Raw genomic sequence first — 68,015 nt, forward strand, 5'->3', positions numbered from 1 at the left:
GCAATATTAAAATAATAAAAGGCTTGCAATATTTCAGTTGATTTGAATGTATGACATTTTTGCTTTTGTAATTGCATTACAGAAAATCACAATATTCTAATTTTCTGAGACAGTCCTGTAGCTCTAATGGGATTTAATGTTTAAACAATACCTAATATCAAATTACTATTTTTGACATCTTAGTCATTAGCTTATGAAAACACAGAGGTCTCACTCAAAAACAGGCAAAGCATTTCATCGTACAATAAACCTTTAATAAATAGTTTATCATTAGTTTCCCATATTTACATAATAACCACCATTTACTTACATTGCCACACTCATTTCTTGGCTAAATTTAGGCACACAGAGAGAAGGGGTTCAGGCCACAAACAACGTCTTACTAAAAACAAGAGTGGCTAGCAGGTAAGTCTTGAGAAATATATATTTGCACCATACTATCAAACAGACCGAGAGGCAGCTGTCTCCTTCAGCAATAAATATGTACATTTGTTGGACGTACGAGCGATTTCTGTACGTTTGAAGTCGACTGCTTGGAGGCTGAATGAGTGCATGTGGGAGCTGGTCCAGAATCTTCCCAATTTATACAGGATGTTCAATTTGTGTTCACCTCAGTGTTGGTTCAATAAGTGATTAATAATGCAGACATTAAATTAACTAATTGTTTTTACAGATTCCTGTGTAGTAGAAACTCTTCTGAAAGAAATAATTTAAAAGAAAAGTGAATGCTGAGTTTATGGTGGCAGATATAATGCTGGAAAAAAACAACAAAACAAAACAACCTTAAAATCAGGGAAAGGAGTGAAATGCTTGTTGTCAAAATGAAAACCTCTACTGCAAAACAGAGAGATTTGATAATTTGTGAAATAAGAATGATGACGGAAACAATCCTAGAAATGGCTGAATGACTTCACTGGCTTAAAAAAAAAGATATTTAAAAGAAAACACACACACTCAAACACACACACACAAAGACTGTCAACGACAGACAAGAAAACAAATACATATACACAATTGAAAAGAAAAAAAGACCAAACAAGTTTGGCACAAAACTTGTGACACGTTTGTTAGCTAGAGGAGGCATTTCTAAATTCAGAAATTAAGAAGTAAATTCTGAATTCTGAACTTTTTTCCGCGATGTGAATGAATTCAAAAGTACCAAACCTTAGTGGCAGATGAAGGAGCAGCAGCCGTCGAGCTGCAGACAAGTTTACGTCCAAGAGTGCTGCACAAAGTATGAGCAATTTGGGTTTTACAGTTTGCTGTATATTGTTTTTTTTTGTGACTATTTCTGAGCCAGCCTACGTAGTTCAAGATGTGATCTTTCCCCTTCGTGAATAAACTCCATCATGTAATCTTTGTTCTCGAATATTGCTCTCCTGGCAACAGTTAATTACTATGCAAACATTTAATTTCCACTAAAAGCAAAAGGAGAGGGTCAAATAATTTAAACGCTAGATCGTGTAAATTTATTTATTTTAGAAAAATGAGCAAAACCTATTAACTTTTAAAGTGGAGAACAATCTGCATGTTAAACATCCAAAACTAAACAGATCTTCCTTTTCTCGCCCACAGGAGGTGACATCAATTTCAACTGTCATTTTCAGAGCAGGAGCACGGTTGGATAATGTTTTAGCTTGGAAAGTTTGAGTCACATGACCAGAAAGAATGTAGGCCGCAGCCATGACACGGACCAAATTAATTTTTTCTAAATGCAAAGTGAACGGGTTTGGACACTTCCTTTATTATCAGTTTAGCTACAGTAAGAGCTGCATTCAAAGTAATGCTCTACTTGTGATTTTTGTAAGAAAGAAAAAAGGGACAGGGCAGACCCTCCCAACAAGTCACAACATACTAAACTCTTAGCTTTTTCTCTCATAAAATGTCCAACTTTGCATTGAATTTTATTATATTAACTCTATACAACTTCTTTATGCAAAGCACCAAACGTGTATTTTGTGCAACCGTTTTTGAGCAGCTGCAGTTTGACAACAGTAAACCCACATCATAGCTTTGCTTAAGTCACCGTCTTCTCCACATCTGTGTGGTTCTGCTTTTGTTGGTCACCACAGACCCTTCCTAACATTTTCCACTGGAAACTGACAAATGAAAACCCTGGGCTCACACACTAAAACTCATCTGGGAGGTCTGATCGTGGTAAAGTGAATAATATGTGGAACCAACTACTGAGCAGAACTGCAGATGACAACCGACTGATTCATTTCACCACAACTTCCCTTTTAAGTACGCAAGAAAAAAACTCCACAAAGGCTCCCCGGGGCAGGTGTTAGACTAGTCTCTTTTGGCCAACTCTGTAGACTGCTTGTTCAAATTTCACACAATTCTGCATAAAAGCATAGATTTGAATATTATTTTTGTTCTGCCAACAGATGTTCCCAATGTTAGACATTAGAAGTTCAAACGTGTTAACGGACAGGTCCATGAGGTGCTGTAATGCTGACTCTTTATAACTGCTTGCCTGGCCGTTTAAAGGGGATCATAGGAAATTGTTGCAGTCCTTATCCAAGAACCTTTCAATTTTAAACTGCAGCACTGTGACTGATATTCTCTTGAACCTGTGATATAAATTCAAAGAATTGGTATTAGCAGTCAGTTCCAACACTGACATGCTGATAACAACACTCTAGCTCCAAATGGTCCAGAGGCTTATAAAATAAAACCATGGTTCTGTAAGCCTTAACCCTGATGGTGATAAATGTCAGGATACAAAAGTAACATGAAGGGCATGAATACAAAGGAATAAAAAGAGTCATTAACAGCTCCGATGGGAGCAATAGTGTAAGATTACAGAGCCTTTTCAGACCATGGTCTTCATACAGGTTACGTAATGTCTATATTTATCTTAAGTCACTTCAAGGCAACATTTGTTGTTTTTTTTTTTTTGAATAAAAACTTGAAGCACAACTAGCCTTCAATTTGAACAGAAAAATATACAACCCAAACTGTATTACGAATCTAGAGATTGGCAAGTAAACATTGAAAAACAGTTCAGCTAATAAAGTGGTCTCTTTTCTGCACTTCTCTCTGGAAGAAGTGTGATATTCATTGTGGTCCTAACAAAGCTTTAAATATCTGAACCAGCTGACCATCGTGACTGAGATGAGACAGCGCCTCTTCAGGACTCCTCTCAAAGTTAACGGTTGCTGCACCTCCTCGTCGACGTGTGCACAGAGGAAGAACTGTGTTCCCTTCTTGGAAACGTCAACAACAAATGTCTTCTCAAAGACGAGCATCAGAACAGAAGTCAACTTGTGAAAGAGCGTTACCGTTCAACTCACTGTTACAGTCTTGTTGAATAAGTTGCCAATTGACTAACTTAAAAAAAAAAAAAAAAATATCAAGACTCACACAGGTAATTAGTAACATTTGAGATAAACCCTACTTGCACTCTTAACCAAAATCGCTTCGGTCTGGTTTTGCACCAGTAGGGGGGAGAAGCTGTTGCATTTTCCACTGTGTTACAGCTTTAGAGAAACCAAAGACTGGAGTCCTGCTGAGCCAGGCCCCTCCCTCTCCCTCTCACACACACACACTCACACACACATACACACCTTTCAACTGCAGCCTGTAAAATAATCAAAAAAGCCTTTTCATATCGGATTTTTTAGAGTCCTCACAAAACCCTGCTTTGAGAAAGAAAAGGGCTGCAAACGATGGAGCCCCCACTAATGTGCTGCGGACACAAACACACAGTCACAAACTCCTCTTCGTGGCACTTGAGTCTGATGTGTGCCCGAGGTGCATGTGTGCCCATGTGGTCAAATGTGTGAAACTGTCCATGTGTGGAGGGGCTTTTTGGGCTGGAACAAGGGAGTCTGCCCTCCTTGGCTGAGGTTATACGCTGCTGTCCTCCAGCAGCGGCTCTTTGCCCTCGGCCCCGCTGCCCTGGGGGCTGTGGGAGTGGCTCTGCGCCCCGTTGCTGTGCTTCTTATAGGCCCCGGGCCTCATGCCCGGCCCTGTGTGCTCAGGGATGAACAGGGCCACCAGCAGAGACAGCAGCACTGAGCATGCACCGAAGAGGAAAGGCGGACCTGGAATGATGGCGCTCTAAAGAGAGGGGGAAAAAGACAATTAGAAAAGTGAATATGAACAAAATGTGCTTGTCTGAAACTTTTCCCAATCAAAAGTAGGCCTGTGTTGAAAAAAATCGATTTCCCAATTCTAAATTGATTCTCTTATTAATTCCTAAAAATCGATTCATATGTCTAAAGATCGATTTTTTTTTTCTTTTATTTATTTATGTTTTTTTTTTTTCATCATTACATTACAACTTTTGGTTATTTTTTTGTTTATCCCCAAAAAAGGAATGTTTTGTTGGACACGAGGATAACTGGTGCCATGTTTTTGCCTTTAAATATGTTTACAGGGATGAAAACATTAAAGTGTTAGGTTATAATTGCATAAATTGTCTATATTTCATCACTTTATATACTGTCTAGGGGTTACATTTGCAAAAAATGCTAAAAACCAAATGCTCAAAAATGAAAAACCAAAATAGACCGAAAATGGAACAAATAAAAACGAAATGTGGGAAAAAATAAAACCGATTTCATCCGTGTCTGTTTCCTCCCTGGATCTGTTTGGTAATTCTGACCCACATGATGTTTCTGAAAGCAGTTCTATCAGCATTCTGGGAGCTGATTGGTCCTTACAGCATCATTAGCTGCCAATACTTGCTGTTTAATCTCAATATGATACTAGTAGTAATATTTTGCATAACTACATTCATATAATTCATGCAACAGCTCAAAAAACAGTTTTAATAACACTAACCCAAATCAATATCGGAATCGAATCGAATCAAATCTTGATAATCGATTCTGAATCTTAAGAATCGGAATCGAATCGATTCTTGACATTTGAATCGATCCCCAGCCCTAACCAAAAGGTCACCTCGTCAGTGGGGTTGGCCATGTTGATTTTGCCACCTTTCTCAGAGCCGTCAGGGTCAGTGAGCTCCACGTGGAACAAGTAGAAGACAAAACCGTAAAGGGCAGGACCCAAACCGTTACAGAGCCCCCGAATTCCAGTGATCATCCCCTGGACAACACCTACAAATTAGAAAGAAATATACAAGAAAACATGTTCAACAGATCCAGGTTTCATTGCAGAGCCAGAATTACTGGCATCAGCTTGACGCACATAGCAGAGTAGGTTCTGAGAACAGAGAGAGAAAGATTCAATATGGAAACAGACAGAGAGTCATGTGTCCAGGCCTGTTCCTGCCAGTTTAAAGACTTACTGCTGTGTTTTGAACTGCAGTTCTGTCTTTGATACCCTGAGTCTAGTCAATTTGACAAAGTTTTAATGACATACTAATCGACATCTATATTTATTTTCCATTCTCAAACCAGAAAAAACAGGATTTCCCTGTTTCCGTTTATAGAAGACACTGAAAAAATAAATATGGATGTAATTCAAACTGATCAAACAACATGAGTTGAGTGCCTAAGACTTAGGATAGAGCTAATCTGGATCGCTACAGTAGCCTGCTGAGATGACAAAAGGTAAATAACTTTTATAGAATTTTAAAGAGGATATAAGGCTTCACTCTGGCAATCACTCTTTGTTGGAAGAAGCTTGATTGGACAAGTGCAATGATCGGCTAATCAAGCTTAACCTTTAACTGATTTTGGAAAGCTTACCTTGCTGGTCAGGGTCTGCATTACGGGAAACGATGGCGCTGATGGCGGGGAAGGTGATGCTAGACATGGCTGCAACTGCTCCCGCCGCCCACATCATCCTACAAACAAAACACACATCATCAAGGACAGAACTGGGGTAAAAAACAAAACAAAGAAACCCCCAGATAGATAAGCTATCAAGTTTGTTAGGTTAAAACCATCCATTAACTTTTGTAAATCTGGATTAAAGCCACAGGAGCAGCAGCACAAGAAGAGGACCAGACACCCTCTCTCCAACCAGCTCATCGTTAAATCTTTTACTTAAGAATTATTTTGTGAAGACTGAACACAAAAATATCAAATTTACTTTCAATTTAAATGGTTTAAATCATGCTTTTTATTTATGTTTTAATGTCTGTTAAGCACTTTGAATCACCTTGTTGTTAAATTGTGTTATACAAATAAACTTACCTTGCCTTCAGATTAAGATGTACATAAACAATTTCATTTGCAAAATTAATAACATCCATCCACTGTTGATGCACTTTTGAAACTCTAAATTTATGATAATGACGTTGAGTTTTTCATTATTAAATAAGTAAAGAAATCACTTTTAATGTCAGTGGGTGAGGCATGACTTGAAGGGACACTTGCCTTTAGTGAACAAGGACAGGTGTCTCCCCTTTATTTATAATTCTCCCAACTTAACCTTTATTTAACTTAATTTCTGCTATGTTGACCAAAGCCAAGAGGACACATATTGTGAATGTTTCCTCCTGAGAATCAATAGATATTATGGTTGCATGGGTTTTCCTGAAGAGCAAAACAACAAGATAATCCAAATGATCTTACTTCAAGAGAAATGAAACCGATTCTGTGAACCATGTGCTGGACAACAGCACCTTTCTTTTAATCCTTTGGTTCAATTGTAAAAAATGTGATATACGGACACTTGTATCTTAATTAAATGTAGCCAAATTTGTTGCTTCAGTTCATCACTGATGAGTTGAGATAAAGTACCAAACCTTTTTATGTTGATTTTACTAAGGATGGATAGTCATGACTAAGGCGATGCCTCCCTCTAGTGGCAATTCAAGGTAATGACAATGTAAAATTATAAACAACACTGTATTATTCAGATAAACTAATAATAAAGTTGTATAGCAGATCCAATTTGTAATTATTTAAATTCTGCTTTTAAATTTAAATATCTAGATATCATATCCTGCTTCAACTTGTTGGACTATGACTTGAATAAATAACTTTATTAAATTATATTCAGTTTCCAATTGATTATACAATCTTTCTGACGTTAATCATGCAATCACATTCTAACAGATATTTTATTCAATTGACTCCTCCATCCATAACATACTTGTAGGTTTTGGTGATCTGACTGAACCAAAATGAAAAAGAAAAGTCATGTGCATGAAAGCATTTGCAAAAGGTTTAAAGTTTAACTCACCAGGGCCGAGAGCCAAAACCGTACCAGGCCAGCTGGAGGATCTGAAATCCAAGGCCGAGGAGGATTGTGTTTTTATTCCCAATGGAACGCATCAGGATGCCCAACACCACCGTCTAAGGAAAAAAGTTGCAAGACAGTTTTTAGTGTTTTTTTTTAGTCACTCGCGAGATCTGAATTAACTCTCAAGTTGTTTTTTCTGATCGGAAAACTGTTTTTATTATCATAACCTTTAATCACAAAAAAAAAGAATGCTTTTTAAACCCCAAATTCTAATTGAAGGCATTTATTTGGGCTGTCCAAACAACTTGAGGGGCATCTTTCACAAATCACATTTTATAAGCCCAAAAAGAAAAAAAAAGGGAATTTGAAAATATCACATTATCACAATAATCCAGCCAAAATAAGTATATAATCATCTACCTGAGCTAGTATTGAGAGGATCCCCACAACTGCAATAAAAGCAGCCACCGTCTCTGGGGAGAAGCGTATGACCTGAAGGCAAGACAGCATTTAGAGAACACAAGTTAGGACAAGATAAGCAGAAATCAGCACTGAGCTTTTCCACCTTTCCCACCAAACAGACACCGTCGGTGAATTTATATATGGCGCACATTCTGTTTACCACTACTTTCTTAGAAAAACTGCTCGTCTTTAACATCCTAATGCAATGAGGACAAAAATTCTATCCCTTTTTGTACTTCCACACTGGCATTAGTAAGAGCAGGTGGCTCATGTGAGCCTTTATTACTGAGAACAATGAAACAACAAAGACATATGATGAAGCAATTTCAGAAGAAGGGGAACACGAGGTGTGGTGAGTAACGTTAGAAGTATGCTCCTGAACTGCTATGCTATTTTTTTCTGGATAACATAAGAGAGGCGTGAGCTCACACCTTGACAGACCTGCCAAACCGGTTCATCTGACACCGTTTACACAATGAATCCTCAACTTAAGCAGTTTGTTAAAAAGGAGGTCAGCACACCTCCTCGGCTAATCCCCAAAACCTCCCAGCTGCTACCTCTATATATATATATATATATATATATATATATATATCTATTTAACGCTGCCAATTTCTGAATACTAGTGCTGCATCCTTCTGTAACATTTGTTTAAAGCTCCCTCAGTAAGGCTGCTTTCCTTTCTCACACACTGAAATGCACTCAGCCAAAGCACTTATTTATTCTGCAACTCAGGTGGAAGTGTGTGGTAAGCAGTATTCTGACGTTCCCTGAGCTGTCAAAAATAAATATACATATTTAGCAGCAAAAATGTCAAAAGTATGAACATGCTACAGCCAAAATATTTATAAGAAATTGTAGGTTTCTTCTTAATGCAGCAAAATGAAGGATTATTAATGTCAATTTATTCCATCAGTGTTTGTTTCTGAAAATCAACCAAAGTGGTATTTGTGGCCTTTCTGAAGATGTGTAATGAGGACTTGCAGAAGGTCACCTGTCTGAGATAGAGGAAGAAGCTGGAGTACTGTCCGGCCTCGGGGAGGTAGGAGAGAAACACTGTAATACAGATGAGGAGCACCGTGGAGTCCTGGCCCACTTTGCGCAGAGACTAAAACAAGAGAACAAAAACAATAAATCTTGCTACAAGAATTGTAACATGAGCAATGACAGTCCCTTTTCTGATCTGCTGACTTCATCGAGTTTCTTCATTAATACGCCTTCGAACAATAAATACACCTCTACTAACAATAATTGACCTCTACCGTGGATGTTTTCCAAATTCAATCTTGAAACATTTACACAATTGAACTTAAATCTCTTTTACAAAAGTACCGGGGACTAAAATATCATCATCAAAATAAAATATAACAGAGGCTCTTTAGTCATTCTTCAATGCAAGATGTGCATTAGAAACAGTTGATGGAGATAAAAAATAAATAAAAAAATCTTCCTCATCACTTAAGGCAGTTTTCAATTGTTGCAAACATAAAAATTAAAAAAATAAATAAAAAATAAATGATGGCACATCCTATCAAAAATATTTTCAAAACATTTCTCTTAGTCTCTCACATGTCCATATAGAGTATGTGGACTTTTTTTTTCTTAATTTTGCCACAACACATAAACTTAACTACAAACAGCTAAAATATGTAAGGGATAATCCTGCGTCAGACGGTTAACGCCCCTGCGAAGTCCATATATTTATGATAATGTTCACCTCGAAGGGCATTATCCCACTTATACCACGGTTACTTACCAAAAAACATAAATATTAAATCAGTTATTCATGCTTTAATGTGTTTTCGGTTGAAATCATTAGTTTTATAACAAGCCACAGCTCTCTTCTGCAGCCGTTGCAACCTGGTAAGTCACAAAGTTTTTTAACAAGCCATAACTCAGTTTCCTTGGTAACGGGAGATATTCTAGTCCGCTCAGCTATTTTCTTTTCTCTCCTCTTCTGCATCCCAGTCATCAAAATTGTTAAATTCACCAAATAAATTAAAATAAATTACAAAATCACTCATGTCGCCGTCCTGCGGTAGCCGGCTGTTCTTCTCTGAATCTCCGTTGCCGTGGTTACCACCTGGCAGTTGATCCAGCGCAATGAGCACAACTCTCACTTTGTATTTCCTTTGTATAATTTTTTTGTATTTTTGTATAATTTGTCTGGTAAAATTGTAAATAGATTATACTTATACTTATTCTTATTTTTATTCAGAACTGTCCTTCTCAATACCTCAAACTGCTGCACCTTAAAATGTTTATAATGTTTATACTGTAGATAGAAATACCACATAGAAATACCACACTTGTTTATTGTTTATTTGTTATTGTTTATTTACTACCAAAGAGCGAAATAACCGGAGTCAAATTCCTTGTTGGACAATGTTCGAACCTGGCCAATAAAGCTGATTCTGATTCTGATATTAAAGTTATCAGGCAATTTGACCGAACTTGTTTTCTAGGTGTAGGTTATCACTTATAACCTACACCTGCACAGCCAATCAGAATCGAGCATTCACAGAGACCGTGGTATAAACAACGATAACTAGGACTCACTGCAAAGGGATCTGCCTGCTCCCAGGAGATGGGCGCTCCCCACGACGCTGGCCTCATCTTTTCAGGTAACGACTCCGGTACGGCCACCAGGATGAAGCAGATGTCGAGCAGGGCGATGGCTGTGGCCAAGATCACCACTAACGTGTCACCGTAAGCCACAGACAGGTAGGCTCCGATGGCTGGACTGGTAACCAGGCTGGCAGCAAAGGTAGCCGATACCTTGGGGAGAGAGAAGGTGAAACAGGGCATAAGAGGTGGAGGGGAAAACAAAAAAAACACAAGACGTGGCAGAGTTTTTGAGACTTATAAGTCGTCATGACGAAACTATTCTCTCACCAAACCGTAAGCTGTGCTCCTCTCATGCTCCTGCGTGATGTCTGCTACATAAGCAAAGATCACTGAGAAGGTGACGGCAAAGACGCCGGACATGGAGATAACTGCAAAGTACCACCTGAAGAGAGAAAACAGGTTTGTTTGTGTGCTCAAAATAAAAAAAGTTGTAAAAACTTGTTCTTGTTGGAATAGATCGCATTGTAGAACCAGAGACTTCAACTAATATGGGCTCAAATTAAAGCCATAAATATTTTGTATCTGTAAATAAACTTTGTACTTTTAGAAATATTTTGTGCATGTGCAAAAAATATTTGTACTTGTAGAAATATTTTGTGCATGTGCAAAAATAATTGTACTTGTAGAAATATTTGGTGCAAAAAAGTTTGTAGCTTTTGTAAAAAAAAGTTTCTAGCTTTGTATAGCCAATGTTGCACACAGACGAATTAATTCCACAGCTACAAAAATGTTCTACACATGCACAAAATATTTCTACAAGTACAAATGTTTTTTGCAAATGCACAAAATATTTCTACAAGTACAAAGTTTATTTACAGATACAAAATATTTCTACAAGTACAAAGTTTATTTACAGATACAAAATATTTCTACAAGTACAAAGTTTATTTACAGATACAAAATATGTATGGCTTTAATTTTCAGCCCATAAACTAAGAGTAAGATTTTACCCTCTGGATAAAAACACGGATGTGCAACAGTTGCCGTATCAGTATTTTGCACTCACCATGGGCTGATCTTCATCAGGGGAATGGGTGCACATGTGAAGAAGACTGTTAATAGTAAGAAGGATTTGCGTCCCCATACATCTGACAATGCTCCTATCAGAGGAGCACTAAGAAATGATAATAGGCCCTGAAAAAAGTGAGACAGAAAACGGGTGATGAGGACTGAGAGGATTGTGATTTTATGAATAAGTTGGCAAAAGTGACCACACATTGTGTTATAAGCACATAAACACACCGTCTGCACGGCTAGTTTTTAAAACTTTTTAAACTATTATCTAAAGGATGACACTGTTCTTATGACGAATACTCAAAATGGGTAAATCAACAAAAGGAAGATATCTAAAACTCCTGAGTCTTAATTATGAGGCTGCCCACTCAGTGAACAATGAAGCACCCACTACTATCTGGCATGGTCTGACAGACATAATGAATAATAAATGCCAAGAAAGGGATGACCTTCAAAATGTTATTACCCTGATAACAAAGCTTATTTAGTGTTTGAAATAATGGCTTGTTGTTCATGCAGGCACAAAGCTATTCTGTCAGCAGGAGAAACAAGGTTTTTGCCTTGGCCTCCAATAAACAGTTCCAGTTACTGGTTTTTGTAAGTTGCTCATAGTCACTTCACTCCATCCCTTCTTCTGTGGGATGTGCCTCTTTAGAAATATGAATAACCAGCCTATGCTACCCACTCTCGGGGTACAGCAAATACAGCACAGTGTACAGTAGGGGAAGCTGGATGGTACTGATCTGTGATGTCACAGTTCCCTGCTAATCGGCTCACTTAATGACATTTTCAGAGTTAGATGGCCACAGAGGGACAATATTGGGCTATGTCTGAGTTTTTGATCTTGGAGTCCATTCAAAACATTCAAATATATGCTCTTGATCACAGTATTTTTATTTTTTTTTTCCATAATAAATAGATTAAACGGTTGAAAGTCTGTTTCTCACCTTCACTCCATGAATAAGTCCATTCATCAGGAATGTGTGTTGGGGGAATGTCTGGTGTAATACCTGGACAACAAACAGACAAACAAATGTAAACTGCATCCCAGAAAACACAAATCAAAACCAAGATGTCTTCATTTTGATGCCCTTAAACCAAGGGGGCAAAGAAGTGTCTCTCCATGTCTAAATAAATATGTTATAAAAAGTAAAAAAAAAAAAACCAACATAACTTAAAAAAAGGGCAAGGAAAATTTAAGTGCGGCCAAATCAACAGTTTAGCACATTTTTAAAAGTGTTATGACATGGGCATGTATTGCTGTCAATGAAAAAGTGCTAAATGGCCTTTATTGATGATGTGACTGCTGACAGAAGTGGCTACATTAATTCTGAGGTGTATGGGGTTATACTTAGTTCATAATCAGCCTAAAAATACAGCAAAAAGCTACCAAAAACTTGTCACAGTGAAGAAAGATTCTTCAATGCTGCGTTTACATGCAGTCAATAACCCTTTTAAAACCCGAATATTGGCAATAACCTGAATTTGAACGGCCAAGTAAACAGCAATAACCTTTGAATAACCTGAATTTGCTCATATTCCGGTTTTTAAAAACCCAAATATGACCCCTGGGTTACTCCTTTTAAAACTGAATATTGGGTCATGTAAACGCCAAACGGAATATCCCCATCAAACGGAACATGAATTTGTTTTCTGCGCATGCTCTGTTCACAAGGAATCCTGGTCTTTTGAGTCCAGGAAGTTCTTATAAACACGGAGAAACGCAAGACCACGCCACACTTTTGGAGTGAGGAGGAGACTAATCACTTCATAAATGTAATGAAGGATATGAACATTTTGGCATTTGTAGACGGTAGAAAGTACGGGGATAGCGAGATTTACAAGAAGGTGAGCAAAAGTTGCGCGAAGCAGCATTTTTGAATTTGGATACAGGAAGAAGAAGCGGAAATGACGCTAATTGCGTCATCACGTTCTCCGCGCGTTGCTGTTTTGATGGAGATATCCCAAATGATTAATTACCATGTATAGAAGGATAACCCTGTTTACTCACGCATGTAAACGGAATATTCCGAATGATTCAGTAACCGGAATATTAGCAATAACCCGAATTTTGACTGCATGTAAACGTAGTCAGTCGTCTGATCCCAACCGAGTGCACATTACTTTTTAGTTACTGAAGGAAAAACTGAAGCCAATAAAGTCCACAAACAAGTAAGCAAACACCTGACAAAGCATCTCTATGGAGGAAAACTCTGAATTAGGGGATGTCCATGGGCTGCAGACATCTGCCAACTATTGACTGTAGACTTAGTCCATGTAATTTCGTTGTGCCTACAGCTAGTGTGTACAATGAAAATAAAGAATCTTGAATTGTCACCTTGGCAGTTTTATTTCACTGTGGTGGTGTACAAAGGAAATAAAATAATTTAAAAAATCGAAAAAACTATCATTGTTCAAATACTTCTTTACGTAACTGGATAATGTGTGCACTGCATCAGTGTATACGTGATGATGGGAAAGGGCTGAATCAAGGCTCTCTGGACAGATTTCACTATTCTGTACAGTACAAAATAAATTAATGTGGGTTGCCAAATATATTTGCAGTGCCATTGATCAATCCAGGAGTCCCACATCAAGCCCTTCTTTGAAGATAAACGTGGCTGTTAATTTCACACTTGCATAAAAATGAAAATGAGTAGGGGTATTTCCATTATCAAGAGAAGTGCTAGTCTCTTAGATGAGTCATGTCTAAAAATTGTTACTCAAGTCCCTAGTCCTGTCACATCTGGACTATTGTCCCAAAGTCTGGTCTTGTACGTCACAAAACTCCAGTTAACTCAAGATAGAGCAGCTCACCTTGTACTTCAGTGCTCCATAAGAGACAATGTGTTAGAAATGCATGACAGACTATCATGGCTAATGGTAAAGAAAAGACTGACATGCAGTCTTATTTTGTTTATAAAGAATATATATTCTGTTGGTAAACTTAACTGCTTTTATTTACAACTAGTGCCAACCAATAACAGACATAGCCATGACACAAGACAAGCAGTAAACAACAGATTCAGATTAGCTCTGCCAAGAAAACACTTAGAAGAACAGCTATGTAGCTGTTGCTGACTGGAACAGGCTTCCACCCGAGCTCTTATTACTTGAAAGCAGAAGTAGTTTTAAAAACAAACTGAAAAAGATGATTTTAGAAAGGTGTGTCAGTATAATATCTGACTAACATCTGACTTCTTGGTAAGCTTTTGTTTTCTGGTTTCATAAGCCTAGGTATTTTGAGTTGGTGTGAAAACAGATTTTAACAATCTTTTCCAATTGTAATTAGGAGTCGACACTGTGGTAAATTATTTTAATATTGTAGTTTTTTCTGTGTTACTACCATGTATAATTCTATACTTTATTGTTATTCAGTATGTTTTTATTATGTATATAATTGTGTCCTGTGTGAGGACCCCAGGAAGAACAGCCATTACTCCCACAACGAAGTGATGGCTAATGAGGATCCTAATAAATAAAGAAATAAACAAATAAAAACATGTAAAATTTACATTTAGAATTTGGTCAATAATAAGGCAGACAATCTTTTCAAGTTGACAACCATCTCATCTGTGTACAGATTCTTCCCAGCCTCAGTGTACGTCTTTGGTAGAGGATTTGTTTAGAACATGTTGTAAGATAAATGATTAATCAGGAAGAAGAGACTGTAAAGTTCATGGTGTCGTGGTTACATGGTTAAAGACTAAATTACTTTGTTTTTTTGGCCGTCACGCACCATGCTCATCTCATTCTGTGTAACATCCATCTCAACAAAGAATATTTATCAACACAACAGTTTCAAAGCATTTGGACAATTTTTAAATAGTCTTCATAAACTCGATTCTAAAAAGAAAGAAAAAATTGAACATTCTTAAAATAAAAAGGTTAGAAGCTTCCATACCAAAAATAAAAAGTACAAACCAAGTATTACAACATATATGCAGGCACACAGATACAGTATTAATATGTCACAGTGCTTTTATCTTTGTGTGCATAGAGAAAGAGGTGTTCGGATCGTTAAAGTACACTGAACGCGGAGCTCAAAGTCCGAAACGTCTTAGTTGTAAGTGTCATTGACACTGTATTGGGAACACAAAGCTTAGCTTAGGATATGTGGAAGTTGATTCATGCTAGATAACAGAATCTGCTTATTGTTTAGATTTACAGGGAGAAAGCTGAAGGCATAGCTATGAATTCCTTTTCTTCCTCTGGGAATCAAATGCCCTACACACTCAGACTCTGAATGCTCAGTAAGGACTGTTGCTGCTGGATACTAATGAAGCAGTGCGCTCATTGGGAGCAGTGAAGCAGCCTCTCATCTTTAGGCAGACTCTGATTAGTCCAAAATGCAAATCCTCCCTCTGCCCCGGGATTGTGAGGGAAACAAACCTCCAGTAATTAATGCTGAACAGTAACGCATACAACCACCCCTTCATAACAGAAGACTACTGAAAAACATGTGTTGCATAAGTCTGTCTGGTTCACATCATGTGTCTCACAGATGTTTACTCATCAGACGCAGGTTGATGTCCAAAATTATTTATGACTACAAGGAAAAGAATGGCAACAATAAAAATAATGGGGAGGTAAAAATAAAAAAAATAAAAAACTAGTGCTAGAAAAAAAATTGCCTGAACCGTGAAAAACCGAAGTCAAAAGGTTTAACTTTAAGACAATTTATGCAGGTATGAAATCGTATCTTTGTTGTAAGACACTTTTTTAGGGAAACATGAATACAAATTTAATTTCCCCTTAAATGGATGGAGAGATATAGCCCTAATAATGCTGTTATTAATGTTGTGAATCCTTGTACCAAACAAATAACCACTAGTGATGGTTATCATAAAGATTTTATAAAATGCTGATGTCAATATTATTACTGCCTAGCAGATACTTATCAATAAAAACATGACCTGTAAATTTGTGACAATTTTGAAAGATAACCATATTAATAAAAAAAAATGTTTTTATGTCATTTGATCTCTAATTTTCAAAACAGACACAAAAATGGATCAGTAGTGTCCATATTCTTTTAAACTTATTTGCATCATTTCAGATATAGTTGCCGTTTTCTGCTATTCACTTTTTTTTTCTTTTTTCTTAAATGTGCCGACCTCAGATTTACTCTCTTTTGGTCACTATACTTCCGATGCAGCTGTTGATATGAGTGGATATCATTATGGGAGCTGTGGCTACAATTTTAAAGCCTTACAATATCCGGCTTCCCATCTCCTGGTGCAGCCTGTATTGTTGTAAAGAGACGGTGCACCTCCGTAGTACAACCACACCGGGTCCCACATGTAAAGTATGTCTTTAATGTCTCTGTAAAGGACTTTGAATCACTTTGTTGTAGAATTGTGCTATATAAAGAAGCTTGCCTTGTCTCAAAGTGCAACAGCCTAATGGAGGGAAGATCTCCCAAGCATTAAACTGATCAGTCTTAAGCAGAATCATTTCTTTCATGTATTTGTGGTTGTAAACAAAGCTTTAACCCTGTGTTTGAATGTGGGCTAATGTTGCCACTGAGCAATTATTAAGAAGAGCATACTTCAAGCAACTATTCTACTGGAGGTAAGAGCTGCAATTCTTTCAGAATCAACTTCAAAGATGTGTAGAATTCGGTTTTTCTATCATCTTGCAGAGGATAACTGTTGGGGCAGGCTTTTGCATAAGTTATATCTGCTAACTGATGTGAAAAACTGCTGTGTCCTGCATACAAAACTGAAGACTTATTCCTGAAATGATAACGAGTGTTACCTTTAAAAGACAACGTCGGTTGTATGTTTCTGTTGACAGATTATATCAGCTCCAAGAGGAGGTTGCACTTTAGATGTAGCTGCAATGCAAAAGCGCTCTAAACTTATAGTATTGTATTTATTATGAGATCTTAGGATGGTCTCTAATGTAACCACATTTTGCTGCATTTAGATTACATTTGGTGGATTTAGCACACCCTTTAGAGAGCTTGACTTGACGAGAGACCAGAATTTAAAACATGCTTTTAGGTCAAATGTATCTGCCCAATGCCAGCATCTTTGTTACCATTATTGGAAAGCTACATTGATGTTATGACATGAAAAACCAACAGCTATACCACTTGTCTGTTCAATAACAACCAGTCTTGCACTGCTTCTACCTGAGGAATGGTTCCCGATGCCCATACCTGGTTGTTATAAAATACACATAGGTCAATGTGTAGTAGTTTGCCTGGCTAAACTATCTGCCCACACAGGCAAGTGACCTTCCTTGAGAAACCTTTTTAACAAAACACTGTTGCTCAGACGATACAAATGTTCGATGACCTATTCATATTCTCTAATTCATTAGCGCCTGGCAAAACTTCTGCTTGGAAGTATGCATGAAAAAGAAGATCATCTAGGATTTTCCTCAACCTATTAAGACACTGGTGGTCTTTAAGTAATTCCAATCAATGGAAAAGACTAGTCCTTGGCTAACATTTATGCGAAAGGAGGCAACACAATGACGTAAAAACAGTTGAGACTGTTAACACAGCAGGCCCTTTATTTTGTGTGTGTGTGTGTGTGTGTGTGTGTGTGTGTGTGTGTGTGTGTGTGTGTGTGTGTGTGTGTGTGTGTGTGTGTGTGTGTGTGTGTGTGTGTGTGTGTGTGTCCAGGCTTACTGTAAGCATTGGGGTGGTGAGGAGACCCCATGCAAAAAACTCCAGGAAGATGACCACCACAGCATGGTAAACACTGGGCTCACCGATTCCCTGAGGCTAGATGAAACAGGAAGACACACATAGAAAAGAAGTTAGCTTAAAATTGAAGACAATCTCAATGTGCTTAGAAGTGCTTGTTGATGGTTACACATTAACTGATCAAACCTACACTGAGAATCCATTTTTTAGGCTTTAGTCTGCTAAATCATATACAATTACTTGCTGCTGTGGTCAACTCATAGCTTGTGGAATTCACTTTTTACTCTAGACTTGAAGAGGTTTTGCATACATGAAGGTAAATTTGGGCTTAGTTGACAAAGTGCTGAATGTTGACACTAAAAATAAATAAATAAATAAATAAGCCACCTGTCAAGAATATTGCTGCCTTATACATATCAGAGAACCAATTGCTAAAATGCACAATAACAAGAAAAGTTGCATACACACAGATAATTTGAATACTGTTTAATTGGACAATTTTGGTAAATGTATAAGTTAAAAGCAATTTGCAGAATTTACAGTGACCACCACAAATTGTTTGAGTTTTAATTCCATTATAGAAAACCCAAAACCAAACTTCGAAATATATTGTTTTTGTATTGCCAACATCTGTTACATGGAACTACTATACCTCCAACACAACATTTTGACTATTTTTCCAACATGATGTTTGCAATGACGTGCAGTATTATGATATAAACTTTAGAAGATCCATTAGAAAAAATGGTCAGCACACTTGCTCCATTTATATTTAATCAAATTAAAACATGAAGAATGGCACTACAGCGTTAAGCAATTTACGTAAATAGACTAGATCAATGCACTTTATTGAAGGTTTCCTGTTCAATTACATTTTTTTTCTTCTTTCTTCTCAATTGGTTGAGCTGACATATTTAAAACAGGCTCATTTTATATGTAAAACAAATAAACCATGTATATATAATGAGGAAAACCTAAATGGACATACTGGTGATCTCTCATACAACTCACTCCCTAGAGAGAAGTCACTTCACCACAGCTCAGTAAAATCTAGGCAAATTTAAAAAGTGATGTAATTAGTGTGAAAATGATGTGTACAATTAGGTGTAATAGGTGTGAAGGTTATAAAAAGGAGGTCAAGACCAACTTTAGGATAATCATTTCCAACTTTAGTTTGCCATTTTCGCGTCACAGAAAACCAGCTTTTCGTCTTTTTCAGACTAATAAGTCCATCAACTCAAACCATTCCCATTTTCGCTTCATAATATGTACAGTATACACATCTACACGATAAGCTTAAGTGCAAAATTGAGGAACAATCTCAAGCTGGCCTTTATGAATGGCGCAATTTCCTTTTGAGGGAAATAACAACCAGTTACATATTAAGAAACCATGCATTGTTATTGACTGCTGAGCTGCAGGCCTAACATTTGCCTTAGAATAAAGACCTGGCTGTTGTGGGCAAAACCAGCTAAGTGATCGGAACCAGTCACAGCCAAACGATGAAGCATTAACTTATTACATGGATTAGAGCCACATTGTTTAATTTCAATTAGATAAAGCACTGTTAACTGGATGACACAATCACAACAAAGGAAACAAAAACGTCTGCAGTCCTTTTTGTTATGCTTCTTGACTGTCTTCATATGGATTTCCAGCATGATTGGTATTGCAGTTCAAAATTGATTACATAACGAGTAGTGGTGTCTTCATTCATTTATAACTACTACACCACACTCTTGCCAACAGCCTCTTTGGGAAAGCTGTCATTTCAACCATCTAAATGATCTATAGATAAATAAGAAGCTCTTTAAATTGGAATTGAGGAACCAAATTCACACAACTATGGAACTGTAATACTTTCAGTGGGGGGAACTTTATCACAAAGATTGCTAAAATAAAATTAACTATAAGTTATCCTTCCGCGATTGAAAAGGGATATCTTCTCCAGATAAAGCCTGGGCTGATATATAGTTGTATCTTGTCAAATGACGGATATTCAGCAAATATTTTGGACAACATTACGGTCCTAGGGGGAAGTGTATGCTCAGGCATGCATGTTGCTCAAACGCTCTCATACTGTAGATGGTTTTTTAACAACCATTTCCAAAACCCGATGTTTATTCATGTTTTGCTTAACCTAATAAACAGCATAAATTCACAATGTGAGTAAAGCAATGTTGCCCTGCGAGTCCCTACTTGACTTACCTCCACACAAAGTGCATTTGAAATGTCAGCAATGTATTGTTTTTGAGATATATATATATATATATATATATATATATATATATATATATATATATATATATATATATATATAGACACAGAACTGTCTCAGAAAATTAGAATATTGTGATTTTCTGTAATGCAATTACAAAAACAAAAATGTCATACATTCTGGATTCCTTACAAATCAACTGAAATATTGCAAGCCTTTTATTATTTTAATATTGCTGATCATGGCTTACAGTTTAAGAAAACTCAAATATCCTATCTAAATAAAAATTTGAATATTCTGGGAATCTTAATCTTAAACTGTAAGCCATAATCAGCAATATTAAAATAATAAAAGGCTTGCAATATTTCAGTTGATTTGTAATGAATCCAGAAAGACCATGTTTGAAGCCTGGAATAATAGTTTACCTGGAAACATCCAAACGTTATTTAGGAAAAGAGATGGTGTTCATGATTTACGGAATAAACACACTTTTAAACAGACAATGGCTCATACTACATTGAAAAAGATGTGCATTTCAGTGTATGTTATAACACTCTGGAACAATCTTGATGAAAGTGTGAAGGTCTGCAAGAACATCAGGCTATTCAAACGCTGCTATAAGCAGATTCTCATACTGAACTACCAACATTTGATGTTATAATGACCATGATTTTTTATTTTATTTTTTTTTCATTGTCTTTTTTTCTTCTGTGCATGATGCTTTTCTTTCTTTTTTAGCTACTTTTATTATGGTGATTGTTTTTTTTTTCTTCTCTACTGTGCTTGATGCCTTTTGTTTTAGCTACTTTTATTATTGACTCACTTGTCTTTTAATTACTTTTATATGTCAAGAAGAAAGGTATATACTGTATATATGTATTATTGTTGTTATTATTATTATTATTGCTATTATTATTATTTTATATATCGGATATTCTTATATTGCAAGAAGGGGCCGGACTAGATAAGCATTTGCTTCTTCCTGTCCCTTCTTGAACAAAACTGGTTGTGCTTTATTATTGTTGTTGATGTATGGTGTGTGTTTTTTTATTGTTTTGTTCAAGATGAATAAAGATCAAATCAAATAGAAGAATGTATGACTTTTTTTTTTTTTATAAATACAATATAATAATAATATAATACAGAAAATAAAGAACTTGATCACAATATTCTAATTTTCTGAGACAGTCCTGTATGTGTGTGTGTGTGTATATATATATATATATATATATACACATATATACACACACACACACACACACACACACACACACACACACACACACACATACACATACACACATAACAAGACTACAAATAAACCCAAGTGGACAGGTTTGATAGTGAGCTAACACTAGGATACACCTGAACCGTAAAGTCTAACATTCAGAATAGCTGAACGACCAAAACAAGACTGTCGTCCAGAAAAACAGAACATCAGAAACAGAGAACCAGAGGCAGAACCAGAACCAGCTCCATCTCGGCTGCAGCAGCTGGTTCTGCTGTGACGTGTACGAGGCCGCTCAGTTAGCCCGTTAGCTCCGCGGCGCTAACGCTCACCATCATCCCTCTGTCAGCCCGCTAAAGCCACAATAAAACCCCCACCCTAACATATACACAAATAAACAAGCCCCCCACACCACACCAGCGTGTGAGTGTCGGCCCAGCTCGAGCGGAGTCGACGGAGATAAATAAATATTTAACTCACACTTCCTCCATCTTTTATTATAATTTTCTTTGCCAGAAGAATGCTGCGGTTCAGCCGCTTCTTCTTCTTTTTCTCCCCCGTCATTGTTTACTTATGTCCATCCTTGACGTCAAATGGTCATCGCTGCGTCCGAACCAGAAGCAAAAACAGTCGAGTAAAAATTTGAGCTCGTAACAGTTGAAGTGTGGGCTACATGCAGCTAGCAAGCTAACTCATCCCCGCCTCACTTCAGCACGGCTTCCGGGTATCGGCCTGGCCACGCCCACTCAGGGCAACGCCGCACCGCTATTGGCTGAAACGATCAAAAGGAAACCCCGACCCTTTATCTGATTGGCTGAAGATACAGTGACGACATCGTATTGACAGTGATTTGTGGACGTCGCACCGCGGGGAATGAAAAGGAAATGCCTAATAAGGATAAGCTTCGTTTATGAAGAAGCTGTACAATATGTTCAGTAACTTATATGAAAGCTTTCAATGGCAGGAAAAACAAAGTATAACGTACTTTTCTTCATTTATCTGTATCAGCATTTTTTAATCATCATTGAAACTTTCAACACACCACAAATTAAAAATCTAGGAATGAATATCACACTCCATCCTTTAAATTGAAGGTCTACTATTCTTCACACTTTTTTTTTAAAAATATACTCCATCTCCATTTTATACTCCATCTCCATTTTATATATGAGAATTGTTCCTGGGACAATGATTTTATGATGTGATTTGTGCTACTGTAATTAGTATCAAAGAAACATGCTTTTGAAAATGTATCAGCATTTTTTAATCATTGAAACTTTCAGCACACCACAAATTAAAAATCTAGGAATGAATATCACACTCCCTCCTTTAAATTGAAGGTCTACTATTCTTCACACTTTTTTTTTTTAAATATACTCCATCTCCATTTTACATATGAGAATTGTTCCTGGGACAATGATTTTATGATGTGATTTGTGCTACTGTAATTAGTATCAAAGAAACATGCTTTTGAAAATGGTTAAGTAATTTCAGAAGGTGGTATGCAAGAGTGTGAAGAAGTTCACCATAAAAATGATTCATACCTTTCATAAAATGTACAGGTATACACAAAAAATGACGCAAGTTTACATGGTCAAGTTGTACACCCTTGTCATCACAAAATCAGCCAGTCGATGTGAACAACAGCTAGTCTTTTACATGTAGTCTCAGATCAGTCACAGTATTATAATATATGTAAACCACAAGAAAATAAAAAAAAAAAGACAAGGAAGTGGTTTTAGACACAGTGATATTTCAAATTGCAGTCCCTCTATTTTCAAAGCAGAATCACTATGTACAATGTTACAATATTTTCTGGCACAGATAAGATACAAACACAATCAAGACACGTTAGTACCATGAGACTTTAAAGTATTGTCCACAAGTTGTATATACAAAGATTGCCATACAGTAGTTGTTATTATTCTGAGATAATTTCAAAAATGCCACAAAGAACTGATATAAAGATGATGAGTTGTTATGAAGGAACATTCAGGATAATATCCCATTCAGTAGGTACAAATACACAAAGCACTTTGTCTCTGTAGCAGCACTGACAAACAGAAGTCAATAAAACAAAGTGCACCATTTGGATCGTATCAACACATACTTGAGAATATTAACTGTCACGACTCGTGGTATTAGTCTTAGCTTTGATCTTCATCCTCATCAATGTAAGGAATGTCCACATCCTCCAAGCTCCCATTCAAAATGTTGCCCGTGTCCTGGGAGTTATTGGTTGGAAAGGGAGTGTCTTGACTGGGCAGGAAACATATGGACTGGGTGAAATCTGTGTTTTGTCCTGAGGTGAGCTCTCTTTGTTCATCATCTGTCTGAGCCATCAGACTTCTGACTTTCTTTGCCAGGTCTGCAGGTTTCTGCGGGCAGTCGGGTTTCTGGGTCTTCAATTGCACCTTTGCTGGTAACAGAGAGAGTAGATTAGTGAATATATTTAGTGTGAGTCATGCAGTATCAGAGTACTCCCTGTTTTTGTTTATAACTGTTTTGGATATGTGTTGTAGATCGACATGAGAAGTTCTTATGAATTGAGTCTATATGGAAGAAGATGAAGTGAAGTCAGTACTTCACTCTCTCACACCTGCTTTACTACCCACTTTCAGCATGACAAGAGTGTGGCGCTGGCTCGTTGTAACCTGAGCAGAATGACAATAAAGTCTATTCTATTCTATTATATTGGATGCTGGATTACACTACAGGCCGCAACAAATGGAACTAAAATAATAATAAAAATGGATATAGGAGGACTACAGCAGTCAGTTGGGATCTCGGTACTCATTTCAGTCATTATAAAGTTTGGTTTTATTCCCCTCTTTGTAGGATGGCGTGTTGCAGAATAATGAGACTTTTTTATTTTTTTTATTTAAAAAAGGGATAATGTGCTGCAGACACTGACTGTGACTGTAACAGACTAGAATTTAAAAGTCATAAAAACACACGCATGCACAGTGCGACTTATTTTTTCCACCAATGGTACCGTTGCATCTGTTTTTCATCACATATGGAATTTTAAGAATTCATCAACTTTCAATGTTGTAATATGCAACTGATTACATTAGTGTTAGATAAGATGATCATTAATTTGAGAAGGCATCACAGTTGCTTTCTGCTTTCCATGAGTCAAGATGTTGCATTTCTCCTGATTAAAACAAGTTTGGTTGTGGTTATGGTTTTTAACTACCAGAGGTGTCAAAAGTATTCACATTCATTACTCAGGTAGAAGTATAGATACTAGAGTTTAAAAATACTCCTGTAGAAGTTGAAGTATCAACTCAAGTTTTTTACTCAAGTATAAGTATAAAAGTACTGGTTTCAAAAATACTTAAAGTATAAAAGTAAAAGTAATGTAAGGGGGAAAAAAGCCATTGAAAATGAATGCATCTTAGTATAATGCAAATATATTAAAGAACCATATATGTGTACTATTGAGCATTAACATGTGTTTCAGAGAGCAGCAGATATAATGACTAGTTGCCTATAAGTATTGTAATGGTGCAAAAAGTCAAACTTCAGAGGCATGTTATCATTTATCCTAACCTTTATTGGAATGTACATCCAAGTTTAGTTGCAGGAATTGCAGGAAGATGTAAGAACAAAACTGGACAAGAACATCTGTGCCACAACCACAACCAAATTCACTCTATCCGGATGGAGCAATTTAACTGGATAGTTTTTTTTTTAAAGGCCGAAATGAAATAGAGTAACGAGGCTGTTTTTAAAATGTAAGGAGTAAAAAGTACAGATAATTGCGTGAAAATGTAAGGAGTAAAAGTAAAAAGTCGTCTGAAAAATAATTACTCCAGTGAAGTATAGATAACCAAAATTTCTACTTAAGTAAGGTAACGAAGTATTTGTACTTTGTTACTTGACACCTCTGTTAACTACAATATTTTAACTACAATATCTTCACACTAAAATATAGAAGCTGTTATTGTAATTACAGTTTGTTCAGTCTTTACCATGATGTGTACAGTACTTAAAAAGCAAAGTCAGAAACTAAAGGGTAAACATCATAAACCAGATTGTATAATGCATATACTGCTCTGAATAATAAACCAGAATCCATGACAGCACGCTGCCAAAACCCCAAATTCTTTAGCTGACGAGAACAGTTTTATCATGCAGACAAGTAGATGTGGAATGCATGAATTATCCATCATTTCCAGGTGGGTCAAATCTATTGAAACGTAAAACAGTGCTTCTGTCACTGAAGCTCCGTTCTTTTTCCTCCATTCTTCACACAACTACTTGAGTAATATCTGACTGAATGTAAAACCACAGTTAAACATTGCACAGGCTTATCCCTGTGTGTATGACTCAGTCTTTTAAAGCACAAGCATACATGAAAAGTATACATCTAAAAGCTTATTGTTTAGTGTATCAGTCTGGAATAAATGCAAACACTTCTGCTATCTATCCACTTCTTTACACAATGAAGAAATCATAGCACTATCATGTGTGGCACACTGTGAGCCATAGTGACAGGACATTCGTGACTAAAATTACTGGCAAGTTGTCTTCTTAAACCCAGAGGAAGGTCAGCGTACTTTACCTCTCTTACTGACCTTCAGAGTCTAGGCTCCCCAGCTGGTCTAGGCTGTCTGTGCTCATGGATGATGAAGAGTCCAGGTTCTCACTGTCAGAGTTCTCCTGCTCTAGATCAGGTAACCTGCAGGCCAAATCCACCCTGAAAATGAAATAACAAGAATATATTATTACAAGAACTTATTCTGAATACGCTTGAGGTTTTTTTTTAACAAAAAAAAAAAAAAAAACCCATTGAGCTCACTTTTTCTGCTTGATGGTATTGATCCTTTCAATGAGGGTCTTCTCAGAGTTTTGTGTGTATGGATTATCCACCTCTGAAGGCTTTTCAGTAATCTGTACAGTGACCACAACAGTGTTATATGAGTGATCAGAGGTTTCTGTCCAGTCAGTCGGACACAAAAAAAGGTCAAAATTTAAATGGAGGGATGGACGATTTGCCAGCATGATTTTTGTGGAGTTTCTGACCTCTCGGTGATATGAAATAGATGTTTTTGTAATGACTGAATCTCGTCTTTGTTTGTGTCACATAAGAGGATGCAAATGCATGCTGTTGACGTAGTATAGTCCAGCAATCAGTTTGAATTCAATAAATTATAATGAAAAAGACAGATAATGTCTTTGTAGATGCGTTGAGGATGGAGATATGACATTTTTTAGAACTCAATGATTCTCACATATTGTTTTAGTTTGTTTATGAGGAACCTCCACAAGGCATCTTCAATATCCTTAACCCTTGTGCTGTCTTTGGGTCAAGGGAGGGGGAAGGGAGAAAAGAAGGTAGGGCTGGGCGATTTTGGACAAAAATAAAATCCCGATTTTTTTCTCTGAAAACCCGATTTTCGATTTCGATTTTTTTGGTAAAACTACAAAAGACAATGGAATAAATTGTTTAAAGTATTTTATCTTTATTTTTAAAGAAAAATAGCAAAGAAATGTCCCTATTGGGAATGAAGTGCAATTGAAAGATACTGTAAATCCTCCTTGAGTTTAGTAAAGTGACAACATTTACAATTTTCTTGACCAAACAAAGATGACTAGACGACTCTGTCTGTAATGCAGACAGCTGCAAAAAAGGAAAATCGATTTTCCGATTTTCCTTTTTTAACATCGATTTTGATTAATAAATCCGATTTAGATATAAAATCAATTAATCGCACAGCCCTAAAAGAAGGAATGAAGGAAGTAAGGAAGAAAGGAGGAAGGAAGGAAGTAGGAAAGGGAGTAAGGAAGGGGGAAAAGATGTAAGGAAGGGAGTAAGGAAGGGGGAAAAGATGGAAGGAAGGAAAGAAGGAAGTAAGGAAGAAAGGAGAAAAGAAGGAAAAAAGGAAGGAAGTAGGAAAGGGAGTAAGGAAGGGAGAAAAGATGTAAGGAAGGGAGAAAGGAAGGAAAGAACTGAAAAAGGAAAGAAGGGAGGGAGGAAAGAAGAAATGGAGAAAATAAGGAAAGAAGGAAAAAAAGCAAAGAAGGTAATAAAGGAACGAAGGACGGAAGGGAGGTAGGAAGAAAAAGGAGTAAAGGAGGGTAAAAAAGGAGGACAAGAGGAAAGGAAGAAGGAAGGAGAGAGCAGGAGGAAAGAAGGATAGAAGGATTGGGTCATTTTGACCCAAAGACAGCACAAGGGTTAAAATGAGGAAAACATATCAATGACGGATGCTGCTTGACCCTGGTGTCATTTGTCCCTTTCTCTGTCTTTTTGCCTTGCTCACCGTGTTTTGACGACTTAGTTTGAGCTGTTGGACAGCCTGGGCCTCCGCAAACTCCAGCTGCTGGATATCCTGCATCTTTGCACTGTAGCGCCTGAACTGCTCACGAATCAGGATCTCCACACAGCTGAAGTCAACATAATCAGTGACGCAATAAGATCACTAACAGCATGTTGAAGCCATGTCAGTTTGCACATGGTGATATAAGAAACAACATCAGGCAGACTGAGTAGTATTGTAGCAGTGCAGGGTATGAAGACTCACCTTGTGGTCTTGGGGATATCCTTTATCCCAAGGAAGGGGTCGTCAGCGTTAGGGGAGCGGAGAATGCAGGGGGCAAACACAATAGCAAGAGAGTTTGGTGACATTTTATTGTGTTCTTCTTCCTTTGCAACCCTAAAAGACATGCTGGTTAAAATCTTTTGGGAATTTTGACAGTGAAACAATGAAAAAAGGGGGAAAAAAATCCCTCTACCTGACAAGGTGAAAGATGACCCGCTCCAAAGTATTGTAATTAGCCGGAGGAAGTTCATCAACCTTTTGGTATACAGCCTTTATTCTGTCAGTTTTTTCTGGCAGCTCTGTAAGGTAAACAAAGAGGGAGATTAATAATGGAAACATCCATATTTTACACTGTCACAGTTTCAGTTTACCCCCCCCTCGCTCTGATAATTTTGCAGTACAGTTACACCTACCATATTCTTCCCCAGTTATTACCAAATACCCAGCTCTATGTACCGTATTTTCTGGACTATAAGCCGCATCCGCTCTATTTTTTAAAAAATTATAAAAAAAAGATATACAAGCCGCATCCGCTCTATTTAAAAGAAAAAAGATATGCAAGCCGCAGATATTTATGTTGTTAGATTAGATATTTACTACATGTACAGAAGGATTTTGAACTGTAAAGGATGTACATGTATGTACCTAAATAGATCCTTTCCTAACAGTGTCTTTTAACACGGCAGCAACTTTGCTGATTAAAACGGGACAGAACCAAGAGAAAATAACCGGAATTTATTTATCTATTTATCTGTTTGAAATCTGCTTCTACTTCTATCTGCTAAAGAAGAAGTAGCATATTCTTCTTTGCATTTATTTTGTCTTAGTGTTGATTCTAATTCCGGTTAGAGCGCCCCCTAGCGGTGGAAGGAAAATCCGCAGAATAGCCGCACCTTTGTATAAGCCGCATGGTTCAAAACCTATGAAAAAAGTAGCGGCTTTTAGTCCAGAAAATACGGTAGTTTAAAATCAACAAGTCAGGATTCTACACTCGACACGATGAATAAATCCCCCGTATCATCTCCAAAGTAAGCACGCCTACATGTCAAGATTAAAACAAAACAAACAGTTTCTCACCTGCAGCATGCAGGAAGTCATTGTACAGAGAAAAGGTCATGAGAGGGTCGGGCAGCTCTCTGAGCCACCTTTTAACAAGGCCTGTGATGGTGTGGATGGGGTAGTTATCCAAACATGCTTCTTCTGGATCTGTTGGAGCACATGTGATGATTTTAGAAGGTTTTTTCCTACTGATTGTGACTTTCATTGTACCAGAGAAGTCATGGAAAAATTACAGTTCAAGAAACCCAACACAGGTAGGGCTGGGCGATATGGACCAAAAGTCATATCTCGATATTTTCTAGCTGAATGGCGATACTCGATATATATCGATATTTTTTCTGTACCATCATTGGGGTTTCCCCCAAAGCATTATAACATAGCATCTCTATTAGCTTTATTTTTTTCTGAGGCAAACCCTTAAAAAAACAGTCAGTTTTAATACAAAGCCTCGTGCCAAATGTCACACAGGTTCCTTTATTAACAGCGCTGCACAATATCAAAATGTATAAAACAAATGAAATAAAAATAAACTGCCTGCATATATAGAATAAAAATGCTTCTTGAATAAAATAAAACAAATATCCCTTTCCTGCATAACAATTAAATTAAAATACACTGTGCAATTAATACAATGTAGACAGTAACAGGCAGACTTTTCCACTGAGGTTGACAGTTGTGCAAATAACAAAACATTTGTGCAAATCTCAAATAAAATATTCAAGTCAATTTGTCACAAAATAAGCTATATCAAAATCATAAAAAAATAAATAAAAAAATTTAATAATCGATATAAACGATATTGTCTCGTACCATAATCGCGCTTGAAAATATATCGATATATATTAAAATCTCGATATATCGCCCAGCCCTACAACACAGTATATGCAACTCTAAATTGTCAAGTTGAATACAGCTGACCGGACTAACTGGGTACTCAAAATACTTTTCTTTTTCTTTTGGCATTTCAAGTATGAGCTTAATTGCAAAAGAATTTCCTACCGGTCTCTAGAATCTGGTGCAGCTCCCTCGCCCGACAGGCTGAGCCTGACTTGCGGTAAATGCCTTCAGTGTAGAGGCCGTTCAGCTCCACGTGCATCAGCAACAACTCCACCACTTTCGGTATGGGATTGGCTTTACTAGTCAAGACACACACCTGCACCCCAAAGTGTAGCGAGCCAGGTAAACTGTCATCCTAACAAGGAAAGAAAACATGAGAGATACACTGTATAGACAGAGTTATGGGAAAAACAATTTGAATGTCCTGATAGTCATTTAATTACGCTTTGATCTTTGGTTTATAATGACAGTTCTTACCCGCCTGGCGCAGCGTGTTGAGCAATCTGTGATAATTTTATTCAGGCATTTCTTGTGACATATTAACTTGCAAGCTAAAATGAAAAACAATGGAAAAACAACGGTTCAGATTAACTTTGTGCCTGCATTCGGATGTTTTAAAAATGTGTTTATATTTCTTTGGTCTGGCAGCTCTTTGTACTCACCGCTGCACATGTATGCCTTCTCCATTCCCCAGATGTAAGAGCCACACAAGTCACATGACTGCATAATATTCACCTGGTATGTGCTGAACAGGTGATCGAGAGGATTATCGAGCTACGAATGCGGAAGTATAGAAACATGTGATTATTACTTCGATACATTATGAGTAAAATTAATAAAGATCATCAACGTACACATTTTTCCTTTTTCCTTCTCTTCTTTGTTGACTTGGTAGCCTGAGATAAAGATAAAGTGAGCTTTGTAAAGCCAAATAAGTTCTATGTCCAAAGTGCCTGATCATTTGGGGACTAAATATTTAAACTTACCTTGGGAGGCTCAGACTCGGCTCGTTTTATTTCGCCCCTGATGAAGCCGTCCAGCACAGACTGGAACAGATTGACCACCAGTGAAACCTCTGCCTTCTCCTTTGCTCCTGCTAGTGTGTTCACCTTGTTATGGTAGCCCTTCATTAGATCTTTGTAGCCAATCTGGGGCTTCTGTTGGTCAAGGTGAACATTTATATACATATTTTAAAATATATTACTTTTAAGATGTTTTGCATGTTTGTGAGAATTTAAATTACAAGCTTTGGTAATGTTTTAACATAACGTAAGGCAGTTGATTTCAAGGAAAACATGACTACGTTCACACTGCAGGCCTTAATGCTCAATTCCGTTTTTTTCCCATATCCGATTTTTTTGTGTGGCTGTTCACATTATTTTTTTAAATGTGTCCTATATCAGACTCGAGTGTGAACGAATCGCGGCCATGAACTGACCCGCATGCGCAGAGGAACAATAAAGACGTCACACGCAGCACGCCGTCATATGGCCGTAAATATGGAGGCAACAGAAGTGAGCGTACATGGGTATATTTTGTATATATTATGTATATATTATATTATTGTATATATTTGGTATATATTATGTTTGTCTTGACCTTTTCCAATCGCTTCCGAGTGACTCCCGCCCCCGCCAGCGCAGTATTATGACAACGGTCGCTCTCAAGTGACGTCAAAGTCGCATTAATTCCGACCTGGCTGTTCACACTGAGGTCGCATTGCAAAACATCAGACCTGTATCCGATTTAGAACCACATATGGAAGCGACCTGAATCTGATTTGAAAAATATCATATTTCATGTGACTTGTGCTGTCCACACTGTCATAAACAAATCAGATCTGAGTCACATATGAGCAAAAAATCGGATTTGGGTCACTTGGAAACTGCAGTGTTAACGTAGTCAATGAGAACCAATTACTAGGCCTAGTTTATCAGCTTCAAGATAAAAATGTTAACATTGACGGACCTGGACAGAGTACATGTCTTTGATGGTTTCTCTGAACTGCATAGTGGCTGAGAGAAACACATTCTCTGTGGCGGACAGCTCTTTTATTCTTGTTTGCAGCTCATTCACCTGATGACAAAAGTCAGGAAGAAATGGTCAAGGAAATTACATCATCCCGTGACTTTAACATCCAAGCCCATTTCAAGCATCCCTCATAGTTCGAAGATTGTGCAAAACACTGGACAAAATTAATTGACTGACAATTTATCTGTAAATGATATTTGCAGAGTTTTCTCACCTGATTCCCGAGGAACTCGTCCAGGTTTCGTAGCTCCTTGGGGTCAGTGATTTCTCGGTCCAGAGATGAGTCCCATTGAAGCGCCCGAGTGGCTCGGCTGATACGGATGGTGGGGTTGCGTTTTTCCCTCCCACTGTTTTTATTTGGCACATGGTAAGGATCTGGAGTATATCTGGGCAAAGTTACTGAGCAGACAGCAGAGGGACAGTTCACATTATTAGTTACACAACATAATAACAAGAGGTTTTAATACTACAACACCATAGATAATTATGATGAGGGATGCGCTCAAACATAGTATTAGTAAGCAGTTTGAGTATTTTTTTTGTATTTACTGGTTTTATTTTAACTTTACATTCTAAGGGCCCGATTTACTAAGATCCTAAATAAAGAGTACTAAATTGCGTGTGCACTGAAAAAGTTTGCACGTGCTGTTGTGTGTTTTGCGGGTGATCAACTAAGATTGCGTGCACAATTGATAACAGGTGCAAACCGCAGTATTTAAATGAGGTGTTGCGTGTCTTAGGGTTTGCGCCATGGAGAGTCTGGATGGAAAGCAGGAGAAGCAGGATAGTCGCAAGCGCAAAATTAAATTTGACGAGTTGGAGTTAGAGATTGTTGTGCCGTATTCAGCACCCCTGCCGTGAAAAGCACCCCCTCGTCGACATATATTACCCACAGATCTCTTATTCACGAGTAAATGTCAAAAAGGACTAAATGCTCATGTTTAATTTACTACAAATGACAACGTACACACAATGACAAAAATTATATTCTCATTCCGCGTCACGTTCTGTTTAGCATCCAGTTTTGTGTTAATGATTCATGTTTAAATGCGCTCATGGATTCCACAATAGTCATATTTTCCCACAATCACAGTCACAGATGACAAAAATCGGGTAAATGGTTATTGATGTCATTAATTAATAGCCTGCTTACTGTGTTGTCTTCCATAATATTTGTAAATATATATATAATATAAACTCCTAAGTATGTGTTTGTGTGAGTGTGTATGAGGGGAAGCTTTTCACGGCAGGGGTGCTGAATACGGCACAACACACAATAACAGCAGCCATCGGTGCGTAATGCTGGGCAGATTAGCACCTTCCTTTCGAACGTATTAAATACAGACGCAATCACAATCCCCGCAATTACTTTCAGGCTTGGTAAATCTCATTGCGCGTGATAAATGAACATATTTGCATTTTCCCCTCCCAGTATTTAGCGCTTTCTGGCGGGTACGCCCCATATTGATTATTCATCAGGTCAAAAGTACTAAATGAACAGCGTGTGCTATTTTGCTCATTTGAGAGGCGCAGTCCTCTTTGCACGCTGTTAGTAGATCAGCTTGCACATTGGTTTGCGGGTGATGTCAAGTTTGCACACGTTTTTACGCATGCAAACCTTTAGTAAATCAGGCCCTAAGAGTTTTATTAAAATAAAACATAAAAACACAGCCCCCAGATGGCAGTAAAGAGAGAGTATCCACAGAAGTAACTGAAGGTAAACTTTCACAGTAAATTTGTTTATGCTGCTTTATTTTAATTTAATTAATTTTATTTAGCCTTTATTTATCCAGGAAATGTCCCATTGAGATACAAGATTTTTCTTCCAGGGAGTCCTGGTCAAGACATTTCTAACAATTTCTCCCCAAAATAAAAAAAATAAATCACTAACAGTGATCTGCCACATCCCATATTATAGTAATTTCAAATTAATAATTTAATAAATACACATAAATACAAATTCTCTAAAGAAGATTGTGACTCGACTAGACAAAACTACCTCCTTTCACAGATTTTAAGTTAATTGTATGTATATAATTTTGTCATCAGCACTGTTCCAGCTAATACAACCAGTTAGTGTATGTATGAGGTAAGGAGAAACAAAAATTCATTTTTCAAAACTAGTTACCTGATTTATCAGATAGAGGGTCACTGTTCTGGGAAGATTTTGGTGCCCGTTTCTTCAGGAATTTACTGAGAAACCAAATCCTGTAGCAAAGGAAAATCTGGATGAATTCCATGCAGTATTATACATTTTGGATGTGAATTGCTGGATCATTTTCTTATGATTCAACTGAGTGACTGAGTTACCGCTCAGGCGTTGTGAGGTGTGATGGATTAGAGCCCTGGTGCTCCGAATCCTCAGTGGTGGTCCTAGGTGGAAGGCTGAACCTTGAACCATCAGGTTCTAGAGGCAACTGCAACAGTAGAATAACATGCATTGACTTCAATCTAATATACAGTAAGACACTTGGGTGAAGTGACAGCAGCTTGCACAGTTATTCCTCTTTCCCCTCCACATTCCCAGCAGTTGCACAAGACTCTTCCAAAAGGATTCCCACAGCTCCTCCACCACAGAACCACACCCCCACCATCCGTACTTGCCATGCAAAGTTACAGTGCCATGCAACCAGCTGTTTTTGCCTTTGTTTGAACTAAATGAATAAATAAATCGCTATCATTTCCACAGACACAGGTTAGTAAGATTTAATGAAGAAATAAAACATATTTAATATTTATCTCGTGAATAAATTCACTAACTACGACGGAGCATTAGGGCCAAACTAAGACAAAAAAAATTGGAAATTACGAGAATAAATTCATGATATTATGAGAATAAAGTCATAACATTACGAGAATAAAGTCATAATGTTGCGAGAATAAAGTCGTAACATTACGAGAATAAAGTCGTAATATTACGAGAATAAAGTCGTAATTTATGAGAATAAAGTCGTAATTTATGAGAATAAAATCGTAATATTATGAGAATAAAGTTGTAATATTATTCTCTAACAGGAACAGCCGTCTTCTCCCTGTGTTAAAATGAGGAATATTGAGCATCTTGTGAAGTTATATTTATATATTTATAATATATTTAATATTACGACTTTATTCTCATAATATTACGACTTTATTCTCGTAATATTATGACTTTATTCTCATATTGTTATGACTTTATTTTTTATTTTTTGTCTTAGTTTGGCCCTAATACTCCGTCGTAACTAACAGATTAGACTGGACACACAATAGTCACCAATGACAAATTTAAATTATTTTAAGTACCTCTGACAAGACCACAGATACATGAATTGATTTAATAATTAGATAATTAATATTAGAGTAGTAGTTATTATTCAAGTAGTTTGAGAAACATGAAGGTTGTTGTATGTGATAAATGAGGATTACATTATTTTCATGCATTAATAAATAAAGATTTTGTCAATGATTTATTATACCCCTTAAAAATCATAATCTTGGTGCATCAAAGTGTGTAGATAAAGCAAAAACGTTGTAGATGTGACAATTAGGGGCGGCAGTAGCTCAGGTGGTAGAGCGGGCCGTCCAATGATTGGAAGGTTGGCGGTTTCAATCCTGCTCCGTCCCAGTTGCTGTCGTAGTGTCCTTGGGCAAGACACCTTACCCACCTTGCCCCGTTTTAATATGTATGAATGTTTGGTGGTGGTCGGAGGGGCCGTTTGGCGCGATATGGCAGCCACGCTTCCGTCAGTCTGCAGGGCAGCTGTGGCTACAAAACGTAGCTATGTATGAATGAATAATGGTCTCTGTAAAGCGCTCTGGGTGCCTTGAAGGTATGGGCTCAAATTAAAGCCATAAATATTTTGTATCTGTAAATAAACTTTGTACTTGTAGAAATATTTTGTATCTGTAAATAAACTTTGTACTTGTAGAAATATTTTGTATCTGTAAATAAACTTTGTACTTGTAGAAATATTTTGTATCTGTAAATAAACTTTGTACTTGTAGAAATATTTTGTGCATGTGCAAAAAATATTTGTACTTGTAGAAATATTTTATATATGTTCTACACATGCACAAAATATTTCTACAAGTACCAATTCTTTTTGCACATGCACAAAATATTTCTACAAGTATAAATATTTTTTGCACATGCACAAAATATTTCTACAAGTACAAAGTTTATCTACAGATACAAAATATTTATGGCTTTAATTTGAGCCCATATGAAGGGCGCTATATAAAACCAAGCCATTAATTATCATTTTCCCATTTCAACTTTTAAAAAAATTACAAAACACACAAACTTTCTTGTTGTACTTTCTAAGTCTAATCTGTGCCTGCTGACTTACTGCTCATTTGGATATACAAAAAATAAAAAATAAAAGATAAAAAACGAGCTTTGGAAATGAGTTTGTATAATTTTGTGAAACACAAAAGCAACAACTCATTTTCCACCGGGCCACTTAGCAGAAATGAGAAGTCCCAGGACAATGCGAGGTATCCAGCCAGTCCGTTTGGGACATACACGCAAAGCCTGCATGCAGAAGGAGAACCTTTTCTGATCAAAATGTCCCTTTGGTCAGTACCTTGACCTGGGATCTGAGGGCCCGGACATCGATGCTACTGGCCGAGCTCTTCAGGCTAGGCAAGGCGGGGCTGATAGGAGGCAGAGGAAAGCTCCAGTACTCTTTCTCCCTGGAGCCTCCAAAATTAACCACCAAACCGCTGCGGGCATAGGCAAAGCGCCGCCTGCGTTTGTTCAGCTTGCGAAGACGCGTCCTGACCTAACAGGGCCAGGAACAGTGATGAGGCACAGACCGAGAGGCCTCCTTTGACCGATAACTTCCCAACAAATTCTTACAGTACTGAACGCACAAACAGAGCAATTTTATCAAACAGCTTTTATGTTGAAAAGATAGTGAAAAAAAATACTGCGGAAAATCAAAAAAAAAAGAAGAATTTAATGTTGTAGTTGCACAGTTTGTGCTTTGGATTATGTAACAATACTAGGACCATTGTTACCTGGTTGGTTGAGGGTGAGCTGTCAGAACCTGAGGAGCTGATCTTTGATAGTTCATCAGCAGACATGGACTTCCCTTTGCTGCAATTTATAAAAGGAAATAAAAGCTGAGGATTAAGACTGGACAAAAAACTTCACTGCCATTAGAGGTAAAAGTATCAAAAAGTACATTTTTAGGAGGTTTTTGCCATATATGGGTCAATGACGTGACGCCTATATTTTCTAAAAAAACGATTTCTTTTCAATTCAAAAAAGGTTTAAATGGATAAACAAAAAACAATATATATGACCTACCTGTCCCACATATGGACTCACTTGAATTTTACAAAAAATACTAGTTATTTGGGATTTTGTTGTTGTTTTAAGCATCAAAATGTCATGTGGTGCGACCGTCCGACCATGACTCTTGTTTTGAAAACTTTTTTTGAAATCACTCTAAATGTTTTTAAATCATTCTTCTGCCCTATCTGGCATGATTTCCCAAACGTCTTGTAGTTTGTAAGATTGCAACACATTTGTATTTATATTTCCATCATAATATACAAACAAAGTTTGACTGATGACATCCATTATATGACTATGACCATTAAAAAAAACAACCATTTTTTGTATAATACTGAAAACTTGTAAAACAAAAGATGTCAAGATGTTAAGAAAATTAATTTATTTTAATATGAATCTTGGTTGCACTACATAACTTTTTTTTTAAGGCTAGTGCCAATTCATCTCGACAAAAAACTAAATTTAAAATTTTTATATGAATTTATGTGTACATAGCATTCTTAATGTTTGAACTACTGCAAATAGATATTCTTTTTTTTTATTATTTTAAAATTGACTTGTTGAAAATCCTTATTCGTCATTGACCCATATGTAAACCTTTTGTCATGAAATAAAAAGGGTAGATACAAAGGGTGTTTGTTGTAGCTTTTAGAGCTCAAAAGTAGAGCTTTATGAAATTATTGTGAACACTGAATTTAAAAGAAACAGAAAAAGTTACCGAAATTCATCCTTCTTCTGTGTTCGTCGGAGTATTTCAGGGCTTGATTCGTCTGTTGGATCTCCCTCAGCATGTCTTTCCCTCCACTTCTCAACCTTCTCCTTCACGCCTGTATCTTTGTCGCGTTGAAGCGTGGAGCTGTTGGGGTGACACCTACCGACTCTGTGATCGGATGGGAGGGACAGGGGTCTGTTGAGGGGAGGTGGGGATCCTCGGCCTTCTCGTTTCTCCTTGCTCCGCTCCCTGTGTTCGACCCGACCGCTGCCTGGGTCACCGTGCTGGGTCCTGTTGGGGCTGTGCTCCACATTGTGCTGCTTTCTCAGCTGCGTTTTTGTGAAGCTGTAGTGTAAAAAAGGATTGAGTCACACTGACATGACATGAGCTTTAACAATATCATAAAGCCAGATAGTGTAAGGATCGGGGCAGTAATGTATACCTGACTCTAGGGCTGGGGATCGATTCAAATGTCAAGAATCGATTTGATTCCGATTCTTAAGATTCAGAATCGATTATCAAGATTTGATTAGATTCGATTCCGATATTGATTTGGGTTAGTGTTATTAAAACTGTTTTTTGAGCTGTTGCATGAATTATATTACTGTAGTAATGCAAAATATTACTACTAGTATTATATTGAGATAAACAGCAAGTATTGGCAGCTAATGATGCTGTAAGGACCAATCACCTCCCAGAATGCTCATAGAACTGCTTTCAGAAACATCATGTGGGTCAGAATTATCAAACAGATCCAGCAAACAGAGACGGATGAAATCGGTTTTATTTTTCCCCACATTCCGTTTTTATTTGTTCCATTTTCAGTCTATTTTGGTTTTTAATTTTTGAGCATTTGGTTTTTATAATTTTTTGCAAATGTAACCCCAAGACAGTATATAAAGTAATGAAATATGGACAATTTATGCAATTATAACACTTTAATGTTTTCATACCTTTAAACATATTTAAAAGGCAAAAACATGCCACCAGTTATTCTCGTGTCCAACAAAACATTCCTTTTTTGGGATAACCCCCCCCCCCCCCCCCCAAAAAAAAAAATAAATAAATAAAAAAAAATCGATCTTTAGACATATGAATTGATTTTTAGGAATTCATATGAGAATCGATTTAGAATTGGGAAATGGATTTTTTTCAACACAGGCCTACCTGACTCGTCTGGGTCCAGCACTCTCCTCCGGTTCTTCTTGCGATCTCCGAAGGGAAGTTCGCCATGCTGCCTGGATCACTGTAGCTGCTCGGTTGTGGTTCTCATAAAACTCACGCCAGCTCCTCTGAAACATCAGAAATCCTCTTTCAGATTTATTCTGTGGTCAGGCTTTCATGTTGTGCTATAAGTGGGTGTTTTATTTAATCCACTTCCATCCCGAGAAGGTATGGAGATAAGTAAGTAGTAAATAAGTAGGCCATCCTCTGTCTCTCATTTAAGTGTCATTTAATTGTGTTGTGTATTATTTATATCACCTGAGATTAGATACAGTTCATTAATAAGGAGTCATAATTTGGGAAAAACCTGTATGAGCAATGTGGCATCTTTCTTCTGGATGAAGTGCAGTCTCATCAGGCAGGAGCGACACCAGCGCTGCAGGGTGATGATGCGACGCATCACCTCTTTGTTGAGAGTTTCTTGAAGCAAAAGTCGCTCCTTTTCTTTGAGGAAGACCTGAGTTGATTAAAAAAATGAAGCAAATACCATTTTGCTGGATGAAAGGACATTTGTAGAAGGAATTCTTTTTGTATTTTCAGTAACTTATTTTTGTGAAACAAAAACCCCAAATGAACAATGAAATAACGTGAAACATGCAAAAGTAGGAATAAATTATAATTTACTGAAACTGACTAATGAAAATGAGTTATTGCTTTTGAATTGTGGTTCAACAGAATTAGATAGATAAATTAAAATAAAATATGAAACGCGTTGACAAATTAGTCGGCACCCTCAACTTATTACATTTTGTTGCACAACCTTTTGAGGCAATCGCTGCTATCAAGCGAACTCTGAGTAAGACTTGTGTGTTTCAGGGGTTTCTAGTCCTGACTGCACTTTTCAGCTTGCTTTTGCCCAGATGCTCAATAGGATTCCGATCAATATTCACAAAGGGCCACTTCTGAATAGTCCAATGTTGTTTTCTTAGCAAGTCTTGTGGGCTTTAAACTGTATATTTTGGAGGTAATACTGTTAGACGACACATGACCTGCGACTGATGCCAAGCTCTCTGAGACTGGGCAGCACATCTTGTTCCAGAATGGTTGGATAGAGATTTCATTGCATCTGCACAGATTGAGAACACCAAGTACCAGATGCAGCAAAGCAGCTCCTGATTATAATTGAACCTCCTCCTTTTTTTCTTTTTATACTTAATTTTTGCAACTGTGAACACAGAGCTGATGTGACTTGCCAAAATGCTTCAGTTTTTGTATCAACTGTCTAAATGCCATTTCCCAGAAGCATTGTGGCTTGTCCGTATGGAGATTGACAAATTCCAGTTTGGATTTTTAATGATTTGCTTTCAAGAGTGGAGTCCTACTCCGTTTCTTTTCTATTAAGTCCACTTAGTTAATCTGTTTGGAAGCTGTTAGTTTCTCTTAGATCACCATACGTATTATCCATTTCTTAAATTTGTCATCAATGTTTCTTTTGCGATCACATCCAGGGAGGTCGGCCAGAGTCTCATAGACCCCAAACTTTTAATAAATTTGCAACTGTAGTCACAGGAACATCAATTATCATAATTTTTGCGGTCTCCTCAAGCAACTCTCCTCTTTGCTTTCTCTGGTCCATTGTTTAGTGTGGTGAACATCATGAAACCAAACAGCAGAGTAACAACTTTTAATCCTTTAAATAGTCAGACTGACTGCAAGATTGAAGACACTTGTGAAGCTAATAACAAGACAAACGTTCTTGGGGTATCAACTAATTTGTCTAGGCCGGATTTGTTTAATGTTCTGCTGAACCACAATTCAAAAGCAATGTCGGATTTTCATCAGTTCATTTTCAGTAAGATCATTTTCAGAATTATTTACTATTACTTGAAATGAAAAGGTATCAAAAACTTTGTTCACTTCTGTACAAGGCTCACTTTCAGGCTGATATTAAAATAGGAAGAACACTATTATTTATATAATGTTATAGTGTTTCACCTTGGTTTTTCCAATTTGGTAGGTGGTCTTGTCCAACCCCATCCTCTCAAACAGTTCAGTAATGTTCTCTGGAGTTGCAGTGGTTCCTTTTGGAAACAAAACCCTGAACGTCTTAACAAATTCCTGTCATAAAGGAAAACATTGTCAGAGTGCAGGCAAATTAAATTAAAAGACAGAGAATTTATTTAAAAACCGCTGTGCAATAGCTGTCTAGATTTACATATAACTTCCAATATCAGCTCATCAAAGTAGCATGTACCTTAAAGGTATATTTGGCTTTGTAGCCCGACTTCTGGATGTGGACCATCCGTAGTATGTCTGAGTACTTTATTTGCTCCAGTACAAGCTCATCATCGAAGTGCAGCTCTTTCTGTAACAATGGGACATTCCTAATTATTTTTAATTGTTATTAATTGCAATTGCAATATGCTTGAAAAACTTAAAACACAAATATGCTCCGGTGGAATGACAGATGACAGTACCTTCTCAGTATTGGAACGAACACAGAAAATGAAGAAAGGTTCTGCTTTTTCAACTTTTTCCATCAGTTTTCTGAGTGACGCCTGGAAGATACATGCATGCAGGAATTAAACCTGATTTTCAGTTATTTTGTCAGAATAAAAACCTTAATTATCATGCATTTATTATTATCATAAAATGAATTAAAATATACTACAATTTAAGAACAAAAAAAAAGGTCAAATTTTTTAAAGCCTATCTGGATTCTCATAAGAAGGCTGTCGTACTGAAATAATACTTATCACAGGAAGGTAACTATTTTGGGGGATAAATCTGCTGTGTATGAATATGGGTTTTATAAAATATACAGAAAACAAACCTGAAACTGAAAACCAACTGTAGGGGGCTTTGCTCTCGGCCGAGGATGGGAGATGGATTTGCTGGTCCGGTCATGTGCTGTAAGACCAACAACGTGCTGGAGCGAACGCAGATCTATGAGGTTCTGTTAAATGAAACATAAAGTAAACGTCATGAGCTCTGTGATTCTTAAACAGATGAATCTTTAAACATTCACAAATATGAAAAACATTTAATTAAATCCAGATGTATTCATAAATGTAAATAATTTTCTTTTGAAACTGCATTAAAAGTCGACAAATTCAAGAACACTACCTTTGGAATGACCTGCTTGCGTCGACTGCCTCTATTTTTCCTGCAGAAAACACAGAAATAATGACGCTCCACAAAACACAGAGTAGGGCAAAATGTAATCAAAAAGTCTCATAATGGATAAATAGTTCAGTATGTTGAGAGAAATCAGGTAAACCATACTTTCTCCGTTCATAATTGGCAAATATGTCTTCAAACACATCAAGAGGATGCTCTTCAGCGTGATCAAAGGAGAAATCCAGGGTCATGCTGTTGCTGTAAGAGTCAGAGATGCTTTAACGTTCAACAGTAGTTTTAAACTGCAAAAGCACTGTTTAATTTTCTGTTTTTAAAAACTTACAATACATGAATGATAAATATACCAGGGAAGTCTAATTACCTGGATACCCTGCCCATCCTACTGTTGTGCTGTTTTATTTCTCCGAGAGATTTGCGGGAGCTTCGTTTCGCAGCAACTGTAGTGAAAATCCAGCAAATCAAAACCCATCTCATATAAGTAGAAAAGCCAATACAACACAGATGTCGACTGAGTCATTCACCCAAAAAGAAAAACAAAAAAGATTTATTGAAACGCATTAAAGGGGACCTATTATGAAGAACAGGTTTTTTCTTGCTTTAACATATATAAAGTGGTCTCCCCTCAGCCTGCCAACTCAGAGAAGGAGGAAAGCAACCAAATTCTGCAGTGTCTGTACAGCCGCCCGGATGATCCATCCAGTGTGATGTGGATCTACGAGCCGTTCAGATTCTGCTCACTTTCGTTACGTAACCAAAATGCGATTTACATACAGTGCCTTGCGAAAGTATTTGGCCCCCTTGAACTTTGTGACCTTTTGCCACATTTCAGGGTTCAAACATAAAGATATAAAACTGCATTGTGAAGAATCAACAACAAGTGGGAAACAATCATGAAGTGGAACGAAATGTATTGGATATTTCAAACTTTTTTAACAAATAAAAAACTGAAAAAGTGGGCGTGCAAAATTATTCAGCCCCTTTACTTTCAGTGCAGCAAACTCCGTCCAGAAGTTCAGTGAGGATCTCTGAATGATCCAGTGTTGCCCTTAATGACTAATGATGATAAATGGAATCCACCTGTGTGTAACCACGTCTCCGTATAAATGCACCTGCACTGTGATAGTCTCAGAGGTCCGTTTAAAGCGCAGAGAGAACAAGAAACACGCCAGGCAGGTCCGAGATACTGTTGTGGAGAAGTTTAAAGCTGGATTTGGATACAAAAAGTTTCCCAAGCTTTAAACATCCCAAGGAGCACTGTGCAAGCAAATATATTGAAATGGAAGGAGTATCAGACCACTGCAAATCTACCAAGACCTGGCCGTCCCTCTACACTTTCAGCTCATGCAAAGAAATGTGGCAAAAGGTCACAAAGTTCAAGGGGGCCAAATACTTTCGCAAGGCACTGTAGGTTGGCCTCCGATGCGTGAAACCACGCCCACAACTAACTCCGCCAGCCGGAGCTTCCGCCATTTTTTCGTAGCGGTGTATCGCGTCATTCAGGCAGCCAATCAGCACAGAGCCTCATTATCATAGCCCCGCCCACTCAGAATCCTGCACAGATAATGAGGTTAGAGAATGGGAAGATAAAGACATGGCTCAGAGGCTGAATTTCTCATTTTTCATATAGCAAAAACAATCAAAAGCTTGTTTTTAAGACATTAAAGGCCTGTTTAAAATAGGCATTAGATGCCATAATAGGTCCCCTTTAAATTCCTGATAAGCGGTTATCATGTACGTCTACAAAGAATCACTGAGAATTGATTTTAAATGTTTCAGGGTAGAGAATGCATCTAAAAATGCAGCTCAATATACAACTAAAGCGACTTACTCATCTCTGCCCGCTGGCGCCCCATGTTCTTGAACACTGCGAGGATGCGAATAGTTGCTCGGAGGACGCCCCATCTGAACAGCGCTTCCGGGCTGGATGCAACCAAGTGATGCAGGAACGCGCGCTCACTGCTCCGCAGCAGGGATACGACTCCAGGACGCATGTGCTCTGCGTTCTTCTTTCTAAAGTCCTGAATGAAAAAAAGAAAATAAATCATGGCCAATGTGATTGAAAAAAAAGAAAGAAGCATGCTGCACTCATAACAGAAGAGGCATTTCCCATCATGTTTTCACAAATATAAACTTCGCAGCACTCTACTACTCTTCATGACAACAGGAATTAATCATTCACTTGGTTAGAGACTTTTGAGGTCTTTCCCACGCCGGTTTATCTATAACAGCACTGCTGCAAACCTACAATATGTCACAGTGATCATACTATCTTAAATGTGAGGGGCTTTAGGAAATAGATGTTTGCAGTGTGGGAATTTTACCTTGATGTGATATTTAACTCTCCCAGCAAAATGTTGGATAACAAAGGTTGGCTCTGTATTTGGAGAGGCTACAAAGAATGGGTTGTCCTGATGCTGCTGCTTTAACTTGTCCAGCAGGGTTTTATCCGTGGTTTGAGGGAGGCTGAAGATACACAGAGAGGGACAGATTCATCACCTAATGTCTGGGAAAGACATTACAACCAACGCAAGACCAGGCAATAAAGAATTACTTTTGCATCTGACATTAAAATTCACTCGGCCCACTTGGTCTGTTCTGAGAGAAGGTGCTGCAACAAAGATGGATCATGTCGACACATAGGCAGTCTATAATTAAGAAAATAACTCAGAACTAAACAGTCTAAAGTAAATGATTGGTGACAGAAATGATACCAAACACAGTTCACCTACTTGGTTTCCTCCTCCAATAAACTGAAGAGTCCAACTGACTTGTTGCTGATCAGGTTAACGCAGCCACTGTTGTCAATGTAGTTGATATTTTGCCATATAATGCCTTCTGATGTGTATTCATCCTGCAATTCATTTGAAGCATCATTAAATGACAGCAATCTCACCAAGAGAATGTAGATTAGTTTATCTCTTACATGGATACACTATTAAATAGGTAGCGGATAGTCTTCATGCCGTTTGAGGTCAAGATTCTTAAATTCCAATTTGATTTGAAAATAATAAAAACAGATGTCCAGGAACTGAAGCTAATCAATATGTACATACAGGACTGTCTCAGAAAATTTGAATATTGTGATAAATTTCTTTATTTTCTGTAATCCAATTAAAAAAACAAAAATGTTTAAGCTTAAAGTTTAAGATTAAGATTCCCAGAATATTCTAGTTTTTTGAGATAGGATATTTAAGTTTTCTTAAGCTGTAAGCCATGATCAGCAATATTAAAATAATAAAAGGCTTGCAATATTTCAGTTGATTTGTAATGAATCCAGAATGTATGACATTTTTGCATTACAGAAAATAAAGTACTTTATCACAATATTCTAATTTTCTGAGACAGTCCTGTATATCTAAGAAATTAGTGCAGCATAACTCTTGTAATATAATTTTCTTACATCCAGTATATCCAAGTATTTCTTGTTTATGCAAATATAATGGAAAAAAAAAAGGTTTTCTGCTGTAGATATTTATGAAAAGACATACCTGCTCATGCTTGAAGATGTTCTGATTGATGAAATACTGCAGAGTCTCATTGGTGTAGTTTATGCACAGCTGCTCAAAACTGTTAGTCTGGAGGTTTTCAAACCCAAAGATGTCCAGGACACCAACGGACAAACACTAAAAACACAAGAGAAAATTCTTAAAAAGCACAATAGTGGACAGTTAACGATTATACAACATGAAGCTTGTGCATAATTATCTAAATATGCAACACTGGCATGACTCAAGAGTACATTTTTGCTCAGGCATTTTAGTTCCCATTTGGGTCCTCTAAAAAAAAAGGAGGAGGAGAAAAAGATGTTTTTTTTTTTTTTTGGTAAGATGTTGAAATCCTGTGGCAGTCGTGTGACAGACTACTGAACTGAAATCATGACTCACCGGGGTCGCCTCCTCCATGTCTCTTCTGTTGAGCATCGCATGGTTGATGTGAAAGACAATCCAGTCAAACAAAGCACCGTATAAAGACTTGGCCATAGAATCCCGCGCTGCTGTAGCCTAAATGCACAGGAAGTAACAGTCAATGGTCCACACTTGCATGGTGCCTTCTCACCTTATACAGATTCCACAAAGGAATACAGGACTGTCTCAGAAAATTTGAATATTGTGATAAAGTTCTTTATTTTCTGTAATGCAATTAAAAAAACAAAAATGTCATACATTCTGGATTCATTACAAATCATCTGAAATATTGCAAGCCTTTTATCATTTTAATATTCCTGATTATGGCTTACAGTTTAAGATTAAGATTCCCAGAATATTTTAATTTTTTGAGATAGGATATTTGAGTTTTCTTAAGCTGTAAGTCATGATCAGCAATATTAAAATAACAAAAGGCTTGCAATATTCCAGTTGATTTGTAATGAATCCAGAATGCATGACATTTTTGCATTACAGAAAATAAAAGGACTTTATCACAATATTCTAATTTTCTGAGACAGTCCTGTATACAGCATGCTTTTGATTCACTTATTTACAGAAACGCTCACTGTTGACTGCTGCAGTATATGCAGCACTTTCAACTCATGCCAGGTCTTGAGGATCAAACCACCCGAATTACGGCAAGAGCGACTCGATCCAGAGTCGCACGACACAATTTCTAACTGACTGCACAAAAGAACCACAGTACCAAACCTAACTAAATCAGATGTAGCTTATACATTTTCCTAAAATAATTTTAAAGTTAAAAGAAAAATACATGACTTGGTAATTTGACTAAATAACAGAATATCTGAGCTCCTTTGGCCAGTCCTGCTGACCTACAGTATGCTGTGACAGTGGGACAAACACAGCACAGAAGGTGATCGGCTCTGCCCTCTGCCCTTTCTGCCCTCTCTGTCTGATATCTACAGCTCCCGCTGCCCCAGCAGGGCAAGGAACATCTTAAAGGACAACACCCACCCCGGTTTCCACTTCTTTGTCCTGTTGCCCTCTGGCAGGCGCTTCAGGTCCATACGGACCAGAACAAACAGACTCAGGGACAGCTTCTTCCCCAAAGCTGTGAACTTTCTGAACTCATAAGCTACCTCATACTGTGCAATATTTTTGATTCTTCATCCATTATGTATATATGCACATATGTGTATATATTTTTATGTTTCCTGTTTCTTATTTTGTTTTTTTACATAGTCTTTACATGTGTGCACTTTTATGGAGCTGCTGCCTAATCTCATTGCATCATTATAATTATAATAAAGGCTTTCTATTTCTATTTCTAAATTCAAACTTAATACCTCTTGTAGTGTATATGGCATAAATACATTGGCGTTGGCAGTCACTATTTTCCTCTTGGTCAGAGCCATCACCAGTTGTTGTTCTTTTACCTATAAATAATAGCAGAAAGAAACCACAATGGGGTGAAACTAAGTGGGGGATTCAGTTTATCTGCTCCCAGAGAGAGAGAGAGAGAGAAAAAAAAAGACATTAAAACTACAAAGGTTTTGGTGAACTAGCAAAACAGCAGAAATCAATTGAGACACTACAGCAGATATAGGAAATTGAACAACATTAGTAGTTAGGAAACATACGAACGAACCTTCAATAGGTGTGACAGAGTAGATAAGACGTCTGCAGGTCCAGCCTCGAGCACCTGAGTGTCTTCAGACAGCATGTAGGTCACATTTCCCAAGTGCAGGATCGCAGAGAGGACAGAAAATATGCTGCCGAGTGGAAACATAATGAGAGTTTAACGTCTACCTGGTCATGTCACAATTCAATTACACCAATTGATTTGTGGATTTTGTATTAACTGATGTATGAAGTACTGAGGAGTGCTTGAACTGATACATGTGTCTAATATTGTATTTAGTATCTCTAGTTTTTTGGCAGTCACAGAAGATGAGTGAAAACAAAAAAAAAAACAATTGCCATTCAATAGTTCAGTTTGAAAAGTTCAGATTGGATTTACTCTTTTTTTTTCTTAAAAAAAAACCTCACCATTTTCATACACAGTATATATTTGACTGCTTGCTCTCAAATCACAGTAAAGTGAAGCATTTTTTTGACTTTTAAGATTTCTAGTTCTCTTATGTAGCCCATAAAAACATTTGTAGATATATTTTTAAAGCCATTAATTACAAATTATATCTGTGAAGAACCTTTATATTTATTAAACAGTTTATTGCATATTCTACAAAGTTTTACCCTGAAGCCTTTTATATTTCATTTATACTGTTGTACAGCATTCGTCAATGAAGGCACCGATATAAACTGGTTACAAACTACGCTGCTGGTGCCTTCATGTGCACGCCGTGTCCTTAGGCTGTCAAGCGCCTCTGAAATACTTGCTGCATTTTTCTTCTTACCTGACAAGCTCTGACCTGTTACTGACACAAGTATAGAAAGCAGAAACTACTCGATAGTAATCACTTAAAGTTGTTTCATGAGCAAATATTAATGAGGGGGGCTCACTGACTAATCCTGCTAATTTTTTCTAAAATAACAGTTGGCATAGTTTACGCCTGTGGCATGTCAGCTGCGATGCTCATTGTTAAACGACATACTGTTTCTTAGTTGAGGCCAAAAAGCCAACCATCTCCATAGCTTGATGAAGCCTCTTGTACTCTTGTCCAAGTTTCTCGTCATCGTCTAAATGGAGGTTTTCCTGCAGAACGGGCAGAGAATAAATGGAGAGAGAGAGAGTGCATATGTAGAGTAGCAAAGGAAATGCATGCATTAATACTGACTGTGTTGTCTTTTTGTGTCATCTATACATAGTCAAGAATGTAAAATCAAAGCTGACTCAGCCCAAGTTGAACAGCTGGAGGACTCACTGGAATGCATCCATCACGATAATGAAAATGCTACAACAGATAGCAATAGAAATGGGCATAACTATTGTAGGTGGGGCTAGATCCTATTCCAGATTTCAACCCTGGACAAGTTGCCAATCCATCACAGGACTACACAGATGCAAACCGGACAAACAACTATAAAACACTCACATTCACTTCTTCAGTCACTTTAAATATGCATGTTTTTGGACTGCTGGAGGAGGCTGCTCCACCCTAATTAGGGAAATGCATTAAGTAATTTATAGAACTATGTTAGATATTAATTTAGTTCAGATGGCCCTGTTGCATTTTAGTCCAAGTTCAATCAAAGAGCAGCTTTTCCAGAAGACATACTGTAAAGTGGCATGTAGAGATGTTGCGATATAATTATTTCCCTCTCCAATACCAGTGTGTTATTTTGAATTTTTATAAGTCACAGATTATTTTTCTAATAGAGAATATTCACTAAACATAGAGTACCACAGCTTACGGCCTTGCATAAGAAATATGTCACAGTTTTCCTGGTGGGATCTTCCCAGTTAAAGTAACACAATATTACCAAGTAGCTAGTTCAGTCCAACAAAACGTGCCTCGGATTCTTCACTTGGAGATTCAAAACATGAATTTAAAAAGCAGTATTGAGTAACTTCCTGGCTTTTAGAGCAACAAAGAAGAATTGTAATTCTGCTTATAAAAATATCATGGCATCAGATGGTGTGTAGACTGAATTACTCATGATACTCATATTTTTTGCAGTATCTACGAGTATTTCCAATATTGGTATCAAAACAATCCCAAAGGCATGAAAACAACTAAAAGATCTCACAGAACAAGAACTGAATGACTCTAAGCATTATTCAGTTTCTTTTTCCTTTCTTTTCTTGTTTATTTTGAAACAAACAAACCAAAAAAGGTACCCCCCACCCCATGATCTTGTTTAAAGATTACATTTAAATTAAATCTACTACTGCCTTTCTTCCATTTGATAAAATGTAAATGACTCATTGTGGCGTCAGGTGACCCGTACCCGTCTCCATCTTCCGCTGCTGTAAAATGTGTTGATCAAAGGTACCTGCTTGAGGTAGAGATAATCCTGTGGCTTTAACAATTGAAACTCTTCCCGCTCGTCTTTGGATGCGCCCATCAGCAGATAGTAAAACACGTGATAGTTCCTGCAGGTCAGAGGTCACAGAGTGCCGTTAAAGCAAATATGTGCTTCAAGTTTAATATAAACTTTATTACAGACATAATATGCATAGTAAATCAGTGCTGTATTTGGCGTTCCTGCCGTATATTTGAGGCTTTAAACATACTGGTGAGGTGACATTATACAGAATGTTGGCGTGAGGAGGTTTATTCAAGTGCAGAGATTTTAAATACAGGTTAAAAAGGGTTTTCTGTGAGATGTTTCTCTAATTTTATTGTACCTATCACTCTTATCTCTGGACACCAGGCGGCACTTTTCCAGCAGAAACTTCTCAATAACTGCCCTGCAACAGGCACACAGAAGGAGAATGTCAACAGAACCTGTGAAGCTTTGTATACACAGTCCATTCATGACATAGGGGAAGAAAAAAAAAGATGAATCGTTACAAGAAGAAAATATTCCTAACATAGGATCAACAGTTAACAGTGCAGAATATGTTTATATTTACTGAATTCATACATAAAAAGGTGTTGACTATTAGATAAAATCGTTTTTTTACCCTCTGATGACACCACTTTCCAGGTAGTTTAGCTGGATGAACTTCCCAAAGCGGCTGGAGTTGTTATTCTCTGCTGTCTTTGCGTTGCCAAAGGCCTGTTCAATACATTAGCAACACAAGTTTCCATTAAAATAAACAGACACATTTGTGGGCACATTTCCAACACACACTGGCACCCGATAAGTATGTGCCGTCATCCATAAAGGAGCCGTCAGACCAGTCATTTTAGGATTGTGGGCGGCAGGCCTTTGTTTCCATTGAATTTTATTTGGAGACGCTTTTATCCAAAGCGAGTTTCCATTTGCAAACTTTCATAGATATAAAAGATCAAGAAAGTTAGTTTACTGTCAGTTTTCTTTAATAAAAAAATATTATGGCTTCCCCCCACCACACAATTTCCTGAGATCTTTGTGAAATATCTTACAACCCTCTCCACCCACCTCTCTAGCAGGCTGTGCCTTTGAAATCTGGCATTAACAGTTTGATGCTATCACCTGCAGACTCACACTAAATGCACCAAGATGTGAACTGAGGTGGTGCTTAGATGGAGATGCTAGATTATTGCACTCAGAATTAGATCCGTGATATCACAGTCCTATGCAAACCTTAACAGCTCAATGATTTACATACTTTCAAACTGAGGCAGCTGCAGACAAAGAGACAAGGTTGTGTTATCAGACGCTTTTTCCGTTGGAAGTCACTTTAGACACCCAAACATAAGCCTCCATTCTAGTGCAAGGGTCATGTCCTAACAGGCCAGAGCAGCGTTTCTACAGATGGTGAACTTAAGGAACGGCTTTGATTTGCTACAACGTTCCTACTCAGAGCTCCTCTGTAAATACAGTGGAGCGTTTAAGCTTGCATGGCATTTATTTCAAATTCCTCGACATTCATGGAAGGGATCTGAACGCAGCAGAACAAAAATGAAAGGCATGTTTACATCTGGAGATTCTCTGATGGCACAGACCCCAGATCAGTGTGGAATTATGCCCCATCCACTTCTTTACCCAAGAGGGAGTTGAAGGTCTTACTCCACCCTCCTAAAACCAGCTGCTACCAGCAGAGCAGTGAGGACGTGAGGGTGTTTTTGTACCGTTTCCTTGTTGTATATTTATGGTCCAAACTCTGAACTCTGAACACTGAACTGAATGAAACTGCAATAATGTTCTTCTTTCTGATTTATTAAATACTCAAATTCATTTTGGGAAATTATTAACAGTTAACCATCTGAGCGCCTCTGATATCACGCCAATCATGCAACTTCCAAATGTGAAAGCAACATTAATAATAAAACAATGTGGCTACAACCAGTTTTTTTTTAGTTTTTGTTTTTAAATGGAAGGTCATGTTTACTTAATCAAAGCACCAAACTGTATTCTTCACATGATAAGGATGGCTCCATAATCAACAAACAAAGCTGCAACAATAGAAACCCTGAACATTTGAAACGCTGAAATGTGGCTAACAAGAATGGGGAAAACATTTTACTTTCAAAACTACAGATGTCCTTCTCAGTTCTCTAACACAGTGCTATTTAGGGAAAAGCTGAGATAAAACAGTCCTGAATCTTCATCTGCCCCCACCTTTTGACATTTGAGTTGCAGAGGTGGGTAGTAACGAGTTACATTTACTCTGTTACATTTACTTGAGTAAGTTTTGGTAAATTCTGTACTTTTAGGAGTAGTTTTGAATCACTATACTTTTTACTTTTACTTGAGTAGATTTGTGAAGAAGAAACTGTTACTCTTACTCCGCTACATTAGGCTACGTTGAGCTGTTACTTTTCTTTTATCCCTTTTATCCGCGTGCGCATCAATCTCATAACATCACTGGGTGATTCTTTGGGAAAAATGTTTGTTTTTGCATGTTTTGTCACATTTACACAGACTCAAACACACACACAGTTTCTATGAGTTCATGGGCTTGTTCTAGTTCTGCCTGGTTAAAAAAGTACAAGTACAAAGACTTGAAATTTTGTGCTTCTTGTGCTTAATTAATTTTTTTATTCTGTTATTATTTTATTTATTTTATTATTTATTAAAGCACTTGAATTTACTTTAAGATTATTTTAATTTAAGCTATTTTTTATTAATTTTAATTTATTTTATTGATTTAATTTGCCTGAAGATGATTATTTTGTACTTTTGTCTGTTTGAATGGTTGTGTTAAAAAAATAAATCAGACGTTACTCAACAGTTACTCAGTACTTGAGTAGTATTACTCTGAAGTAACAGTACTTTTACTTGAGTACAATTTTTGGCTACTCTACCCACCTCTGTTGAGTTGGTCCAAGGGAGTGTATATTTAAAAATAAAAACATTTCAACTAATATGCTGTACATGTAGGTTGAATTAAATGGGTATATTTTTACTTTGTTTCTAGCGAAATGTTATAATGTCCCAATGTTTTTGTAAAGACATGATCATAAAGTTGAGACTAAAATCTGATCAGAAGTGAGAACCACTGAAAATCCATAACTCATGATCCCTGCACTAGAAACAGTTGGACGATATGGACAGAAAAAGGAAAAGAGCCTCCAAAAGAGTTTTAAAAAGCAAGAAAAAAGGCGCTAATTTTCACTCAGCTGAGTAGGTCTGCCAGCAGACCCGGCTGAGCCTGTTCTGACATGTTCCTGTTTCTCTTTTCTCTCTTCTCTCCGGCATTCCCAAAGACAACGCCCTGCACATTCCCCCTCTGAAGGATCCCCACCACAAAACTCACACAAATCTCCCCCAAATAATCAAGCACGCATCAGTTTTAATAACGGATGTTAACTTTTCCTGACTGGGAAAAAAAGTCAAGAAACATAACTTAAGTATAAATGGGGAAAGATGAGTCAACAGAATTTTTTTTTTTTTTTTTTTCATTCTCACGAGACAGAAAATGTATCACTATTGACAACTACTCATGAGGAAAGTTTATGAGGAAATAAGAGTTACGTTATTTTCTAGACCTGAACTTAAAGTGTGAATCACCAGTAAAGGAAATCCCAAGATAGTAATGCCAAAAAGTTGCTTCACTGCAGAACCCTTAAAATTTAAATAAAGAGGCTAATTATCCTTATTGCTACTGCAGTAAGCATGCTATTCGTCTTCCCAGTCAAAAAAGCCAACAAATCATTTTTCCTCCTCTGCTTAAAGTCAAGTCTTCGGTTCACTGAAGTCAGCAGGGAAATTTGCAAAAATCTGCACAAAATAAGCTTCATAGGAAAAATACAAAAAACACTTATGCTGCAGTTTATTTCAGTAAGTAAGCTACAAAACTTATTCTGAGATAAACAAAATCCAAATTTAGTCACTGCCAAATGAACAGCTGCTAGTTTAGCATTGTGTTTGTGTGTGGGTGTGTGTCTTCTGAAACAAAGTAGGCTGAGATACTTCGTAAAACAGGTTAGGTGCTGCGTTGATGGAGAGATAAAGTAACTGGTGCAGAGATTTGAAGACTGCTGCTACACATTTAAACGGTGCAAAGTCAAGAGCTGGGCACATCAATATGAATTAAACTCTTACGAGGGCAAGAACATACCGTTTCCTTCTCTAAAAATAAGTTAAATTAAGTGAAACCCAGAATGCCTTGCTCCAAACGTAAAGCTCTTAGGCCTTAGATTAAAATAGATTTAAAAAAAAAAAAAAAGAAGTGTTTCCTTACAAAACACAAATTGAAACTTTCATGTTGACCAATGTTCTGTAAAGCATCTTGTGACCCTCCGGAGAGTCTTGAAAAGCACTTGGCCCAGTGTCACGTCAGTTAACAGCGTGGAGTTGTGCAACAGATGAGTGAAACAGAAAGCAGAGAGAAAAATTAGCTAAATATTGTTTCAGTTAATCTTTAACTGTTTACGTCCTACAGTGTTGATTTGACTGCAACCGACACGAAGATAACAGCAAAACCAAAGTGTGAATTCATATCCGACAGTTGCGGCTCCATATTTGTTACTTTTCGATGGGAGGAAATGACTTCATTTATGTCTAAATGTGAAAGGAATATCAAAACACAATTTCCACACAGCTGTATATATGATCAAAATAGGGCACCTTCTAATTAAAATAAATAAATAAATATATATGTCGCTCTCTCTCTTAAATGTATAATTGGCAAATGAATCAAAGTTTTCCTTGTTTGGACAAAGTGTTTTGTCCTTATTGCCAACATTATGGAGATATTTTTGTCAGGGAGGGGCTTTTTGTTCACAACTTTCTATTTTTGAGATGAATTTCAAAGTCTAAAAGATGTGAAAGTTATGTGGGTGGACTTCTGAACTAAAGTTACTGAGTTAAATTTTTTTTTTAACCACATCAATCAGTGGATCAGCAAACCCGTACCCTCATGAGTCAGATTTTGCCATCTTGACTTCCTTGACAACAAGCTAAAACGTTGCTTCTCTGTGTCATGTTAATCTCTGTAGATGGCATCAGAAGCAGATGTTCAGCAGAGGAGTGGCTATACCAACTAAAAAAAGAAAACAAACCCGGAAACTTAAAATAGTTGCATCATTTGGGATTTTTGGTACATGTGAGATGATAGTGGAACAAACAGTGGGACAAAATTTGGAAAAATACCTCCAAAAGAAAGGAAGGCATGTAGTATAAAAATATGTTCTGCTCACAACAAGTATTGTGATAAGATCTAGGTTAGGCTGTAACCAGCCACTATTTCCCATGACACAAAACAGGTCATGTTTTCTAGATTAGGTATTCATTCCTATCGTAACCATCATATAGTATTGACTACTTACACATGTAAGTGTTTGTATCAGAATACGTATGGCAGTTTATTAAATAAAAACCAAAACGATGAACTAAAATAATTCACATGAGCTTCAGCTGCATTTATTTTGATAAAATCTTCAATTCGTGCCATTTATCAAGGAAAAAATGACACCTTCTTTCCTTTTTCGCTTTTATAAGTTGCTTTTTGTAATACTATGTAACTGTATTTCTAAAACTGTCAGTTTCAGACTTGACAAACTGTATTGAGCGTTTTCTTTTTTCTTTTATAATGGTGCTAATCTGAGGAGAACAACTGCATGCAGATTAGGGCTGGGCGATATATCGAGATTTTAATATATATCGATATATTTTCAAACGCGATATGGTACGAGACAATATCGTTTATATCGAAAAAATATATATGATTTTGATATAGCTTATTTTGTGACAAATTGACTTGAATGTTTTATTTGAGATTTGCACAAATGTTTTGTTATTTGCACAACTGTCAATCTCAGTGGAAAAGTCTGTCTGTTACTGTCTACTTTCTATTAATTGCACAGTGTATTTGAATTTAATTGTTATGCAGGAAAGGGATATTTGTTTTATTTTATTCAAGAAGCATTTTTATTCTATATATGCAGGCAGTTTATTTTTATTTCATTTGTTTTATATATTTTGATATTGTGCATACCTCTGTTAATAAAGGAACCTGTGTGACATTTGGAACGAGGCTTTGTATTAAAACTGACTGTTTTTTTAAGGGTTTGCCTCAGAGATAGCTAACAGAGATGCTATGCTATAATGCTTTGAGGGAAACCCAAATTATGGCACAAAAAAAAAATATCGATATATATCGAGTATCGCCATTCAGCTAGAAAATATCGAGATATGACTTTTGGTCCATATTGCCCAGCCCTAATGCAGATGTCAGACGGCCTCAGCAGAGGCTTTAACGTCAGAGGTTTCAGCAGCTGGCCCGGCATCACGTCACAGCAAACCTACCTCCAACACCGGCCCGGCCCCGAGAATGGTCCGTTCCAGCCCGCTGGAGTACGTCTTCTGACTGAGGGCGGTCAGACAGTGAATGAGATATCTGCTGCTTTCAGTCTTCCCCGAGCCGCTCTCCCCAGATATCACTATGCACTGGTTGATCTGTCTGCTCAGCATGGCCCGGAAGGCGGCATCGGCTATTGCAAATATATGGGGGCTCAGTTTGCCCAGCGGCTGGTTCTCGTACATCTTGACATACTTGGGGTTGTAGTAAACAGGTAGGAACTGATTGGGATTGATGGCGATGAGGATATTGCTGATGTAAGTGTAGATCTTGCGCTCATAGAAGCGCTGTTGCAGCGTATCCAGGATACACTTCTCAGTCACAACGGGGAGGTTGCAGAGGTCATCGTAGTCCTCTTTAGTGGTTCCTACATGCTTTGCTCCGGTATTACTCTGCTGCTGCAGAATGAAGTAGTATCCGTGGCTCTTGGGGTGCCACCTTTGCGTCTCCTGGGGCCACAGCAGGACTCTCTCCAAAGGATTCTCCTCATCGTCCAGCGGCCTCTCCTCCCCGCCGGTGTCCCTGACCTCCAGCAGGCCGTACGTCAGGCCGGGGTTCAGGCCCAGCGTGGCCACAGAGTTGTGGATGACCGCCCAGGCCGTGTCCCTGGAGCTGACCTGCAGCGGGCAGTAGGCGGATGTTTCCTGCGATGATCTGTAGTAGATCTGAACAACGCGGGCCTCTTCATCCTTCTCAGGGGTCCCAGGTCCATCTGTAGTGCTCATCCTGATACTCAGAGACAGGCTTCAGCATAACTCACCGCCCACACTCCACTGCAAATATCACACACACAAATGTTAAACTCAGTTTAAAATGAGGTATCTATGCAAAAAAAAAGTACAAGATATGCATGACAAAACATGAGCAGGCTTGTCTACCTTCTACTTACAGTATCAAAATGGCAGCCTCATTTACCATAACCCTGACATAAACAATCCTGCACATTTCTGCATTCAGGTGGGATAATAGTAACAGTAACAGGTGTCAGGCAGGAAAAAATATCAAATTAGGACTCACCATTGGAAGAAAACAGCTCATTTGGTCTTTATAAACCAGAAAATCCGCTTACAGAGAGGAAAAAATGAGGATCGCCGCGCTATTTGACGATTTCAGGGAAATAAAAAAAAAAAAAAAGTTTTCTCACCTGAGTTTCCAAAACAGGTAAGGAACCAAACTGCTCACAGAAAGTTCTTCAATTGAGCTCTAAATCCGTTTTTATGTGTTATAAATCACTGTTTCTTCGAAGAAAAGGAGGATTGACGTCTCCTCGTTGTCCTGGTCCCAAAGTTATGTTATCGTTACTTCCTACATTTCTCTACACACTCAAACACACACACGCTTAAGGCTGATTTATGGTTCCGCGTTACACTAACGCGCCGTTATGGTGCGCGTCGCCGCGTGCACTCCGCCGTAGGGTACGCCGTCGAAATAACGCGAAACCATAATTCAGGCTTCACTCTCTCACACACGCACACAACATGCCCGTCGACGCGGTGAAAATAAAAGGGTGGATTCCCCTTCACTGGAAAATGAAACTATTTAAGGCAAAAAGAGACTTGAAATCGACTAAAAACGACAGAACAGTCCGCTAAAAGGCAAAACAACTGAGTGAGAAGTTAATAGACTGAACCACAGTTTAATTGCCCTACTTTGTTGCATCTGGTGACGTGTGTGTGGGTTTGCAGCGCGACCTTGTGGCAACTTGAGGTACTACAATACTACTATACTATAAGTTAATATGGTTACTTATCAAACTAGCAAGTTTTGACTAAAACAATAACAACAGGAACACTTAATTTAACACAGAACTTGTCTTTATTATATTTGCTTTGATTTTTTAAGGATGAATTTTTTGAGGAATGTTTGTTATCCCCACAGAGGCAATTTGTTTACGGGCAGTCTTTCTCTTACTTTTTGCTTTTATTTTATTAATTTAATTAATCTTTTTGAGGGTAGGCAAATAATAAGCTTTGCTTCAGCCTACCCCTTTTTCGGTCTAGATGTTATTTGTTTATTTGTATACTGGAAACTTTTTTGTTATGTTTTCTTTGAACAGTTGAACGTTTTCTTGTTGTCAGTTTTATTCTTGGTTTTTTATTTATTTTTTTGTGTCATGACCGAAAATAAACTAAACTAAACTATAAAAAAAAAAAAATCCAGACTCAGAGACAGTTTCTTCCTCCAAGCTGTTGCTCTGATGAACTCTCATCACTCAGAGTCTCAGAGTAATAAACCAATGTGCAATAATAATAATAATAATAATAATAATACTAATACTACTACTAATAATAATTATAATAATAATAATCATATTCTGTAACAATGCACCTTCCGATAACCATGACTACCTCATACTGTTGCACCTTTCACTTTAAAATTGTATATATGTTAATAAACAATTCATTCATTCATAAACAATTCATTCATTCATTCATTCATTCATTCATTCATAATAAGAGCCATTTGTCTATTACTGTTTGTAACTATTCAAATCTGGGTTCAGTGAGTGGAAAAAAACAAAAACAAATTCCTTGTTTGGCATGTTCATACTTGGCCAATAAAGCTTATTCTATTCTATTCTATTCTATTTTATTCTATTCTATTCTATTCTATTCTTTTCTTTTCTTTTCTATTCTATTCTATTCTATTCTATTCTATTCTATTCTATTCTATTCTATTCTATTCTATGAGTGAATGTTACAAACCAAATTTGTATAATACGTTGTAAAACATTTAGAGTATGATCAGACAAGGCACACTGCCTACATAAGAGTACTTTTTATTTTTTGTTAGATGTCGACTTGTTTTTTTTTACACTCTGCTACATATGATATGCATTATTGTGTATTTCATGAAGAGACATATCACTTGTGACACTGTGCATACAGTAAGTATAAAAATACTTTAGTTCCTGTTTTTTTAAGTGACACCTGACTTAATAACAATTCCTGTTTTTGACATGCTGCTGTAGATTCAGTCATCCAGGTCGTGGTAATTCTTAAAGACCTAAGGCAACTGGACTTCCTTTTCTTGGTTGTTGAAAACATTTCACCTTCCGTCAACCTTCCTCAGTTCTTTAAAATAAGGGATTTTTGCAATAAATGCATGTGGACTTAACTGTGAAATAAGGGATATGTGTCATTTTTATAACAGCATGTGTATATCTGTGATTACAAAAATAACTATCATGATTATAGCCTTACTTTGAATATATATATTTTTTTCATATTATTTCCAAGCCTCGTAAGGCAGTTTTACATGTTGAGATTGGAAACTTGAGGTTTCAAATTTCAATGGTGAAACATTTTCAACAAGCAAGAAGCTACTCTTGTTTAGTAAAACATAATCAGTGTTCAAAATTCAAAGAATACATACATCCTACATTCTGTTTTATATAATTATATAATTTGTTTGTGATTGACATGCCAAATATCATTTAAATTACGATCTGGGAAAATGGTGTAAAACCTCTGGGTTTATACCAAAATATAGTCGTAAAAGAGTTGTATGGTGCAAGGGAAAATAAAATGAGTTAATTCAAGGGGCTTGTGCTGTAGAGCTGCTAAAGCCATGTGACTAAATTCTGACAAAGTATTTGTATATAATCCTGTTTGTGCAAAGGTCTTAGGAATAATGCAACTCGTTAAGACCTGAGATTCTGCATGTGACAGTCAGTAATCAACTTGTTGATGTTACTTTCCCCTCGTTAAATATGAACACAAAGTTCAGTATTAACAACAAGCACACGCAACCTGGAAAATTCCTCTTGTGTCAGTCCTCAAAATGACTCAAGGGACTTATTTTGGAGAGCTGAGGTTCTTTCTAAAAACAATGCAAAGCAAAGAATGTACCATTTTGATGAATGTATAACATTTTTAGTGACTAAAACATTTCATCTTACAGCCTTATTACATATTCAAGCAATTCCTCCCTTCAGGGACACAACATGAAAACCCAAAGTAGTGAAAGAATACATTATTCAGAAAATCAATACAGAACTAAAGCAAAGCTTTGTTCCCCTGTGCATGCTCTGAGCACCATGGAGGTGTCTTAATTTCGCTTACAAGTGAAATAATAAAGATGGAATTTACCGATGAAAGCTCCAAGTGGGGAGGCAATATGCAGATGACTGTCTGCATGGTGTTAATGGAGACAACATATGATCTGACTTTACAAAGCACTCTCATTACGTTGGGATTTTGAGATTTAAAGACAAATTACTGGAGCATGGGTGCTGCAAAACTTCAGTTAATGGTATAAACAGGGGTGTCAAAAGTATTCACATTCATTACTTAGGTAGAAGTATAGATACTAGAGTTTAAAAATACTCCTGTAGAAGTTGAAGTATCAACTCAAGTTTTTTACTCAAGTAAAAGTATAAAAGTACTGGTTTCAAAACTTCTAAAGTATAAAAGTGAAAGTAATGTAAGGGGGAAAAAAGCCATTAAGGACAAAAGCCATTGAAAATGAATGCATCTTAGTATAATGCAAATATATTAAAGAACCATATATGTGTACTATTGAGCATTAACATGTGTTTCAGAGAGCAGGAGATATGATGACTAGTTGCCTATAAGTATTGTAATGGTGCAAAAAGTCAAACTTCAGAGGCATGTTATCATTTATCCTAACCTTTATTGGAATGTACATCCAAGTTTAGTTGCAGGAATCTGAGGGAACGGATGTAAGAACAAAACTGGACAAGAACATCTGAAACAACCACAACCAAATTCACTCTATCCGGATGGAGCAATTTAACTGGATAGTTTTTTTTTAATGGCCGAAATGAAATAGAGTAACGAGGCTGTTTTTAAAATGTAAGGAGTAAAAAGTACAGATAATTGCGTGAAAATGTAAGAAGTAAAAGTAAAAAGTTGTCTGAAAAATAATTACTCCAGTGAAGTATAGATAACCAAAATTTCTACTTAAGTAAGGTAACAAAGTATTTGTACTTCGTTACTTGACACCTCTGGGTATAAACTACACCACGAATCAACAAAATCCAGTCAATAAAGCTCTTTCACAATCAGGTACTGTAAGGATGTGCACAGAAGTGTAATCAAAATGAATTAAAACTTTTAATGCAGTTCGAATTTTATTCCCCCCATTTAAGCAGGCTGTATTTATTTTTGCAAATCTGCAGATTTTCTTTCACTGAGTCCACAGGAAGATGATCCAAGGTGAGAGGTAATTGTCCACACTGCACCTTGGCAACTCAGGTTATCAAAAATCAATAGCATGTCTTCTGATGATCAGTTCTTATGCTAATGCAGCGCCTGTCCATTCAGGTATATAATGACTGCAGAGGTGTTGAGCCATTGTATCCCAATTTAGCGAAGATGCTTGCAGACACACTGACAGCTTATTATAGTGTGACGGATGAAGAGAGGCAATGTAAAAGTGTTACTCAGCCCAAATCAGCTGCTGCTGATCGCGCCTTCCTGCAGAGGTAGCCAGATTCACCCACACATGAGGATAAATCAGGGCACAAACAGCGAGAGGACTGAACACATTATTATTATTCTTTTAATGTCATCACACTTTACAACACAATTGAGCGATAAACACGTATGGGGTTATTTCTGGTGCATTAGGTCTGATTGTTTTAATGATGGCAGTGGTTACGGTCTTCTCAGGGCTGAGGACGTCTGATTAGGTGCCACACTTGTTCCTGCTGGACTGAGCCAGTTCTGCAAACACACACTGAATCCAGTTCAGTAGGCACACGAGTACACAACCGGGTGAAATTCCTCCTGTCGTGCTCCCCAGAATGATTGACAGCACAATTTCTAACGAGCTGAGGTTATTTCTTAAAACTATGCACTGCAAAGAATGTGGTATTTTGACACAACACTAACGTTTTCAGTGACTAAAAAAGATTATCTCTTAAAAAACTAAACGTATTGTCATGAAAATTCCAACTTTTCTTCTTTTCTTTCTTCCACTTCATAATACAACAATAAATCAGAAGAAGCTGACTTCTGTATAGTTTGTCTGGACATGCAAAGACTTTTACAACATTCCAGGTTTTTTTTTTATAATAGTACAGGTGTTTTTCTATCCCATGGATCGGTCTGCACACAGCTCTTGGTTTATGGACAGCCAGGACTCTCAGGTATGCAGGAGCTCATTCTTTCATGTCAGACACTGAACTTAGCCACTGTGAACAATTCCCATTTGGATCAATGCTCACTAATGAACTAAGTTCTGCGTCTCAAGAAAAGCCCTCCATAGGGACGCAGTTCCAGCAGCAAATCTGAGCGCCGTGTGTCTCTCTGAAAGATAAACATTTCATTATTTAACTCATGAAAAACTGAATTCATGGATCGGGTTTGATGATGCAACCATGCACAGTCCTGTATTAAGATCTCCTGCTGTCACGCTGTGATTTATCCAAATGAGAAATCCCAGTTCGCTGCAGTCAAAGAAGCCGAACCCATTAAAACTGTTGGAAGCTAATAAATCACTCAAAAGATGGGTGGTTGGCCAAAGAGTTAGACCACAGTTTAATTCTGAATGTAATAAGTGAATAGCTCTTGTGACCTGCATCGTCATGAGTGAAACAGCATCAAAGTGCTGCTTGAAGGCAGTGATGGGGCAGGTATTTAGTCCTTCAAGTAAGTAGGATTATATCGTTGTCATCAGACACTTATTTAGATAGAAGAAGGGGGAAGGTTAGTCTATTACATTTGCAAAGTATATATACAAATACAAAAGTCTATGAAATAGATTTAATAAAATAAAAATGAGAAAGAAAAGCAGAAAGTTTGCTAAAGTTGATGTACATTTATCATAAACCAAAAGTTATTATATAGACCTCGGATGCAGAAATCAGCCTCCGCTCTTCCCACAATGGATGCTTTTCTCCCATTTCCCACCTGAGTGAAGTCTTTTCTTCATCGTTTGTGCTCATATAGTTTGTCTGAGCCTCAGGACATGAGCTCATTTTTCAGAATAAACTATTACCCTGACAAAACAGTGCGTCATGACATCACCTCTTGGTGGAAAAACAACTTGCTCTCATTTTTTGTGCTGCCTCGATGCTGAGCCTTACAATAAATTTGTGCAGCGAGAAGCGTTATTTCTGTGTTGATGGCCTATAATTCACTTATTTCCTCCTTCCTGAAACTGGAGGAGTTGATTGGAAGGATCACATGGTTATGTGTTGTCTCTTTCATCCGCTGTTATACTGGGTTCGTCAGTTAATATGCACGTTACTGAATGGAAGTACTTTAAAAAAAAATAAAATCAGCAAATGGCTTTCCAAAAAAGTAATCATCATCGGTTTCTGCCTCTAAACTGAAATGATTTTCGCTTTCTCACAGATGCACAGACCTTTAAACACAGCCCAATAGTTTAGTTTCAAGGGTATCAATATCTGAGTAAGGTTACCTGAGCATGAATGCCACTATGTCATTTTTCACCCTACTTCAGAAGAAGAAAAGGCAGCTGCAGCTTTTGTCATCCCGCCTCCTCCTTCTCTCAGGTGGAGAAAAAGTGATCCGTCTTGGGCTTAAATAAGTAGGAAAACAAAGCCTCCGCTATCACCTTCACACATGATTTTGTTCAGCAAACCCAGACTTAGTTTCGTAAAGACGGGCAAACCAAGAAGAAAATTAAGGAGTTGTTATGGATTAAAGCATCTGGAAGAGAAGGATGTAGCAGTACAATCAAGAGCACTTTGCATTTCAACAGCAACATACTTAGCAGGAAAAAAAAAACATAATAAGAACAACACATTACAAGAATGAGGTAAAAACTGACCTTCACTGAGTTGGTCATGATTAAAAGACTGTTAAAAGACCTGAATCTAAACTTACCTGGGGAAAAAAAGAGCGTGATGATGAGACAGAGAGAGGCCCTCTGCGTTTGCAAAGCCTTGGTTACTCTTTGCCCCTTTGTCTGCTTGCAGTTGCATGTTCTTAGCAAGACCGCGCTCCTTCCTTCTTCTAGAGCCTCTCACTGCGAGGTGTGTGTGCATGTGTGAAAAGAGAGAAGGCACAAATGAGGAGGCGGAGGGAGAGCGGAGGATGATGGGACAGGTGTGGAATTTACAAACCCTGCTGGTAGCGTGCACCACTGGCATATTTGCCTCAATGTGATGAGTCACCCTCGTTATTGTCGAAGTGAGAGAAATGAGGGTTTCTGGAAAAGAAGGAGGCAAAAAAGTTCTGAGGATGTTGGGCAAGGTTTGGGATTTCAAGCGTCCAGTTAAAAGATTTCTTCTTTGCCATTTTATCTGATGTTACAAGAAATCAATGATCATAATACAACTTTTTTCCTTAAAAACAAAAGATATTAGTGCTCTATTTAAAAATTCCGTCAGTCCTTAAATGGTGACCTTAAACTAGCAAATTCAATAAAAGCATACAAGATATTATTCAAAGCAAAGGTAATGGACACATATATAGAAACACAATAAACAAACAATGAAGAATGCACACATGCACGAGATAAAATGACAACTTAAATTTGTTTTGCCGGTTTCCTTAGCATCTTTTCACTTTCTGTTTTCAGAGCTATCATTATTATTATTATCATATTATTGCTATTATTATTATTATTATTACTATTACTATTACTATTATCATCACCATCATTATTATTGTTATTATTATTATTATTATTATTATTATTACAACTATTATTATTATTATTATTATTATTATTATTACTATTATTATTATTCTGTGTAGACTTATGATACTTCATTTGTTTTTTTGTATATTTTATTCTGTTAAAAGGTGGGCAAGATAAGCTTTATGCTTCAAGCCCAGACCTTTTCGGTCAAATCACAATGTTGACCAGGGAAAAACCTGTGTTATCTTGTTTGTTGATTTTTCATTTTTGTTTGTGACTGACCGAAATAAATATTTACTACTACTACTACTACTAAACATCAAAACTTCAAAATACAGATAAGTTATATAAAGCAGGTGAAAGGTAGCGCCATCAGTGCAGCACAAATCCCCCACCATGCTTCAGTTTTAAGATACTGAATTAGAGCAAGAGTTTACTATAATTTTTATATTGTAACCCTCTTAGAGCAATAGCCTAAATAATATTTTTCCCATGTTTTTCAAAATGCATGGTTAAGTTTTTCCTGTTTTTAAGCTGGTGAGGATATAGGATCTTAATGAAAAGGATAAAGTATAGATCTGTACTGTATACTCACAATCATTTACTGTGATAACATGATGTGATAGCTGCTCTGAAAGTATACATTTATATATGAGTATCTGGTAAAACAAAAAAACCCAACAAAACGTATTTTTTAAATGCAATTTTCTCATTATTTTTATAACATCCTCTGTCAAAACAAAAGGAGATTAAATATTGCAGCGCAGTTTCATAGCTGTCAATTAAACTGTCATGAAACCTGATTTATTCATTTGAGTTTTGTGACAAACTACTTGAAAAAAATCCACTGCATTATGTCATTTGTCAAAGATACACATTTTATAGAGAAATCTTTTCACTTTTATTGTTTTTTTTAATCTACTGGGATAGTGGCATGTTAAAGAAAAGGCTTTAACTGATCATGATGAAGTTTATTATTCACCATAGAAATTCCTCACTGGACTGAGTTTTTGTTTTGCACGTGTGCGCTACATTCAGTCGTCGCTGGTAAGTCGTATCTGGTTGTAACAAAGCAGGGGAAGGGAAGGCTTTTAGACTCTGTCATGCGTGGGCCCTCACGTCCGTCACCGTTCCCGTTCTCCCTCCCTACAGCAGCACGGTTGTTTTATTTAATGGCTGCAACCCGATACGCAGGACTTCTATACGTTTGGTTCATGTCACTGTTCCTCCACAGCTGGGCAGCAGATGAGGAAAACAGCGAGGCTGTCTTTGGTTGTTTTCCTCCGTTCACCTTTTAAGAGCACTCTGCAGCTCTCCTCTCTGGCCCCTAATGCACCCGCTCCATTTAACACGGAAGAGCTGTGAAACCTAAGATCACAGACAGGGTCAACTACTATTTCACGCTAATGATTGAGCCAATATTGTCTTTATATTCAGAAAAGAAACTCAAATCTGATACAGAGTTCTGCACCGCTCTTTTTTCGAGATTTCCCTCAACTCGTTCAGGCAGTTTGTCTGTAAAATCCACAGAAAAAGTCAAACATTTGGATCTTTATTTTACCCTTGCAACCTCAGTTACTGACGACACAACCCAACATTATGAGAGAGAAAAAGCACATCCTCTGTTCCAAACTCGGCAGCACTTCTTCCATGATCCGATCTGTCCGGTTTCTCAGGGGTCATTGTTTTGGAACGAGAGTTGCCCCGAGCACAAAGAGATGAGGTGGCTTTCGTGTGAAACTAGATATGGGTTGGAGTGATAGACAGCGCATGGCAGGGCTCGCTGGATGCATTAGCCCAGGCTAATGGGTAAGCTGGCTCCGAGAAGCCTGACCGTCCATTATGCCCAGCCATGGCTGGGGGAGTTTAAGGATAAACAGTTTTTTTTTGTTCAACTAAGTCCCATATCATTATCTAAAATTGTGCAATTTATTTATTTATTTATTTATTGGTTTATTTGACAGGGACAATGCACATCAATAAAAACATTGCTGTAAATGTGCCAGAGTTAGCCAAGAGGCTATTTTTCATCTGTAGTCCCTGGACAGATGTAAGAATACAAAAAAGTACAGAAAAGATACAGAAAGTACAGAAAAGTACAAAAGTACAGAAATAAAGAAAGGTGCAAATTAAGTTTTAGTGCTGACAGAGCTGAGTATTAATCAACCATTTCTTTAAATGAGCTCTAAATAAACTGTATGTGTCCAGTTCTCTGATAGTTGCAGGGATGGAGTTCCATTCTTGTGCAGCTTTAACAGAGAATGCAGACTGACTGAAAGCACTTTTTCTGAGTGGAATAATACAATCCCCTCTTGCTGCACCTCTTGTGAACCGATCAGCAGTTGTTCTAATATTGACAATGTCTACTGGAGATGCAGATCACTTACTGGCATGCTTTTGCACTGCTTTTACTATACATTTAAAAAAACAAAATGCAGACAAATCTGATTTATAATGTTGGGAATACTTTAGAAGTCCAATATTGACCGAGAATGTTATACGCAGAGACAGACGTATTATGTACCAAGCATAGAATAGTCTCAAAGTACTTATTTTTGCTGCTGAAAGGCAAAACCATAGTTATTTTTATATCAACACTTTTTTTTATTGTTTCTCTATAAAGTGTCAGGGTCATGTCTGAATCTTTAAACATCTTTATTAGTTCAATACAGAGTTTACACTGAAACCGTTGGCGTGTTATAACTGTATTTAGGCCTCTTTGTCAGTTTGTAGTGGCTCCAAACCGACAGAGATTGTAGTGGGTACACTGCACCGCCACCAATACACATGCTGCAGTGCCTAACAATGTGAAGGGAAAACAAAAGTTACTACAAGACGTTGGTTTAATGACTATGTGGAGCGCAAATGAAAGATTGAAAATAGATTTTGCTAAAATTGTTGCAGCTTAGACAAGAGAGGAGATGGTGATGGAGACTGGATTTAGCCATGCTAATTTAAGTTTGGGAGTTCACTTGTGGCTTTTTCCATGATGTATAGTGGCTTGAGATGACTTTTTATCATTGTGCAGTAACTGTACAAGAGTTATATAGTTAGTGTCCATTTCCTATTATCAGGCTTTTTTTCTCTTTCT

At 37.3% G+C, this 68,015-nt stretch overlaps 2 protein-coding genes across 2 annotated transcripts; both read right to left on the reverse strand.

Annotated features, from left to right (window-relative positions):
• Nucleotides 1-232: 232 nt before the first annotated feature.
• On the reverse strand, nt 233-22,026 carry mfsd14a2 (major facilitator superfamily domain containing 14A2). The gene is made up of 12 exons (XM_061731708.1): nt 21,802-22,026; nt 17,858-17,953; nt 12,162-12,224; nt 11,207-11,334; nt 10,468-10,582; nt 10,132-10,350; nt 8,567-8,680; nt 7,531-7,602; nt 7,111-7,223; nt 5,667-5,764; nt 4,915-5,072; nt 233-4,068 (listed from the first exon to the last, which is right to left on the reverse strand). Exons 1-12 carry the CDS (start codon nt 21,883-21,885, stop codon nt 3,856-3,858), a joined length of 1,473 nt encoding a protein of 490 aa, XP_061587692.1. The 5' UTR covers nt 21,886-22,026; the 3' UTR covers nt 233-3,855.
• Nucleotides 22,027-22,465: 439 nt separating this feature from the next.
• LOC133452187 (unconventional myosin-IXb-like) lies at nt 22,466-57,666 on the reverse strand. Its single transcript, XM_061731409.1, has 41 exons — nt 57,362-57,666; nt 56,293-57,117; nt 50,579-50,673; nt 50,300-50,362; nt 49,945-50,044; nt 48,603-48,703; nt 47,636-47,759; nt 47,334-47,423; nt 45,982-46,098; nt 45,586-45,720; nt 44,827-44,948; nt 44,419-44,560; nt 43,926-44,115; nt 42,459-42,534; nt 42,242-42,334; nt 42,083-42,122; nt 41,790-41,912; nt 41,434-41,514; nt 41,211-41,321; nt 40,952-41,074; nt 39,324-39,473; nt 38,960-39,084; nt 37,799-38,137; nt 36,801-36,879; nt 36,365-36,562; nt 34,110-34,216; nt 33,928-34,007; nt 32,014-32,198; nt 31,737-31,844; nt 30,755-30,925; nt 30,623-30,664; nt 30,431-30,542; nt 30,246-30,319; nt 29,931-30,123; nt 28,950-29,078; nt 28,066-28,171; nt 27,855-27,986; nt 27,572-27,717; nt 26,129-26,201; nt 25,905-26,026; nt 22,466-23,740 (listed from the first exon to the last, which is right to left on the reverse strand). Exons 2-41 carry the CDS (start codon nt 57,067-57,069, stop codon nt 23,469-23,471), a joined length of 5,646 nt encoding a protein of 1,881 aa, XP_061587393.1. The 5' UTR covers nt 57,070-57,117; nt 57,362-57,666; the 3' UTR covers nt 22,466-23,468.
• Nucleotides 57,667-68,015: the final 10,349 nt, after the last annotated feature.

This window comes from Cololabis saira, chromosome 10 (genome assembly GCF_033807715.1).
Source record: "Cololabis saira isolate AMF1-May2022 chromosome 10, fColSai1.1, whole genome shotgun sequence".
NCBI lineage: Eukaryota > Metazoa > Chordata > Actinopteri > Beloniformes > Belonidae > Cololabis > Cololabis saira.

Excerpts from the sequence above, each read along its gene's own strand:
- LOC133452187 (XM_061731409.1), bottom strand. The coding sequence starts at position 57,069 with ATGAGCACTACAGATGGACCTGGGACCCCTGAGAAGGATGAAGAGGCC. Across the intron at positions 41,515-41,789 it reads CAGTTGGTTTTCAGTTTCAG|GCGTCACTCAGAAAACTGAT; the intron begins GTTTGTTTTCTG and ends TGTATCTTCCAG. Across the intron at positions 39,474-40,951 it reads ACCAAATTGGAAAAACCAAG|GTCTTCCTCAAAGAAAAGGA; the intron begins GTGAAACACTAT and ends TAATCAACTCAG.
- mfsd14a2 (XM_061731708.1), bottom strand. The coding sequence starts at position 21,885 with ATGACGGGGGAGAAAAAGAAGAAGAAGCGGCTGAACCGCAGCATTCTT. Across the intron at positions 17,954-21,801 it reads TAATAAAAGATGGAGGAAGT|CCTCAGGGAATCGGTGAGCC; the intron begins GTGAGTTAAATA and ends TGTTTCATCTAG. Across the intron at positions 10,351-10,467 it reads GGAGCACAGCTTACGGTTTG|GTATCGGCTACCTTTGCTGC; the intron begins GTGAGAGAATAG and ends TCTCTCCCCAAG.